Raw genomic sequence first — 72,089 nt, 5'->3', positions numbered from 1 at the left:
AAAGAGCCTGCATGCTGCTTTTCTTCTTCTTCCAAGCAAAGTTGAGTTGCATCTATCAGTTCTATCAACAAAATGTTCATCATTCTTTCTTCCATCGTTGGATTGTGCTTCAAAATTGTGCTTCAAAAGCGAGGAGCCTTGGGGGGAACGCTCAAGTCCCTGTGAGTGCTCAGGTTGGAGTTGCAGGTTTGTGTGCTTCGGTGCATGATCTTCCTTTTACTCAATCACATTGATAGTGCTTTACATGTTAGTTGGCAGGGGTTGCTTTGGTGATTGGTGTGCTCGTGTGGGAAGGGTTGCCACCTGTAAGGTACCGCACCTCTCCCTTAGTCACAAGAGGTCCTGAGGTGACTCCGCACCCCTTCAAATGTAGCCAAGCCTCACACTGTCTTCAGCCTAAATAACTCCCTCTTGGGATCCAAACATGGGCATCCACTGCCCTAGCCTCGAAGAGCACGATGTGCCCATCACAACGGTTCAAAAAGCTTCTCAATCAGAGTCCAAATGCAAAAGTTATGACCAACAATGTACTAAGGGTCTCCACGACCACGTCTCCCCAGTCCGTCGAGGTTTCACACCCATCACGTCCTCCGTGACGCGTCCTGCATCCAAGCACCTAGGCACCTGCCTGGACGTTCACCCCATTCCCCCCTCTTTCACGTGCACTTAACCCACCCCGTGCGTGAGTGTCAACAAGAAAACCAAGGGAATCGAAAACGATACAGAAGAATGCATATATTCACAAAACGTGCCAAAACGTCCACACGCGTTACACTATCTGAGAGCACCACCTCCCATATACTCTCGCCGGTTCAATGGAGCTTGAAGTCCCTTTCAAGCATTATAGAAGTTGAGAACATGTCGTGATAGTTATCAATCATAGATGCCTCTGGAATCCACCTGCATTCCATCATGGGCCTACCCTTAGACTTAACATAAAACTCTACTCTACCCTGTAATATTCTATATTTCAAAATTGCCTCCAGCTCATAAGGCGGGCTTATAGTGTTAGAGAATGATGGGGGGACCTTCCTACCAAACTTATTATCTGTATAGAAACGACACAACAACTGTACATGAAACGCATTGTGGATGGCAACCTCCGGCGGTAACTTCAATTTGTAGGTCACCTCATCAAGCACGTACATTACTTCATACGGTCAAAAGAGAAGTAGAAATGTGTACTACACTTGGCGCAGATTTTTTGAAATGTATCCTTAGACATACTTGTGCATTATCCATGATAAGATGGACCAAAAGAAGATAGCCATCCCTAGATTATGTAATCGTTCAAAGGACACAGACAAATCCTTTTAGCTCCCAGTGGCTTTGACTAGCATGATAACACATGGACATGGTCAAGGATGTTATGGTCACTTTTCTTTATCCTTGTGGCCGTCAGATCCTAACTTCACAATTGGTTCATTGGCTTTGTGTTTGAGAAATCTTGAAAGATTTGATAACCATGCACTTGGAGATTTGGTACATGATGGGATGCCAAGGTCTGACAACGCTCTGCTAAATGCACTAACCTCAAGAGAAGCATTGGATTCTCACTACGTTTCTAATGACAAGCAACAACTTCATCTTGGAGCAGTGGGTGGAACATTCAAAGACCTTGGACTTGGAAGTTCCCATCAAGAAAATCCTTATAAGAAACTACCCGAACACCTATTGTTGCAGTTGGATAATTGTGGTTCTGAAAACAAGAATAGGTACTTGTTTGCATACCTATCATTACTTGTTGCTCGAGGGATTTTCAAGTTAATTCAATTGGGATTCTTGATGGTTGGGCATACACATGAGGATATTGATGCAATGTTTAGCAGGTTTTCAGAGAGGTTAAGAACTAGCCAAACATTGACATTTGCACATCTCATGGATACTTTTAGACAATGTGAGGAGTCTTCTCCAATGCCATTTTTGGTAACGGAAGTACTTGATTTCAAGAGCTATGTTGATGGATGCCTATACGATGGGCAAGATACTTTAGTGGGACACTCAAAGCCTCTCCAATTTTGGTTCTTTATGCGAAATGAAGTTCCTATCATGCAATATAAAGTGCATCCACGATCATTAGATTGGCAACCAAGTGAAGGTGGCATTGAGTTGTGGAAGAGACATCCTGTGGGGGTTAAAGGTCACTTTTCCTTTACCTCGGTTATGTACAATACTCAAACACATGTATAAATGAATGAAAAAGAAGATTAGGGTGTTCTGCACCCACCAAAACTTGTGTGGCTCTCTGTTTCTCTCTCTCCCTCTTCCGTTCTTGCTTCCGTTGAGAGCACTGCCAACTGGTTTCAGAGCCCGAGTGATCTAGCTGAGCGTGCATGAATGCTTGAAGCTCATCTGTGGGAGGAAGGAGAAGCTCTGTGGGAAGCTTTGTGGGTGACTTTACTTGCATTCGAGTGTGTAGAGACCTTGGAGGAACCTTTGGAAAAGTCACTTTGGTTTTGCGAAGTGGTTTTGAGAGCCTGTTAAGTGTTTTCAAAGAAAAAAGTCGTTTTTTAGGCTTTTCCTTGTTCCGTTCAATGACAAAGACTCCGTATTGACTTGTAGAGGCAACTATTGCTTGCTTTTGGTGTCCACTTCACTTCAGGAGCTTGGAAACACCTTCATTCTCGAATCTGGGATCATTTCATTGGATTTTTAACTCACTGTGTCAGTTTCTACGTTTTTCTACCCGGGTGTTAGAACTCAAGTTTGGAGCAACCATTTGCAGATCTGTCAGTTTCGACGGACTCAGGAGGTCCTAAAACTTCTATGTTGCTCATCATTTGCACTCCGGTGGAGTTTACAAACAACTCTATTTCCAAAAGTGTTTTTCAGTCTGTGTGTTGGACCCAGTGATTGAGACCACAATTTCCAAAACCATTTGTCCCATTGCGTTCCGGACGTCCAAAAACCCGTACGTGTCAGTTCTTACGCGATTCGGTGGAGGACTTTCAGAGTTATAGATCTCTGTGTATTCGATTTCGTCTCTCTGTTATGCATTTTTCATTCTAAGGTTTTGAAACCTTAGATTTATGCCACATGGCAGTGGATAAGTGTTGACTCCCATTTCTCACTCATCGGTTGGGATTTTGGAGTTCCAGCAGAAGAGAGATATTTGTTGATTTTCTTGCTGAGTCCGATTATGCAATGCCACCCATGTTTTGAGGCATTTCAGGTTCTATTTTCAATAGCGGTCATTACCATGGGACTATGATTTCTTGAGTATACCTCATGCAGATCACTCTGGTTACAGTTTGAGCAGTGTGCGCTCATTAGTGGTGTGCATTGGGTTGCAGTGGATGATTTATAGGCCATTTGGATGCATTGCGGTCCTTATTGGATGCGCCGATAGGCCCAAATTGCCTTGTGGGATGCTATTTTTATGGACGCTTTGCACATGGATGCTTTTTTATGTTGAGGGATAGCTTTGACACATTGCAAGTGATGCATTGATAGTGCTATGCTCTCTTGGATGAGATATTATTAATGCATATGCTAGTGGACGACGCTGTTTATGCTTGAATCATTTGACACTTATTGGCATTTTGGATTGCCATTGCAATTGGCATTTTCTTTTGGGCCAGATTTGCTCATTTGGATGCATAGTATATGCACATGAGTAGGATGCTTTGAGACATGAGTTTTGGTGATATTTCAGTCTATTGTGGCATACACATTTGGGTGCACCTGGTATTTGGTGTGATTCTTGTAGGCACTAGCATTTGGGATTTTTGCTTCATTTGCGTCATGGCATCCTCTTCCATGTCTAAAAAGGAGTTTTTTAGCATTGAAAAGTTTGATGGGACAAACTTTTCTGTGGAAAGAATAAATAAGGGATGTGCTTATTCAAAAGAAGTAGATTCAACCCTTGGCAGGGATTGAAGCTAAGCCTGCAAATATGTCTAAGGATGATTGGAATGAGTTGGATGCATTAGCAAAATCTACTATTAGACTTCATCTTGCAGAGTCAGTTTATTTCACAGTAGTAAATGAGCAGACTACGGAAGATTTGTGGAAGAAACTGTGTGTGCCACTTATGAAAAGGAAACTGGCTCTAATAAAGTTTACCTCATGAAGAGGTTGTTTGAGCTGCAGATGAAGGGGTCTCCATTGCTTCTCACTTGAATGAATTCAATATTATTTTCAGCCAGCTTCATGCTTAGAAGATGTCATTGCCATCCTCATGGGATACCTTCCGTACAGCTGTCAGTAACTCTGCACCTGGTGGAGTACTGAAATTTGATGATGTTGTGGATTGTTGGCTGAGGAGATTAGACGGAAGTCTATGGACAGCAATAAGCAGGATGCAGCCTTAAATGTGCAAAGGGGTACATCATAGATCAAGAAGTCCCAAAAAAATGAAAAGTCTCGTAGCAAATCTAGGGCACGGAACATTGAGTGGGTCAGCTAGATGATGCTAGTTTTCACACCACTTTTGGCTTTCAGAGATGGAAAATTCAGAAGGGCTCTATGCTTTTGTCCAGGGGTGCCAAGTGTGGGACTTTGTATCCCTTACATGTATCAGGGGTATTTGATCATGTTGTTGCAATAACCGAGCAGCCAAGCACTTCTTTGTGGCATTGCAGGTTGGGGCACATGAGCCAGAATGGAATGAAACTCTTATGCCATTTGGGTTATGTACCGCATTTGAGTTTCTCTTATTTTGAATTTTGTGAGCACTGTCTCTATGGGAAGCAGACTAAATTAGCCCATAATAGAAGGGGAAAGAAAGAGTTTGAAAAGCTTGATTTGGTGCATTCAGACGTATGTGGTCCCATGCCTACACGGTCATTAGGCGGGGCTGAATACTATGTGACATTCATTGATGATGCAACTAGGAAAGTGTGGGCTTATGCTATAGCTTGGAAGAGTGATGTGTTCCAGGTATTTCAAAAATGGCTGGCCTTGGTTGAGAATCAGTCAAGTAGAACGCTTAAATGCCTACGGACTGACAATGGTGGAGAGTATCTCTCTCATGACTTTCAGCATTTCTGTTCTACACAGGGATTCAGAGGGAGCTCACATCCCCTCATACTTCAGAGCAAAATACAGTTGCAGAAAAGATGAACCGTACCATTCAAGAAAGGTTGCAATGCATGCTTTCCAATGCAAGTCTTTCTGGTGGTTTTTGGGCTGAGGCAATGAAGACTACAGTGCATGTGATCAATAGATCACCTAGTAAGAGTTTGGATGGTGGTATTCCTGAAGAGGCATGGAGTGGCAAGAAGCCCTCTTACTCTCATTTGCGTATATTTGGGGGTGAAGCATATGCACATGTGCCAAAAGAGCTTCGAAAGAAGCTAGATCCTAAGTCTAGGAAATGTATCTTTCTAGGTTATGGTGAAAGTGGAGAGATGGGCTATCATCTCTGGGATCCAGAAGCAAAGATCATACACAACCATGATGTAGTCTTCAATGAGAAGAAGATGCATAAGGCACCCATGAGGGATGTGGAAATGAGGAGAATCACTTTCCAGGATGTGAATCCACCTGCATATGTTGATAGACAGCAAGTTGTCCATGCACCAAATGTGCAAGAAATGGTACCACCAAGTACTCCCACAAGTATATACAATCAAGGGTGGATGATGGATCATCTATTGGTGGAAATGATGAGCCAAATGTGGCTGATATGCAGGTGGGACAGCAAGCTGAAATGCCCTTGAGAAGATCATCTAGAGTGTCTAGACCGCCTGATAGGTTTGTTCCAGGGGTAGACTATGTGATGCTTACTGATTGCGGGGAGCCTTCTTGCTATAGAGAGGCTATGATGCGCGAGGATCAACGCAAGTGGGAGTATGCTATGCAGAGATGAGTTCACTTATGAAGAATAAGACTTGGGACTTGGTTTCTTTGCCACATGGAAAGAAAGCCTTGCCATGTAAATGGGTCTACAAAATGAAGGTCACAGGTGATGATGTGCCTAGGTACAAGGCCCGTTTGGTCGCTAAAGGGTTCAAGCAAGAGAAGGGTGTGGACTTTGATGAGATATTCTCTCCGGTTGTGAAGTTGACCACACTTAGATGCATGCTTGGACTAGTGGCATCAAAGGATATGGAGCTTATGTCAAGACAATTTTCTTGCATGGGGATTTGCATGAGGAAATTTACATGGTGCAGCTGGAAGGCTTTGAAGAAAAGGGCAAAGAGCATTTAGTTTGTAAGCTAAAGAAGAGTCTCTATGGTCTTAAGCAAGCGCCTAGAGAATGGTATCAAAAGTTTGATGCTTTCATTCGGTCCCAGGGTTTTAGAAGGAGTGAAATTGATCACTGCCTCTACACTAAAAGGGCTAAGGATAATAGCCTGATAATCATGGCACTATATGTGGATGATATGCTATTGGCTAGCAAGAATACTTATGAGCTAGATGCATTAAAGGTCAAGTTGCATGAGGCCTTTGATATGAAGGATTTGGGACTTGCAGGTCATATTCTTGGTATGCGCATCACGTGTGATCGGAGTATGAAACTCCTTTGGCTTTCACAAAAAGAGTATGTTACAAAAGTATTGCAGCGTTGCAATATGGAGGGGGGGAAGGCAGTGAGTACTCCATTGCCTCCATATGTGAAACTGAGTCATACAGATAGTCCCAAATCAGATGAGGAGAGGGCCATGATGGCCAAGGTTCCTTATGCATCAGTGGTTGGGAGTCTTATGTATGCTATGATAGCTACTAGACCAGACATTGCATTTGCAGTGGGAGTTGTTAGCCGGTATATGGCTCATCCAGGAAAGAGGCATTGGGAGGCAGTTAAGTGCATCATGAGGTACTTGAAGGGTACCAAGGAGAAGTGCATCTGCTTTGGTAGAGGAGACATGCATGTACTTGGGTACACAGATTTAGACTATGCAGGGCATGTGGATAGTAGGAGATCCACTTCTGGTTATGTGTTCACCTTTGCAGGTTGTGTTCACCTTTGCAGGTGGTGCAGTGTCGTGGATGTCTCATGCACAGAAGTGCATTGCTTTGTCTACCATAGAGGCTGAGTATGTTGCAGCCACAGAGGGTTGCAAGGAGGCTATATGGCTTGATCGGCTAGTGGGAGATTTGGGGATTCATACAGGTGTACCGACATTGCATAGTGATTCCATGAGTGCTAGCATGGAATCCGGTCTTTTATGCAAAGACCAAACACATTGAGGTCAGGTACCATTTCACAAGGAGGTACTTGAGGACAAGTGCATAGAGCTTGTCAAGGTTCATACAGATGATAACCCTGCAGATATGCTGATGAAGAGTCTACCTAGTCAACGGTTTGGGTATTTTCATGTATTGATGGGCATTGGATAGTATGCTCACTGGTTGTTCTCCCTTAAAGGCACATTGTCCTTTAAGTGGGAGGTTGTGGGGGTTAAAGGTCACTGTGCCTTTACCCCAATTGTGTACAATACTCAAACACATATATAAATGAATGAAAAAGAAGATTAGGGTGTTTTGCACCCACCAAAACTTGTGTGGCTCTCTGTTTCTCTCTCTCCCTCTTCCGTTCTTGCTTCCATTAAGAGCACTCTCACATCCAAATGGTCATCCAATGCTACCAAGTGGAGAGCCACCTTGTGTAACCATGTTTAAGTATGTGAAGGATCACTTAGATGTGATAGTTGGTATCAAAGAGTATGTATGCTTTTGGGAAAAATGGGTGCACCTGCAAGGTCTAGAAGCATCTTTCACAAAGTTTTACAAGGCGGTAGTGAAGTACTGGAAGAACATGATTGATGAGCTTGATAAACCAAACAATAGTGTAGAGGGCATGTACGAGAGATTTTGGCCAAAGACGCAACATATTGATTGTGTGCAAGTAGTTGATAATGAAAATGATGACTTTCAAGGAACTGAAGAGTTGAATGATCACTACTGTGGACCTCAAAGGAAAAGGCCAAAACAATCATTTGATCCAATGGTTGATGTACAAAAAGGACACTTTCTTTTGGTTTGACCAGCAAAAATAATTTACCCAATTTGGCTAGGCATTGCTCAAACTAATGTACAGAAGGGTAATAAATCTAAAAATTTCAAGAAGGTTTTCATACAATATTGGGCACCTATATGCAAAAGACACAATGCACAAATTGAGGAGGTGTATGCAGATTGTTGGAACAAGATTTGGATGTGCAATAAAGGTGATCCTCCACGTTGGGAATCTGTTGATGCTATTGTATGGTCATGGGTTCCAAAAGGTAACCTCTCAAAGAAGGTTTCCTCGAAGAGCAGCAACCTCCCCATCAAGGTGAAGATACCAACCATTGCACGCAAGCGAGCTTTATCTGGTTTGTCTCATAGAACAGATTCTGACTCTGATGCTGACTCCACAATGGAGTGAAGGTACTTGAAAAGCATGACTTTTTTTTCCTTGCACAACAATAATTTAATTGAATACTGACAAATATTTGGAAGGTATGACATTGATCTTTTTTTTTAAATCTTTTTTTTTGCAGACCATTGCTTTGTGGTTGCAAGTTCTGCACACTCGACAAAATATCAAGGACTAGTGTTGCATTCTTACTTTTTCTCCAACTAAACTAAAATGGTGTTTTTGAACACCACCTTTTTTTGAGAAGAGGTAAAAAATGCTTCGTTAAACTCAAACATATGATGTTTTTTCCCCGGCTAATGCAGAATAGGCACACTCCAAATTGTGAGTTTCATATACATGGTCAAATCCAGGGAGAAAGTCAATGGAGTGCACTCAATGCATTGTAATTGCAACCCCTCAAAAAATACCATGCATTGGTCAAAACCTCAACATTTGACATTTTATTTATGTTGATGCAAACCATGCACATTTGTGAGATTTGGATGGACTGCCAAATCTATGGGAAAAATCAATGAAAAACATTGAATGTTACATAATTACAACCCCTCAAAAGTTCCCAAATTATTAGGATTTTCCCAAATTCTCTAATATGGTGTTCTTTGTATTCCTTTGATACATATGCAAAGAGCTTGAAATCAAGAGTCTCTTTGAGGTGCATTACCATTGGCTTAGGTGTGTAAGCCATCTTCACAAGTGACATCATTACTAGTAGCGATGTAAAAGCATCATGGCATGAAAGCTTCTTTGAAAATGCACTAAACATTTGGTCAATATGATGATGTTGTGTGCCCCACAAGTAGAAAGTTTACCTTGACTTTGTGAAAAACTCCTAGATAGACCAACATACTCAAGTATGCAAGAACAATTTGATTCTTATTCTCTCGAGCGGTATTGTCAAGTCAAAGATAAAGTACCTTTGGCAATGCACCTTTCCATGAGGATATCACCAAATGAGTGATTGAAATTGTCAAATTCAAATCATTCTACACATTTGGATAAGTGAGAAATACTTTAGGATGCAACTGACCATTGTAAACAAGGCACCCAACCAAATGCATTTGCACTAGAGTATCCTCAGTGATATCCTTTGGCAACCTAGAGAAATGAGGTAAGTTTGACTTCTTTGGTCCATCCCATCAGTAACTAGCCCAATGTACTTTTCTGGAGATGCAAAGCACTTGTTCCTATGATCCTATCCTTTTCTTTCCTTCTCTCATCTGCTTGCTCCTCTCTATGCATTTTGAGAGCAACCTTAATCATTGCAAGTTCATATGCTCTTGTGAAGCCCGTAAAGAGGTTGGATGCTCCTTTATCTCAATGCATATATAGCAGATCTCCCCCTGGGTGTGACCTCCATGCTCTCATAGCCATGCTCTTGGCTGTGTAACCCTCTTGTGCTCTTGCATGCAATCCATTGTAGAGCACATTTGGAAGAAACTTTGTTTCTTCTTTGGCCTTCCTCATCTTAGATCTCTACAAACCTATTCTTCGTGATCACTATGCTTGTAAAGGAGATGCTAGCATGGCACACATGTAATATTCCTTTATAATTCATGTATTGAAATAAGTATTGCGATTAAATATTAAGTTCATGCTTGAACTTGATGTCAAACATCACATTTGATGTTTTACATCAAATCTAGGATTTGAATTCATGCATAACATCAACTTGAACATTTAAGTTAATGTTTTGCATCAACTTGAGGGTTTAATTTGATGTTTTGCACACCAATTTAAACCTTAGCTTGAAGCAAAACATAAAATTAAAGCTTCAACTGCAAAACAAAGGATAGAAGCTTCAATTTGATGTTCAACATCAAGTTGAAACTTCAGTTCGATGTTCAACATCAAAGTTCAAGCTTCAAGTTCATGTAAAACGTTAGAAAAAGCTTCGACTTGATGTTTTGCATCAACTACAAAGATTAAATTAAATGTTCTACATCAACTTGAAGCTTAATCTTGATGTTAAATATCAAATTTGAGCTTCATTTCTTTGTCATACAAACAGTTCTCCATGGTTTTTTAGAGAACGTTTTTTGACTTTTTGTTCTAAAAAGTATATTTAAGGCTTGTCTTTCTACAAAACATCAAGTTTAAGCATTAATTCGATGTTGTACGTCATATTAAAGCTTCAACTTGATGCAAAACATCAAATTGAAGCTTTAATCTAATGTAAAACATCAATTTCAACCTTCAATTTGACATTATTCGCTAACTTGAAGCTTCGGTCCAATGTAAAACATCAAATTGAAGCTTTAACTTGATGTTGAACATCATGTTAAAGCCTCTTCTTGTTGTTGGTCATCTCCTTCAACTTCAAATCATGTCAAACACTTAACTGAAGCTTTAAATTGATCTTACACATCCAAGTCAATCGTTTACTTTGTATCATATATGTGCCTACTTTTAATCGTGCTATTTCATTTGATTTCAATGTAGGTTTTTTGTGCTTAATCATAATTACAAAACCAATCACTTTTGCCACACTAATATGTGTTTACATATCTATGTATGCAGAAGCGATGAAGGTTCAAAATCAAAGAAGAGATCTAAGGCTATGGCTACAAAAAAACGTGAGGAAATTCCAATTGATTCTTGTCCTCAATTAAAGGCTACCAAGAGGTCCACAAAAGGTTCTAAGGATGTTTCTGGTAAGAGGACACAAGAAAGATTGAATACTTCATCACAAGCTAAAAGATCTTTGCTTCAAAGTGCTGACTTTGACAAAAGAACCCCAAAATCCCTTTGGGACAATTATCAAGATCTCTAGGCCACCTCGTTTGAAAGCTCCATCTGATCTTTTTGAGTCTAGCAAAGACTCTAGTGAGTCCAAAGAAGAAGAAAAAGAGTATGTTGAGCCCTTCTCAATTCCAGTTAGACCTCCTGCAAGAGTCAAGCAAACAAAATACTTAATGCCTTCTCAACAATATGAAAAGACACCTTCAGCTTTGGGTTTGGCGGCTCATGGATCTACTGATACTATTTTTTGATATCCTACTTATGAGTGGAGTCTTACACCCTTGAACAAAAATTGATTTTTTTCATTTCCAGACAAAGTGGAGAAGGCAAAATATCAAATAATCCAAAGTCTTGTGGAAAGGTTTTAAGCACAAACTATGAAGACTTAGATAGTGATATAGTATTTCTCAATGTGGATGATGGGCAAAGAGTTAGGGAGTTTGCAGGAGGTTTGCAGTTAGTGGGAAACTCCCTAGCCAAGATTTGAGTGGCCCAAATAACCTTCGGTCTTCCTTGGTGAAACATGACAACATTATTGTGGCAATTGCACCCTTCATAAGCAAAGAGAGCATGGAAATTCCTTCATCTAGGACATACAGCTTGATTTGCCTTCTCTACCAACTCTCTCTAGGTCAGATGGCAACAAGGCAGTGAAAGCAATAGGGGTTGTTAAACAAAAGAGGCCAAAAAAATGAGACATGCTGCAAAGCCTTAGCTTCAAATGAATTGGGAGAGGGGCAAATAGAAGTTATTACTCTAGGTGGTGAAGTTACCTCTAGGGTTATCACATCTAATCAAAATAAAGTGAGGGAGGAATCAAGCAAAATAAGCTTGTTAGTGGAAAGGTCTTTAATCTCCCTATTGAGAAGGTGCATTGTCCACCTATAGATCCAAGATCTTTGGAAGAAGATTTTTGGAAGTCGGGGGCTCCCCATGTGTTGCATGTAAAGAGTTTAAAAAAGCTCATGAAACTCAATCCACATACAATTGCTGTTCCTTTCTTAGTTACGGTGGATCCTAAGCAATGTCCCAACAAAGCTAGCTTTCGAGATGAGGAAGCAAAGATCTATGATTATTTTGTCATTGGTGGGTCACATTCAGCAGAAGCAAGAAGACAACTAGTACGGGAACATCCAATGCAATCTTCTTTAAGTATTTGGAATGTAAGGTGTATGAAAGTTTATCTTTGAAAGAAGCAAAGCTTCTTGCTTGGGATCATAATAACGACAATGCCACTACCATGCAAAAATGTCATTTATTGAAAGAATTCGATTTTTTCATCATGAGTTAGAAGAATACTTGGCTATATATGGGAAAATTGATGCAACATTGAGGTAGGAGTACCTTATGGAGGTGGGACTTATAGTTGATGAATTTGAAAGATTGGATGGCCTCTGTAAATATGATCCCTTCTTTCAACTTGCCTTTAGAAGGGGAGAAATTTGGGAATTACAAGATAAGATTTTCTCAATGTGGGAGAATAAATACCTTAAAGGGCAAAAACTCCCTAAAGGAAAAGATGGGCAGTAGTGAAGAAAGGACAAATAGAAGGGGAGGAAGGGGGAGAGAGGGGGGGTTGAGCAAGGAGAGAGGAGAGCGCAAAGGGGAGGGTCGAAAGGTGAGGTGGAGGTGATGGCAACGACGAAAGTGATGAAGTTAATGCCTGCAATTAACATGTTATATGTTGGTCTTTTACTAGAGGTTAATTGTGGCTGTGTAAAGAGGGGAGAAATTAATTAATAGAAAAGGTGGCAAAGCTAAATAGGTGAAAAAATTCAAGATGATCCTATAGTCATGGAAAGAAACGAGGTAAACCCTAAAATGCCATCACGCATAATGATTGTCAAAACATGTATCACGATGCGCACTCCAAGGACCTAAAGTGTGTCATCGAGCTCATGTAATATGCACTCGAGAAACGGTATTGACTCCCACAAATCATCATAGCTACAAAGAAAATCCATGTAGCTAATGATATGCCAGTATCGTATTCTGAAGGTTTAATGCTAAGAAATACATCCATGAGGGGATGTGTCACCATGCTTGAATTGCACAATCTAGTATGAGTGACAAATGCAACTGTGCACGAGTACAAAAAAAGTATGTTGCCCGAGTCAAATGCTGATACCATAAAGGGGGAAGTGTGGTAGGGAAATAAAGTGGGAAGTGTGGAGGGGAAATAAAAAGAAAAAGAAGGGAGTAAAGTGGCAAAAGGAGAAGGGGAAAATTATAAAATGGAAACGTTGGGAAAAGATAGATGAGCGCACACTCAGCTTGGCACCACACCACCAACACAACCGGCTCACAGGACACTTACAACTACCACAATCACCAAAGGTTGCAACACCATAGCTTCTCTACACAAATTCTTCTCGAGAGACAAAACCCGGGAATGCAAGAAATCAACCACTGCTCAAAGAAATCTTGTGACGAATAGACAATAGAGAAAGAGATGCAAAGGACGAGGAAGAACCAATAGACAAAACCCGGGAATGCAAGAAATCTTGCGACGAATAGACAATAGAGAAAGAGATGCAAAGGAGGAGGAAGAACCAATATATTAGAGGTATAGCCACAAATAGAAGATGCTTTGCTCACCACTACTCCTCAGGCGACACCACCTTATTAAAGTTTATAAAAAGAGCAGTACAAGAAAGTCAACATGCTCTTGCACACTTGTCTACTACGAATTTGTCCATAACTTTTTGCCACCAGAACCTCGGATTGAGACGAAGTAAAAACAAAAAGTGTAGCTCTCAATTTGATCTTCAATTATTTAGATTGACTCAGAGCCTAATTTTGAGTGCAGATGCCCAAGACGACTATCTCAATTCCTGCAGCTTCTCTCGCTTTCTCCAGGAAGAGAGCCACCACCTTTGGCAATCGAAAAGACAAGCGAGTTGATTTGCTTGAAACTGAGAGCTCCATCCTTTTCTTTTATAGCTAAAATAGAACTTGCTTTTTGGCATTCAAAGAAGGCGAACTCCACAAAGATAAACATTATGCTATTGTTGGTTGGGTTCTAGCACCATCTTCATGCTTGAAATAGCTTCATGGCTCCATAATTAGCTCCCTTCCTCCTCAAACCAAGTGCCTCCAACTTTTTTTAGCAAAAAATCATGCCTTTTTATTGAAGCAAGGGTGAGGCACCCGATTCCCTTGTTTTTAGGCCTTGCTCCATGCCTTTTTCATGCTTTTGCATTAAAAATAAAAAAGCTAGTGCTCCCTACCTAGTCCCTAGCCCCTAAGTGCTACACATGGATGTCATACATAGCCAATTAGCATCCACAAATCATCTTGCAAGCACTTGTCCTATATTTACCTTGTGTAGATATCCTATATGGACTTTATGGACTATTCACCTTGTGTAGATATCCTATATGGACTATATCTATAGTAAAGAGAAACTCAACGAATGTATATACATTCTTGATGATATAGTACAATGACTTTTTTTTCACAATAAAAAAAAGTAAAAAAGAAGAATGAAGGTTTTTGAGCAATTTAGGTTACTAGAGAATTCAAATAGGGTATGCAATGATTAAATGATGTTTTATGAAGACTATGTATGAACTTGGTTTTGTAAGGAGTTCTTATCATATTGAGCACGTGGCTTGATGAAGAATACATGTTGGGTGGACTAGGTGTTTGACAAGATACTACATAGATCTTATCAAGTAAAAAAAAAGCATTATGCATAAAATATTCTTTTGAGCTTTCTACTTTTGTGGATCATGAGCAATAGATTGAGTATGAATAAACAAAGAGAGGGATGTGAAAATTTCCATTTGCATGCCTTGATATTACCATTGTGAGAGCACAAATTAAATACATGGTTGAAAATTTGAGAACCTATATTTATTGAATCTATTTCTAGAGGATATACCTTCTACCTTTGCTCCCATTAAGTGTCCAACCTCTTTGGAGCAATAGAGCTAGAATGGATATTTGCAATGCACCAATTACCTTTGCTAGCTATAGGTAGCCCATCACAAATGTCAAAGTCAACCGTGCTTAGATATTGATGCCCATAAGCTCTTTTACATAAAGCCTTGATACCAATTTCAGCAAACAAGACTCACAAGCCTCCTTAACACCAATGATAGTATAAGGAAGAGTGGTACGCACTCACTATTTTGTTAAGCTTATAAATTCAAAAATTCATGAAATCTTATCCAATCTAGCTATTAACTCATAGCTGAAGAAGCCTTCCAATAGATACAACCCAATTACCAAAACACTACTTCAAACTCATTCTTTAAACTCCAATTATGGTGTCACAAGCTAGAAATAGAAACATGAGCACAATTCTTATAAGAGAGCTCAAATAGTGATCAAAATCAGCTTGAGTGTTGCCCTACATATGAAGGAAAGCTCCCTCAAAGCTTACCTTAAACAAAGCTCCTTGTAGATAGTTACAGTAACATAAAATACAAAAGCTTCCAACTGTTTATGTGATCAATGTTCAAGCTTCAAACTTTGCACAAAGTTTAGCAATTAGCTAAGAACACCTAGATAACACGAGTTCAAGTGATCAATCTTATACTCAAAGGTCAAACACTTCCTCTCTCATAAGCAAGTTAAATTCAGGGCAGTTTCAATCTCATTGTTCATAACTCCAATGAAGCTCAGACTTAATATAAGATATCCTCTCATAGGGAAACCTCACGTGTAATAGAAACTAGCGAATCGCAGCCCCTCTCAAGGATTCCATTGAACTACTACTCCCATGTGTCTTTGAAATGGAAGCTCATAGCTCAGAAAACTAATGGAGACTCTATGAAATTAACCTGTAATAGCAATACAATATTATGAGCTGCAATGCACACTTGTCATAGCAATACAATAAATGATCTTTGATATACGAGTTATCTCCACCAATGTATAGAGTCTTTAATCTATTAAAAAGTTGCTAGAATGAGCACGTAAAAAGAAAGGTGGCAATTGTTACTTTCCAACATGTTTCCTAGTCTGAGTTTTTCCATCAAGGGTAATATATGTTAAGTTATTAAAGACCATGTTTTCCTATCTTCAAGATATTCCACATTTACAAGCACCCTAACCTTAATTTACTATACACCTAATGGGCTTATGCTTTGTTATGGGCTATTATTGGAGTTCACATCCCTACTACTCGAGGAGATGTTCTCTCTTTTTTCTACAAAAGCTTTAGAATACCTGATAGAAGTGATGGCCATGTGGAAATTCCCCAAAACCATCTTTATGACTATGACATTCGAATGCATCCACTTTCTTGATTTATGATTTTATTAAATTTAGTCCTCTATTTGATGTTTAATTTTTATATATATAAGTTTGATGCAGGGTTATATGATAGTTTTACATGACATTTTTCACCAAGGCTTGGGTTTCTCAATTGTAAATTTTAATTATCGCCTCAAGTAATGCAACTTGTACCTTTTGCATAGTTTTATGTCTACGTAATCCCTCGAGTAAAGAACTACAGCTTGAGTCCAAACTTCCATTTTTTCCTTTTTAATTTTTTGCACTCACCAACCCATGCTCCACTACAAGCTGCTAGCCCTCAGGATTTGAACGTGAGCAGCTAGCTCTAGTAGGGGCACCGAAACTGGCAAACGTGGGTAGTTAAGCATCCTTGCCCATGGACGTGGACTCCAGCATGGTAAAGATGGAAATACCAATCTGGCGATGTGTGAAGCATGATTTTTTTCTTTGATCCACTCTGGCCTTGGTTGCAACATTGGTTTGTAAAGGACCTAAAGCTCCGTTAGCGGTTGCCCAATATAAATGAGATGGGTGCATTGTCATGGCAGACCCTTTACACACACACACACAGCCTGCCCAAACTTGCATACAATATTTGAAGTGCTCGTTAGGCATTTGGTGTGTGTAACGGACTAGCCACCTGCCAGGAAGCTTGGTGTTACTGGAGGGACCCTGGAGCAACTTGTGATTGGCTGGTTTACCTCTGGGCAGCAAGCTTGGCTGCTCATGGAAGGGGCCTCCCCAGGCATGAAGTCATCCACGTAGGAAGAAAGGTTTTTTGCAGCTTGGGCATCTGGTGGGTAAGAGGATGTCCCCATAGTGTGGAGAACGATGGTGAGACACTCTCGTTGCAGGGTGGTGTAAGAAGGTGGGGGAGTAAATGCCATCCCCCATACCCCTCCTTCTTAAGTGGCTCATAGCAAGTAGCAAAGCGGGATTGGACTCGGACTGCAGGATGGAGAGTGTGCCACATCATCACCAGACAATTTGTAGAAGGTTTGGGGGGTACCCTTGGGCACAACCTAGACCCCCAATTACGCCGCACGACGTGTGCGCCGGGCGACGGTGTGTAAGCGGCCTAATTGATAATGCGAGATGTGCAAAAATTTAAAGGAAAAACGTAAAAATGTTGAAACCCCAAGGTGTGGAGGAAAAAGTTTTCTGGTGTTGATTACAGAAAATATAAGCTCAAGAATTTTGGCAAAGCTCCTTGATTCGACAAGCTCATCTACAGGCACAACAAAATGAGCTTGATACAAGCACAGAGATGGAGTATCGAAGCGGGAGAGAAGTTGTAAGGGATGCCGATTGATTTCTCTGTTGGTGAGGAAGCAGCAGCAGCAGGAGCTGACGAAACCTTGGGCTTATCATCTTTGTAAGAAGAAGAAGAACAGAAACAAGAACCCATTTGCCATTGCGCCACAGCGACAACTGAAGAGATGCCGATTGATTGAAGCACAGACACAAGAACCCATTTGCCTTTGCGCCTCAGCCTTAGGAGAACAGAAGAGATTTGGATTTGTTTGCGAAGAACATCAGCTGGGACAGCGTGTCCAGCATGCTCTCCGTACCTGCCTCCTCTTTCTTGTCGCCCGCCCGATTTTCTTCTGCACAATCCGAGTTGCATGGTGTCGCATGTTCCTCTCCTCTGCTTCTCTTTGGATGCAGAGTAGCGAAATGCTCCGAATTTTGTTTTAAGGATCGTTTCTCCACAGGTGGAGCACACTTTGCCCTGACTCAATGTTTGGATTAATTTGTCCGAATATATATTACTGTTGTCGTTACAAAAACATCCTTATTTATAGGCCACTGTGATTGCTGCATTCCGCATGCAAACCTCGCCTTTGCCAGACAAAGGTATCGGTCACTGTGCGTTAAAAAGATAATGATTCTTCTCCCCGACAATTAGAGTCCCTCACTGTTATTGCGGATTTAAGGCGTTGGTTGCCTATCAATTGATACAAAAGCGCATATACTTGGGTGATTTTCCGTTCAACTTCTCGACCCTCTCTCTTCCTTCCTCCCTTTGGCTTGCTCTTTTCCAAACCTGGTCACTGGCAATGACACACCGTCAGGCCAATTTTCCTTTGAAAAGGCAATGTTCAAGTGCATTGATGCATTCAAAATATAACGGTGCATTTAGATTGACCTGGGTTTTATGGTTTACATAAGTCGATTGGTGAACGAGTCTTATATGAGGAGCCGGTCCGAATGGAGGATTTGACTACCTATACACCACAAGAACAAGGAATTAACCAAAGGACATGCATCATTGGCGAGATTTAGAGTCAATGCTGCTACTCACCTTCAGCATGCCAACACAAAATCCCTCCTCTTTGACTTTCTAGTCAAACCAGAAGCACTATATGCAGGTGCATTTTTGGGGTAGATTTGAGGCTAGATTTGAGTGGTCGTAGGTCATAATATTATCACACATGATCCGAGGAAAGAGATGTGGCTAAGCTTGCAACAGGGCGCCTACACATGGATATTTCATTTGGGTTAGGAAATATGGCCGGACAGTTGAAGGTATCAAAGTTTTCCACGGAGTGCTCTCTCATTGTCCATGCAATGAGTTTGCTACCGGGACGAGATATGCTGGTATGCACGGACCACTAGTTGACCTCATATGTCCATTGATCACTTTGTGAGACGTTGCAATATTTCCATCCAATAATCAGAGGCGACCTATGATAAGTGTACATTTAGTGGACTTGTGTATCTTCAGTGCAGGTACATTATTGAGTGCATGAATAGAACACCACGGGATGGACCAGCTACAACATGTTCGAATCTAAATGTAACTCAAGCTTCCTACAAGGATGGCATACCGAGGTTGGACACCTTAGTGCTGTTGGAAGTGTCACTTGCGAGCCAATAAATGAGGAGGATAAGGGGCCAGGGCACTAGGTGTATAGCATGCCTGGATTGGTGAGGTCTGCACAAGTCTGAAGGTGAATCAGAGATCAGCAACATGTGGAGTCCTGCCTGGATCTGCCGCGATGATATGTGGCAGGACAGCAGCACCTGTATGGACTCGTTCATGGCCTGGAACAGGACCGCAATGCATGGGACAGTCTGCGTGGACCTTCTGAAGCATGATGGAGTTTATGGTTTTCAACCTTGTGAGTGACTATCATGAGATTGAAACTGCACTATGTTGTGTTTTTAGAGGATGAGTTTGGAATGTTCCTAGATTCATCTAGGTATATGCTTCTGCCGTATTAGCGGACATGCAAATTTCACCTTGTCAAGTTTTCGTCCAAGTTGCGGCCTGCTGGTATTGTGATAATTCTTTCTATCTTAAATGGTGCGTTGCCCTATTAGCTAGATTTAGATTTAGATGCTCGTTGGGGAGAGACTAAAATGAAAATGTTTAGACTTCACAAGCAGTTGTAGCTTGAATGAAGAGATTTTGGACTACCTTTTGATTAGCCTTCTCCTTTAGTGCTAGCCTTCATCATGGCTGAGTCTGCCCTTCACCTCCGGAGTGCCGACAGAAACTCAGTACGAAGACTTTGTATAAATGGATGCTCAAGTATGTGTGGGTGTGTGGATTTGTATGTGTGAGAGCATATTTTTATACTATGGTCTACACCCACTGTTGGGTGCTGATGACGTCAGTGGGGATGTCATAGTAGCTAGTCCCTGCTATGCATGATGGAGTTTATGGTTTTCAACCTTATGAGTGACTATCATGAGATTGAAACTGCGCTATGTTGTTTTTAGAGGATGAATTTGGAAATGTTCCTGGATTCATCTAGGTATATGCTTCTGCCGTATTAGCGGACATGCAAATTTCACCTTGTGAAGTTTTCGTCCAAGTTGCGGCCTGCTGGTATTGTGATAATTCTTTCTATCTTAAATGGTGCGTTGCCCTATCAGCTAGATTTAGATTTAGATGCTCGTTGGGGAGAGACTAAAATGAAAATGTTTAGACTTCACAAGCAGTTGTAGCTTGAATGAAGAGATTTTGGACCTTTTGATTAACCTTCTCCTTTAGTGCTAGCCTTCATCATGGCTAAGTCTGCCCTTCACCTCCGGAGTGTCGACAGAACTCAGTACGAAGACTTTGTATAAATGGATGCTCAAGTATGTTAGGGTGTGTGGATCTGTATGTGTGAGAGGATATTTTTATACTATGGTCTACACCCACTGTTGGGCGTTGATGACGTCAGTGGGGATGTCATAGTAGCTAGTCCCTGCTATGCAGGATGGAGTTTATGGTTTTCAACCTTGTGAGTGACTATCATGAGATTGAAACTGCACTATGTTGTGTTTTTAGAGGATGAGTTTGGGAATGTTCCTGGATTCATCTAGGTATATGCTTCTGCCGTATTAGCGGACATGCAAATTTCACCTTGTGAAGTTTTCGTCCAAGTTGCGGCCTGCTGGTATTGTGATAATTCTTTCTATCTTAAATGGTGCGTTGCCCTATCAACTACACTTAGATTTAGATGCTCGTTGGGGAGAGACTAAAATGAAAATGTTTAGACTTCACAAGCAGTTGTAGCTTGAATGAAGAGATTTTGGACTACCTTTTGATTAGCCTTCTCCTTTAGTGCTAGCCTTCATCATGGCTGAGTCTGCCCTTCACCTCCGGAGTGCCGACAGAACCTCAGTACAAAGACTTTGTATAAATGGATGCTCAAGTATGTGTGGGTGTGTGGATCTGTATGTGTGAGAGCATTATTTTATACTATGGTCTACACCCACTGTTGGGCGCTGATGACGTCAGTGGGGATGTCATAGTAGCTAGTCCTTGCTATGCATGATGGAGTTTATGGTTTTCAACCTTGTGAGTGACTATCGTGAGATTGAAACTGCACCATGTTCTGTTTTTAGAGGATGAATGTGGGAATGTTCCTGGATTTATCTAGGTATATGCTTCTGCCGTATTAGCGGACATGCAAATTTTACCTTGTGAAGTTTTTGTCCAAGTTGCGGCCTGCTGGTATTGTGATAATTCTTTCTATCTTAAATAGTGCGTTGCCCTATCAGCTAGATTTAGATTTAGATGCTCGTTGGGGAGAGACTAAAATGAAAATGTTTAGACTTCACAAGCAGTTGTAGCTTGAATGAAGAGATTTTGGACTACCTTTTGATTACCCTTCTCCTTTAGTGCTAGCCTTCATCATGGCTGAGTCTGCCCTTCACCTCCGGAGTGCCGATAGAAACTCAGTACGAAGACTTTGTATAAATGGATGCTCAAGTATGTGTGGGTGTGTGGATCTGTATGTGTGAGAGCATATTTTTATACTATGGTCTACACCCACTGTTGGGCGTTGATGACGTCAGTGGGGATGTCATAGTAGCTAGTCCCTGCTATGCATGATGGAGTTTATGGTTTTCAACCTTGTGAGTGACTATCATGAGATTGAAACTGCACTATGTTGTGTTTTTAGAGGATGAGTTTGGGAATGTTCCTGGATTCATCTAGGTATATGAAGCAGACGGAGCTTGATTTGACAGAGCGGAGTGACCAGGATCAGGCCAGGACAGAGACACCTAAGTCTGGAGCAGGGTTGGGCACAAAGATGACACACCAAGGCTGGACACTTTAGTGCTGTTGGAAGTGTGACTGACCCACTTGTGAGCCCCTGAATGAGGACAAGGGGTCAGGGCACTAGGTGTGGGCATACCTGGATAGGTTAGGTCTGTACAAGTCTGAAGGCAAATTTGAGATCAGCTACATGTGGACTCCTGCCTGGAGCTGCCGCGATGGCAGGACAGCAGCACCTGCATGGACTGGCTCGTGCCCTGGAACAGGCCCGCGAGATATGCCATTTCATCCAGAACTCATGCAAACTGAAGCCTTCCACAAGGCCCCGTGATAGCAAGAGTTTGGCAGGCATAAACTCATTGGCCTCATTTTTGCTCTTGGGTGGACTCATTTCCAAAGTAGAACTCTGTATCAAGATGTTCTTGTTGGAAAGACAAAGGTCATTCTATTCGTGGGTTATCATAATCAAGATGTGTATAAGTCTCACCTAATCTACCCTCTCAAGGAGGAGGTGATGGTGTCTTTCTCTCTTTCCTTTTGGTAATGGAGGAAAAGGGACAAGTTCATTATTATATCTCCCCTCCCCTTCCATTCTTTCCTTTTACCAATAAAAGAGAGAAAAGGACTTGCTGTAATTTCTTTTCTTCATAGTTTTAGGGTTTTAGGGTACCTTCAAGGACACCTTGTTCCCTGTCCAAAGAGCTTTTTTTTTAAAGAAAGCCCTTGCCTCGTGACCTCCGAATTTCAAGGTTGTCTGTGCAGATAAGTATAAATCTAATGGCACTTGGATAAATACAAGGCTAGATTGGTAGTAAAGAAAAATGCACAGGCGGAGGGGGTGGATTATGGTATATTCGCTCCCATAGCAACAATAACTTCAATCCACACAGTGATAGCATTGGCAGCCCATCATCGGTGACGAAAAAGTGCTTAACAGGTTGCACATGCAGGAATGCAAGGCTGCCCCAACTCCAATGGAGGTTGAGCTGAAGCTGAGTAACGAAAACAAAACTCAGCTTGTTGATGCAGCAATTTACTGGAGGATGGTTGGTAGTCTGTTGTACTTTTAAACCAGGGTCTTGAGTTTTAAGGTACCTCAAGGGAACATCCGGTTATGGAATTACCTACTGCTTTCGGAGTCAAGCTCAAAGGGTTGTGTGACTCGGATTGGGCTGGAGATTGGGACATACGACGTTCTACTTCAGAATACTGCTTGGAGGGGCCATTTCATGGCTAAGCAAGAAGCAACCTACCATTGCATTGTCTTCTACAGAGGTGGAATATAGGGCGGCATGTCAAGCAGCATGCGAGTCTCTCTGGCTCCGATGGATACTGGAAGACATGGGAGTACTTTAGGAGCAGGTAACAGTTGTTATGTGCGACAACATTAGTTGTATAGCAATTGCGAAGAACCTCGTGTTTCATGCTAAGACGAAGCATATTGAGGTCAAGTATCATTTTATCCATGAGCTGATCCAGAACGAGATTGTGGAGCTGCTGTACTGCCCAAGGGAGGATAACCTTTAAGACATTTTTTACCAAGGATCTACCCAGAGATCAGTTATTGGCACATATTCATGTCATTGAGAGTGCTAGGTGTCGGCATAATTGGATAGGTTAGGTCTGCAATAGTTTGAAGGTGAATCGGACATCAGCAACATGTGGAGTCCTGCCTGGAACTGCCGCAATGACGTGTTACGACAACAACACCTGCACGGCCTGATTCGTGGCCTGGAACAGACCCATGATGCATGGGACAGTCTGTGTGGACCTTCTGCAGCAGGCAGAGCTTGATTTGGCAGTGCGGGGTGACCAGGATCAGGCCGGGACAGAGTCGCCTAAGTCTGGAGAAGGGTTGTGCACATAGTGCAGGAGATTAGGGCAGATCGGGGTCGGACAGATAAGCTGTTTGAGGTCGGGACGGAAGCAGTTTGCTGGTCAGTTTTTACCAGGCCCAAGTCGGCTAACTTGGGGCTTGGCCACTGCCTCTAAAAACCTCTTGGATGACATTGAGAAAGTGCAAAAAATGTTCTCATATGACCCGTTGAAATGGAAGCCATCATGAGGGTGTACAAATATGTGACGAAGGCTAAGAGAAGGGAAATGCCTCATCTACCACAATACGTTTGAATTGCAACTTGCAAGGTACAAAAGACAAACAAAAGCAAGATTCTCGCTACTAATTGGGTACAAGACATTTGAAAATGGTTCAAGAGCTGGAATGTGGAGGAACTACTAGATTTTCCATTAGACGATATGCTAGTTGTGGATATTGAGTTGTATGTTGTGGATGCGCTTGAGCTAAAATGGGAAGAGGATGCAAAGAATAGCAGAGTAAAGCGTTATTGCACTCCATCAATCCCATGTGTTGGGAGAGATATAAAGCAACATTAGGGCGCACTCAACCACATATTGTCGTTCCCATGCCACCCAATGCAAGGCAAGCTATCACACTTCTTCGCACTTGCTCCCATGATTTGGGCCATTGAAACCGGATCATGGAGTGGTCTGGAAAAAAAAGATGGAGTATGCACATTATGTGAAGGGCATGACATTGAAGATGAGGAACATTTACACTCACATGCTGAGCCTATGTCGACATTCGAGTGCATTTTCCAGCATTGATTACCCCAATGTACCAAAATATTCCCACTTCTTGAGATCAGCCGTAGAAATCCATGTCTCCTAGGTACCATTTTATGTCTCTTATTTGAGCATAGACAAGAAATCATGGCAAAATGCGTAAGAATTGAACCCTCTGATCATTATGTAGTCTTCTTGGTAGGTCCTATAGGTCATGTCTCACTGTCCTCCCAAGGAAGCTTATATATATCCAACATCATCATTCCACCAAAATGGCATTCTATGGAGACTATTTTCTTCACTTGAGTAAAGATGGTTTCTCCATCATTATGATACCCGTAGATCACCTATTACACTCTCTTTGAATGACTATGGGCCAGCTCAAGACATCATTGCACCGATTCCACTTTGAATAGGCGAGAGATTGAGGCCACGTGATGCCATCATGAGGCTCTGCCCTTGTGCGACATGCAGGAGGTGGAGATAGAGGAGGATGTATTGCTGAGATGCCCAGATAGAATGAGATCCATGGTAGATACCATTGTCTTTTTGAACAAGGGCACAAGACTTGAGTTGAGTCTTTGATTACCAGAACTTTTTGTGTCTGAAGTAATAAGGCAGAGGGAATCCTCATGTGATTGGAGTAGATCGGGGCTCCGCCCTCTCTCACATATTGTTCTTTCGTTGGTCTTACAAAAATCCAAATTTGTAAGATTGGATATGTTCTAGTCTTAAGAAGATATATATAGATCAAGCAGGCAAAAGGGAACACAAATACAAAGCTCCTAACACTTTCAAAATGATGTTGTGAGAATAAGATGGAATAAGAGAAGGACCTTTGATATAGCTATAGGAATATGATAGAAAATTACTATGACTAATTTCAAATTGTTTAGTTGAATTTTATAACAACATTATCCTCCATAGACTTCACTATTATGTTCATTCTTCTTTAACCCAATTCCTTCTCTTATAAGGTATTAGATGACTGCCTTGATATGTGAACTTTGTGGCTTGTTTAGGTTCTTATTGTCTATGTCTTGAGCGTCACCTCTTTTTGCTGCTTCTTGTTGCATATCCCCATCATCATCTAAATAAACACATATTTAATATGATCTCATTACCACATGTCACTTAGGGCTCTTCTAAACACTTAACATTTTTACCTTTGAAAGGGTGAGGAAATACATGTCACTTAATTGTTTGCATAATTTTGGGAAGACAAATGTGCTCGTAGGATTTTGGGAGCATTGAATTTACATCCTTGATTAGGCATGCCCTCTCGTTTTGGAATGCTTCTTCCAATATGTATGAGACAAAGAATGTAAGGTCCAATTATTGGGTAATTTTTGTAATGCTTTTTTGGCTATTCTTTTTTAAATTGGTACCCATATTCCCTATAACCTGCAATTCTTTATGATCATGCATAAGGATGGAGCTATCCGATTTTGTTATGCAAGGTATTTGTTATGTAGAACAATGGCTCATGCACCAACCTTTTGCTATGCTCCTTTCTGGGTTCTCTTTCTGTTTAAAGATCCTTTGGTAAAGTGCTCTAGATAAACATCTGCTCATAGGTGACAAGACTTGTAACTTCCTTTTTGTCAAGCGAAATGTTGAGTGGGTGTTATCTTAATGCAAATTGCTTTTGGCACTATGCTTATGCTTAAATCAATACCCTTTGGATGAAGGTAGGTAAAAGGCCAGCAATTATTCATTGTGCCATTACCCAACTTGCACAGTCAGACACGGGAACACCTCCCAATCTTGCAAGAGAGCCTCACAAATATTTCGACCAGGTTGGTATAACTGTGCGCTCTGGAGATGGAGGTCATGGAGCCGTGCTTAGCGTGCCTCGCCCTCCAGCTGCAGGAAAAGCTCAAGTGAAAAAGAAGGATAAAGATGAACAATTTAAAAAGAAGAAATTGAGAAAAAACACAGATGGGTCTCTGATATTACCTATGGGTGGCCATGGTGGTGATGTCGTCATCTATGCCGATGAAAGCGCAGATACACTACTTGACTATCACAAAAAAAGAAGGTATTATGCAAAACGAGGAGGCAATGTGGATGCCATGGGCTATCTCACAGGCTCCATTGAGGATGGTACTTCTGCTTCAACATTGCGCATTGCTGTGCCTGTTGGTAAGGACCGTCTGTTCTGCTTAAAGCTACTTTTAAAGATCACGGAATCCTCAAATAAACAAATTTGTGGTGGCTAAGGAGAGGCTTAAGTTGCTTGGGCGACAAAAATCAAATAACTCTACATTGAGATATTTTCTGCAAATGGATCTGTTTTTCCTTTAATTAAAGATAGTTTTAAGTTTTTCTAGTTTCATGGTGGGACTTGGGTTTGCAGGGACTGTGGTAAAGCGCAAGAGAGGAGGGAAACTGTTAGCTGATCTTGTGCATCCCGGTGACAAAGTACTTGTTGCTCGAGGAGGGCGAGGTGGGGTAAGGCAGATCGCTATATCACTTTAGAAGCACTTGACACCCTTTTCTATTTCTGGGTCAAGAAGGGAAGAAAAATGGAATATAATAGGAGGCCAAAAAGGGGCTGAAATGGCAAGTGGGAGAGTTTTGTACAAAGCCTGTTGTTACAAAGAAGCATTTTGACAAGAGTACAGTGAGCTTTATGATTTGGAATGCATCTCGTTTTGTGTCTTTCGCTTGAACAACTAGTTTTAAATGAAGTTCAGAGCCTCTTTGTTTGGAGAGGATTCATGCTGTCTCAAGCGTCATAGAATATTTAAAACTGATGTTTGGAAACTATTTTGCATCTATTTTCTGTAAGTTATTAAGTCAAGTTTTGTGAGAAGTAGTTGTCTGCCCAGTAGCCTTGCCCTCAATTTGATATAGAGGTCAGTTTGTAATTTCTTCTCATTTGTTTTGAGAAAGATCTATGATTTAAAGTTGGGATCTTATGACTGCATTGGGTTATGTGTTGGGACAATTGCAGTTATAAAATCCGGTATCACAAATGCAAAGCAACAGTTGTTTCTTATACCTTTTACAGATAAGCATGATGGAGATTCCAAAAAGCAACAAAGGTCATCTGCGCCCGAAAGTAGATGCTCCAACAATGAAGGACCCAGATGATAAGGTATTTGCAAGCCTTTTATAAAGCTGGTGTAGGTGTGCTTTCACTTCCCCCCTGACACTAGGGAATTCTTGGATACTCAAGATACTCTCCTTAGGATCCTCTACTTGGTCAGTGAACTTTTGTAATTGAATCTCTACTACTAGATTGCTATATATTGTATACTTTACAGAAGTTACGGTTTTAGAAATTTGTCCACGAGTTATAAATCCTATATCTCTTATTTTAGAACTGAAGCTAGAAATATTCTGGGATTGGGCAAGGGAGAGGATATGGGCCTCATTTGGACCCCATCGGTCATGTGTGTATTGTATGGTGTGGTTTGTTTACATTTTCATGGTGTTTGAAATCATGTACCAGTACCCTTGGCTCCACCTTCTCTTGTGCTTGGAAGCACATTTGAGGGCTGGTCCAATATATGGATTCTCTGCACCTTGCTGCTACCTAGATCTGCTTGCTCCAGTGCCTTTAGAGTGGCTGAACTGGAGCCTGCAAGTGTTGGACTGAATGACCCATGTGGCCCTGAATGGGGCCTTTTATAGGGGCTGAAATGCTCCCGCAGACTGGACAATCCAGTCTGTAACAGACTGACTGGTCTGTAAATCTGCCGACCCAGTCTTTGAACTGGCCGATCAGGGCAGGCTTTGGGGGCCTATAACCCCCTCAGGCCTGCTCCATTTCTGTCAATGTCTGGGCTGTATGCCTGCCTAAATGTAGGCCTCCATGGACTGCCTCATCTGCCCCCTGAAATGCCCTTTTGTGGCCCAAGGGATAGCCAGCACCATGGCTGTCCTCTGTGGGACAGGTCACAGGTCTGCCCTGCCCAATCAACCCTGAAGCATCCAGGCCCCAGGGCAAGCCTCCCTATAGCCTGTTTTTCAAAATTCACATCTGCCCTTCTCTTCTAGCCTGCAAATCGCAGCCCTGGAACTGTTCCAGGCTGCACCAAGCCTCCAAAATCAGGCAACAGCCTGCCCTTGAATCGCCAACAAGTGGGTAGACGCAGACTTTTTCTCCAAGTCATAATGTAGGTACCCTAAATAAATGGAGCTGCTTTATGCAGCTACCCTCCCTAAGCTGATGTACTAATTGGTTTTCATGTTGTCCCATAGACTTCTTGGTCTTCCGTGGACGTTAATAGACTTTCTTTCTTTCTTTCTTTTCTTTCTCCGAGTACTGCCCCAATTCTAAAGTTGTACCAAGAAGCTTTTCAACTAAAGGCTTCTGCGGGTGAGGCGAGGCGAGGGCGGGTGAGGCGGCCGAAGCGAGGGCGCAGGCGGGGTGAGGGGAGGGCGCAAGGCGAGGCGAGGGGAGGGCGGGCGAGGCGAGGTCGCAGGTGAGGCGGGTGAGGGGAGTAGGGAGGTAGGCTATGGTGGGTGGAGGAGGGCTCGCAGGAGCAGCAACAGCATGTATATCTATTGCTCACGTATCCATGACTTTTCTTTGCGACTTTCTGTGTCATTTTGAATAACTAACACCTGTAGTGCTATTTGTGGGTGAGTTCTGGTGTGTTGGGGAACGAGAGAAAAGTGTCTATAGACTCAGTCACATGCCTTACTCTTTGCTAGGTCAAATTCCATTTTGTTTGTAGTGGTACATGCCTGCCATTGAGATCTACCCTTGTGAATGTAAAAGCAGACAGATCTTGCTGTGTCAGTGCTTCTATTGTCATTTTTCCTTTTACAGCCTGCTCCAAAGACCTCTCCTTGGAATTGCGATTTTTTATGTGATGAGTTTGAGCATTTTCCCAGATTAATATAGATTATGTTTGTTCTCCCTCCCTGTCCTTGGCATTACTTCTTCAATTGCAATTGGACTTGGAGGCTACATGCTAGTTTGCTTGCAGCTTTTGCCCCCTAGAGCTTTTCTTATTTGTTTCCTCATCCATCATTGGATTTTGCAAGTTGTTGATGCTGTTTAATTTTAAATTTTGATATGCACGAATGTAGAGAAGCTTCATTTTCTGATAATTGATTCTTTGCGGTTCTTACCAGTTTTAATCTTGCATGGGTTTTGTTTTCCTCTAGATCTGGGTGATTGTGTGCCATCACTATTCTCTACCGATTTTTGAAAATTAGATTTATTTATGTTGTTGAACTCTATGTCGAAATCCATTGTCAGTTTTTGAACTCTAAAGTGGGGGGGGAGCTCCAAGATTGTTCCAGAATATCTTGGTACCAATGAATTAGTAAAAAACAAGGGGTGTGGTGCTTTATTCCCATGTTTTGGGCGGTGAATTCATGGTACCCAAGGGAGACAAAGACCAGCTGTGCTCCAACAAGGTCTGAATGGCTTTGCTGAAGTAGTGTCTAGGTGGTCTCCATAGAGGTGAGGTGTAGTAGAAAGATGCCTGGTCACCTCTTGTGTGTGTTAGACGTCATCTCCTGATGTCACCATGTAGAGAGAGAGGGCCTTGCTTGTGGGTGTGCTTGCCGAGTGAGAGGCTAGCGTAGATGAGCGAGGGCTTGAGCTGTGGGTGTGCACGGCCCCCGTGAGGATAGGTGTTCACCCCGTGCTGGCCCGTATTCATGCCATTTTGGCTGGCCATGTGGAGGCATGTTGTGCTCCCAGCACCTTCAGAGGCGCCTAGGGAGTTGGCTTCCTGATGAGCTGGTCGGCCATGGAGGGGCTGGGGGGCGGGGCTATATATAGGCCCCCCTTCAGCCCTCTTTAGAGCATCCAGTGGAGCAGCATAGCCAGCTCAGTTGAGGAGTTTCTGGAGTAGCTGTGCCTGCCCTGTAGAGAAGTCCTAGGGCAGAGGTTTGGTGCATTTCATCCACTCTCTGTGCCTTCGTTTGTTCATGGTTGTTGAGCTGTTTGTCTGAGCTCTCGAGCAGCCCGTTGGTTCCAAGGTTTTCCCCCAGTTGAAGCTTGGTTTTCTCTAGAGATCAATTGCAGTTCTCCTGTGCCTCTCTCTCCTTTCTCTCCTTCCCAGTGTGTGTGTGTGAGGTGTGCTATTGCTCTCTCTCTTTCTCTCTCTCTCATCCGTTCATTTCCGCTGCACTTCTCACAGTATGTTACTGTGCTCAAGGAAAAACATACCTATTGATTCGAGCATGGTTAGGGAGAGAAAAGGAAGAAAATGAATTATGAATGTGGTGATGCAGCTAGGGTTTAGTTGGCCAAGGCATGGAGAAAAGGGGAGGCATAAAATAGTCACAACTAGATTGCATGTATAAATTTCAACTCTGCATGGAAAGGAAAGGAAACAATCAAACTAGAAAATAGGGTGGAATAAAAAGGTCAAAAGGATGGTATTCGTGGATATTTAGACTGCATATAGAGTACATGTCAAAGATGAAGAATAATTAGGGAACTTTGAACAAAGGGGTTCTTTTCCCTCGGGGGAGGGGGGGGGGTGTTTCGTTTGGTTGGGTAGAGAAGGAAATGTTTCTGTACTGCAAAAATATGGAAAGTCATAGGGATGTAGAAGACATTTGAAAGTAGGCTGTCCTTGTTAATAGATAAGGGCATAAACAGTAGGAATAAAGTCATGCAGGGTGCAATGCTTTCAAGGACAAAAGGGGTAAAAAAGGATGGAGCTGAAGATGCTGTTGTAGTTTGATATTGAAAAGGAGAGCAAAGAGAAGAATTGTCTCTTCTAGAAATGGCCAAGAAATAATCAAAGTGGATAGAAGGCAATAGGGGGAATGAGAAGAGAAGGGAAGTAAGGCTGGCAGCTCTAGGGGAAAATGGGGCGATTAGCAGTGGCAGGGCAGACATATCAACAAACTATTTTTACTTCTTACTGTGGTTTTGTTTTGTTAAATAATTTAAACACATGATTACGCTTTCAGAGACATAATGATTGTTGCTTTTGTTTTTACAGGCATTGGTTTTAGGTGCTCCAGGAGAGGAAGTAGCTCTAGAGCTAACACTTCGAGTTGTGGCAGACGTGGGCCTTGTGGTATGGTCCATACTTCTTAGAATTCTTGCCTTAGACTTCTGTACATTGCAGAAAAGGTGTATTGTTTGAATTAAAGATTGGTTGAAATAATTTACTCTGGGAAAAAATTCTGCTTCTTAGCTTTCAATGAATCCCTAGAGAGGTTATTTTGACTGGAATATGACCTTTATACGGAGTTGTGGGCTCTATTGGCTCAGTTATGCAATTGTCTGTCATCTCATTCTTTCCTTGCTACATGGGGAAATTTTCACTTGATGGCTCTGCATGCGTTGTTTCTTCTCTCCGAATGGAAAGACTTCAGCGGCGGTTTGCAGCTTCCAAACTAACTTATATGGCCCAGGCATAATCAATCAATTGGAGAAGTGGTTTAACAGCTACTGAGTGATTCCCTGTAGTGTCTCCGCTGCATCTATAAGAAGCATAGCCAAGAGGCTTCCAAGCAAATCACAGAAGGGACAGGCTGTGCTCCTAATTGCCCTTTGGTCCCTCCCTTTGCCGGGGGAGGATCATCCCCTATTACTAATGAAGGGGTAAGACTATGGAATCTCCAAGTAGTTCCAAGGACATGAATGTCAAACAAAAGATGCATGCTTCTCTTGGATTTCAAGGTTATGACAGAGTGGATTGGGGCGTCTTTACGGGTACCTGCGACAACGGTTGGATTTCCCAGATGATGGATTAGTGATTCCTTTATGCTGCATGTGGATAGCCTAGCCAACTGTTCAATGCAGGTCACAACGGGGATACCTTGTCTCCTATAGGCTCAGTACAATAGGGCTGTCCGTTGGTCCTTATTGTTTCCGTTTGTCGTGGAGGCCTTTTTAATCACAAGAGGCACGATTGCTTGGGATTTTCTTTCTTGAGTAGGAGAAGGGGATTAATGACTTGGAGTTTGCCCTCTTTGTGGAGGGTTCAACTGATAGCCTTGGAAGGGTGAGACAAGATTAGATGTCTATTGCCTAGATTATGGATCGAGGATTAACTACAACAAGTCAGTTGGCTTTCTCACAGATACAAAGGGCTTTATCAAGTGGGGGAACGCCCTTGGTTTTCTACGGATCCCAAAAGATGAGACCAAACTATATCTCGGTTGGCTAGGTCGGGATTCATCAACACTTTTGATGTCTATGTGTTAGCTTCACTACTACAGTAGCAGGTATTAGAACGGTTTGAGAGATTGGGGAAGGGCTAGCCGCTAGACCATTGAAAAAAGACTTTTGGTTGTAAAAAATGTATTTTATATAAATTATATATGAAACCTAAATAATTATCTCCAGGTTCTCTCTCTCTCTCTCTCTCTCTCTCTCTCTCAAAAGAGCTCTTAGATACACACATACACACTGAGGGCTTTTTTGCTATCTCTTCAAAGAGAGCTCTGGGGTTTTGTCCTGATTCCTCTCCTATCCAGACCAAAGATGCTTGGTGGCTTTCATTCATGAGGTAGTTAGGCACCGCAAGAGGCTACTTCAATCATGGAGACAGGAGCAGACTTCTTCCTTGGTAGATTCCTCTCAGAGCTCTATCACGGAGTTCTTCCAGCCAGATCACACGGACCCACACGATACGAGGCCTCCATGTGATCGTGACCCAAAGCCAGTGACTCGACAGCTCAGGCAAAGGTTGACGTGCAGATTACACTTGGGGATAACCCCTCTTTGTTCAGAGTTGGAGCCCGGTCGACAGGGGTTACTGTAGCCCTTGTTAGGTGCAGAGCTATGACCAGGAGACGTCACAGGGTCACACCTATGAGCAGCCCACAACACTCTATCACCGATTTCAAACCTCCATTGCATCTCATCCACCCTTCCTGATGATGATGATGATGATGATGATATTGATATGTAGTCGACCACTGACATGACTATGTTGTACTTAGTACTATGATTTTGCATTTTTTGCATTCAGCATTGGTGTGGATGCTCGTTTAGTAGCTCCACCCTCTCAGCTTGTTTGTACCAGGATTTTCAGAGTTTTATAGACCCATTGGTCTTCCAAAAACTTTAATAAACTTTCTTTCTTTCTCAAAACAGTCAAGATACAGGTGACAACACTTGTACCAGGACATTTCTATGAGAGTGTGAAATGTGCGGAAGCATGTAGCAGAGAGAGAGAGAGAGAGAGAGAGAGAGAGAGGCAAAGAAAACTGTGTGTATAGCAAAGGGGAACACCCCAAAAGAGGGAAAGGGAACTGCTCCAAGTGATGCCAAAAAGGGGGGGAGAAAGCCCTATAAATAGGGCAGCCTGTAGGTTGACTGGGGGGCCTGAAATGGCCGACCCTAGTAGCCGACCTAGGGCCGATCAGCTGGTAGGCTGTCCCAGGCCAGACCAGCCCCTATAAAGGGCCTGCCAGGGCACCTAGGGTGCCCCTAGCAGCCCACTCAAATGTGCCTACCCTCTACTCTCTCCCTAACAGAGCCTGAAAGGGGGCGTGCACACCCACAATAGAGGCCCTCTCTCACTAGATCTACACCTGAGATGCCCTCAACTCTAACAATTTTTCTCAATGTACTAGTGTTTCGCCTGTTTTGGCGACCTAGAAACGTTTCCACGCGTTTTGCCCATGCTTTTTTTGGTGACACTTCTTGAAAACTAAATCATGGTTACACATGTTCATCCATGATGGATATAGCAACCTATAATAGTTCAGGGAAAGAAGAATCACGTGACAAATGGTACCAAGTGTAAAGTGTAGCAGGGAGAAGACTAACTCACTCTCTCTTCTACTAACGGCTGACTCAAACTGATACACTCATAAACACAAGTGGAAGTGGTGGGTTAAGTGCAAGAACTGGGGAATATAGGGGGCCTGCGAAGAGGAGAAATAATTTTTATTATGTCTGCCCAAAGGGGTGAGTACAGTTGCAATAAATGGAGATGAAAGACTGTATGAAAGGAGCTTATCAATGTAAGACTGAGGCGGTGTTTGTTCTGTACTTCCTTAGTTGTCAATTCGATAAAGAGGAGAATGAGATCCTGATCGATGTGACTTTCTTGATTGTTTCTATATAAAGTTTTCATAGGTTTGAGTGCAATTCTGTTTGATGAAAAGGCGACACGGTTTTGTAACTAATTGTCTTATCGCAGGGGTTACCAAATGCAGGAAAGTCGTCTCTCTTAGCTGCTGTCACTAGGGCGAAGCCAGAAATTGCAGAATATCCCTTCACAACATTGATTCCGAATCTTGGGCACCTTGATGGTGATCCTGAGACGGAGGATGGAGGGTTTGCAAAAGGCCCAACGATGGCAGATCTGCCAGGGCTAATTAAGGATGCACACCTTGGTAAGGTCAGTGCTACATTCAAAAAACATAAAAAGGTTTGAGGAAAGGTATCAATTTACTTTGTGTAATGATTCTTTCAAGAGGCACAATTTTAAGATTGCAATGTTGGAAATGCTAACACTACATTATACAACTGTACACAAAGGCAGTGATAGAAAAGTGAATGCTATATCACAGGGGTTTAAATTATAAGAAAGAAAACAACTTCATGTTGGATCTAAAGAAAACTGAAGCTTATTTCAGGGGGCCCTGCTTCAACATTTTTTTCAAACTAACAAGGCCCCTTCGAGTTTGTCGTAATGTGTTCAGTTTGACTACTAAGAGATTGATCATGTGCATTATTAGAGGGGTTTGTAAATGTCGCATGGTAAACATTAAAAAGGACCTTATCTTTCTCTTTTCTCACATGGGAATGATAATGTCACCTTTCAACATTTCATAACACCCACCATTGGGTGCTGTTAGAGTTGGTGGGTGTCACAGGCATCCAGCTGCCCATGGCTATCTACTTGAGACCACAGGGCAGCCTCAGCTGCCGCCAATTCCTAGCCAGGACAAGATCCAGCCTCAAGAGACATGGCAGCAGATCAGTAGCCAGCACTATGCAGTAGAAAATAGCCCTCCAAGAAGGGCATGCAGGCAGGCAAAAGCTCCACCGCTCGGCGCCATGTCTTCTTGCTGATTTATGCTGCCCTCATGTCGGCCATCTCCTCCTCCTCTAACTCAATGTGTTTTGGAGCTGACTCGAAGGCATAGAGGTTGGGGACATGTTGCTGTGCTGGATTGTCTCTTGCTGTTTGATCTGCTGCAACAAGGTCTCTCTGTGTCGCCGCATCTCATCAAAAAGAGGTCAACGCAGACCTGGTCATGGACGAGGATGATCGAGTCAGGAGCAAGGGAGGCTGAAGTAGATTAGGGAGAGTGGAAAGGTCACATTAAGGCGTGGTATGATGCCACGAAGGTTGATTGGTATAATCTCCAGCTTGCATGTCCTTTTTTCCTTTCTTTTACCAAATTCAATCCCGAATTATCCTGCTACCTCGGCAGCCTGATTCCCCGCTTTGTCACACTTATTAGTAAGGCTTGACATCACTATTTAGCTGCTGTGTGGACAGCCACAAATTTGTATATCCTGAAGATCACATTGAAGGTGTAAGATTTGCAGGTTAGTGGTGTAAAAACATTTCACTGCCGTGGAGTTTTAATTTTCTTTGACTGGCTCTATGGAATGAAATCAGGAAAATAGCAAATTGCGTAAAGTATAAAATAGGGCTTTGTTTAGCATCAGTCATCTCAAAAGAATTAGGAAGGATACATATAGTTTAGAATCACAATACATGAAAAGTTCAAGTGCCAAATCATACGATTGCTCTAGATGGATGATTAAACAATGAAAAAAAGCTTGTGATGAGCTCTGGTTTTTAAATCAACAAGGTCAGAATTAACACCTTTCTGAAAGCGTTTTCACATATTGCTATGTGCATATTGCAGGGCCTTGGAAGGATGTTTCTTAGGCACTTGAGAAGAACAAAGATGGTGATTCATGTTGTGGATGCTTCTGTAGAGGACCCACTAAAGGATTATAAAATACTCCGTGAAGTAGGTTGCTCTTGTTTTCTTATTGCCACTTGCTTTCATTAATCTAAATCCTAATATTGAAGCTTCTCTTTTGTACGTTGTCTAAAATGCTATCTTTCCCCACATTGATTAACAAATCTATCAAAACCTGTAGGAGCTGCTTATGTACAATCCTGATTACCTTCGTCGGCCTCATATTGTTGTATTGAACAAGCTGGATATTCCTGAGGTATGTCCTATTAGCACTTACCTTATATGTAGAAGCTTTTTAAAATCCAAGTGGTAGATATGGGGTGACATTTGGCAGGGATGATTCTACTGTTTGCTGATTTACACAATGCCATTTTTAAAGCTTAAGCTCTTTTATGCTGGGAGGAACTTTGTTTTAGAGTGACCATTGATCGAACCATGATATTGTGAGATAGACTCGTGCTCATAGTTTAGATTTAACAATCTGGCTTCTCAATGTGCAAATGCAGGCAAAAGAAAGGTTTGAATCAATTAGAGAGCAGATTGTTCAAATCGGTGCCCAAGCAAATAGCCTTTTAACTCCATTGGATAGTGAACCATTTTCAAGTAACAAACAAGTAGATAAAGATGTCGATCAGACAGAGGAGTCAATATGCACATCTGAAACACGTTCAAGTCATGGAATCGAGTTGTTTCCTGATCAAGAGAGGAGCCTTGACAACTTTCCTGGTGCCGCAGCAGTTCTTGGGATCAGTGCTTTGTAAGTGTGAACATCACTTTTTGTTGTTGTTGCCCTAGCAGGTCACACCGTACTACACATGATTGCCTAGGCAGGTTTTGTTCTAAATGTTTATTTTGGTATGCTAATCTTCTTAGAGCATCTTTAACTTATCCATCTTTTAAGGATATGTACATGAATGGTTTTCATCAATTGTTTAATATTGGGTCTATCTTCTCTTATTCTAGCAATAAATTTGTAGACTTCAAGTGTTGTAGTTTAGGTTGGTTTATAATGGTTAGGTTAGTTCTAAATGTTTAGGTTAGTTCATAACGTTAAGGTTAGTAACACTAGGTCATTTTAAACGTTAATTAATAACTAGTCTAAAATATTGTCAAATAAAATATATTTTAATATATAGTTTACTGAAACTCAAGAGCAACTCACAAATTTGAAGACGATGAAGATGAACAAACAAGATCTCAAATATGGACAGACTAATGCCAACTCTGCAAGGCCCCTCTCAGCATAGTCTTGAGGCTCCTCCATTTTGCTCACTTACCAAGACGTGAATCAGGTCATCAGAGAGAATCTCTTGCAGCTCCACAAATATTGGACTCGGTTAGTATGTACTGAGCGTTCGGTTAAACTCAGCTTCTACAAAGATCATTGCTTACAGATCTCAGAGGAGTGGTTTACCAAACCGCTGGGCTATACCTAGATTCATCTACCATATGCACTGAGAATCTTGTTTGGTCAGTTCTGGGTGTCTTCACACAAGTTACGAGGCGAGGCAAGACGGTTGAAGGCATCCTATGGGAGAGACGGTTCTGTACTCTATGTGAAATGCAGAAGATTGAGAGAGAGGATCACGTTGCATCCAGATGCCTGGTGTACTATGAGATCCGTGGATGACATTATCGTCTATTCAGTAGCTGTTTTGACTTACTTAGAGAGTTCCTAGCACATCTTGATCGATGGCGTGTGGCCACTTTCCTTCTTGAGGCCCAGAGACAGAGAGATCACATCATACAAGCATAGAGGAGAGCATAGGAGGGATAGGCATAGCTCAATCATAACGGTATGATCCTCCTGACGGTCCCACTAGAGTCAAATCAACAACGTAAAAAATCAATACAACTCTTTCACCTTTCAAAAAGAGAAACGTTAGCATCTAATGTGCCCTCAAGGCCTTGTAGGGTCTACGTACCTTGTCTTCTAGAACTCGAAACTATAGAGGGTGTCCCAGATGTATTTCCTCTTCTCTTCTAGTTGTCCATTCACTCAAGATGTATTCACATCTATCAGACTATATTGGCCATTTGTGAGGCACTCATAAGTGCAAGAACCGTGATGATGGTTGTCATTCTTATAGCCGAATAAAGGTGGGCAACAAAGATGAAGTATAAGAGAAGAAATCCAAGGAGATAAAGCCACAATGACTGTAGAAGTAGCCACAATGACCGTAGGAGTAGCTACAACATTTGCAAGAGCAACATGGGAACTTTGATATTGTCACTGTGTATGTTAGGCCCTTTGCAATAGAACTTCCAGTATGCACATGGAAAAGATGCAAGGACTAGTTACTTTCTCTTGGACCACTTCTGCATTCAAAAACTGGGCCTTCTGAATCTTATCTTGAAAGTCTTTGCTCAATCTAGATCTCCAATTCACTATTCTATTGACTCATAACCACAATATTCCTCTACATGTTTGGTCTCTGGACATGTAAACTTTCATCCTCCTCAAGTACAAAACCAGCTTCTTACCAACCTCTTTTTCATGTTTTCTTATGGATGTTCCAATAGAAACAATGGTACATGAGAACTCTAAAGGAGTTTGATGCATCCGTTGATGACCTTGGAACTACTTAGGTGCTCCCAAGAGATATTGAAGCCATTAGACTCAAAAAGGCAAAGCCATCTTGGTAGTCCATGACATGAATGATGTTCAAGAATCAAATGCATTTTAGGATTCAATAGCGCACTCACATTGAAGGAGCCCATAGGATTGAGATGCACTCCATACTCCCTAGCAAGAATCTTGAATTATCATAGTAGAAAGTCATAGGTACCACATGTGCGTGGACCGTATCTGATGTTTGCTTTAGGTGCACATGACTAGCTCAGGAAGCCTAGGGTGGCTTGGGGCTAGGCAAATCAAATTACGGTTTCTGCTATTTTTAGATGCACTGGGCTCAGGCCTATATAAGGAGACCAAGGGATCATTTTTCATTGCGCAAGGTAGAGCAAGCTCAGCTCTTCCTTGCTGGTCTAGATCCTGCATTGTGTTGTGGACTCCTAGCATAGCCCAAGACCTAGAAGATGATCTGAGGCCCTTGGGCACTTCATGGTGGTAATGGGACGCCAGGCGGGTTGGGCTCTGGTTGGGAGATGTGCGAGCAGCTCAGCTCGTGGCTCGGAGGGTACGCCCCAATTCTCGAGTGTTTTCCTCACGGACGTCATGGTTGGGTGGTGAGGTAGCCTGCAATCATCTATGTTGTTTACGTGTAATATGATTTTGGCATTGTTATGACACAGTCAAAGCACATATATAAACTGTTAGAGCGGTTCAAGTTTTAGGACTACAAGCCCTTTCTACTGCGATGGAGCCAAGGCTGAAGTTATCCATTAATAATGATAGTGAACCGTTTGATTCCACTATCTGTAGTCAAGTTGTTGGTGCCTCATCTACTTATGCAATACTAGGCCAGATATTCAGATTCAATGTCCTAGTTGAGCAAGTTTAATGCACAGCCTAAGGAAACTTCATTGGCGGGCTGTCAAACATGTTTTCCTCTACTCGCAAGGCACACGATCATTTGGATTGTTATTTCCCAGGAATTGTGACTCCCAGTTCTCGACAGTCACTCAATGGAAACTGTTTCTTTTTGGAACATTCATGCATGTCATGGTTGAGTAAGAAACAATCAACGGTTGCTATCTCCTCTTGTGAAGCCAAGCGCAGGGCAACCTCACAACAACAATTAAATGTGTTTGGTTGCGACGATTGCTCGTAGATCTCCTACTGCAATTCTCATTGACGATTAGACATCTGTTGTAGTAGCACGAATTCTTATATTTCATGGCCGTACGAAACACATTGAAATTCACTATCACTATGTCAAAGAGTGGTAACATGTAGGGGAGGTCATCCTAATCATCTGCCCCAAACATCAAAATGTGGCTGATCTGTTCACCAAGGCACTAACTCAAGAAAAGTTCGACAACACTTTAAACTTGTTTCTATTTGATGATTGGGATCACACCTTGTACACTAGGACATTGTCACTGCAGGGGGGTGTTGGAAATATTAAGGCAGTGGTCAATGTTAGGTTAGTAATAAGATTAGGAGTACTTTTGTCCTCATTGAGTTTTTTTCCCCTTAACCATAGATTGGAACCAAGTGGATCTAAAAGCTAAGTACAAGTCTGATGGTACTCTCAACAAGTACAAGGCAACATTGTTGGCCAAAGGATATTCACAGGCAGAAGAGCTTGATTATGATGAGACCTTTGCATCGACGGCTTGCATGGAGACTATTTGGACAATGATTGCAATGGCTGCTAAATACAAGGGCACATCTATTATATGAATGAAATTTGCATATCTCAATAGAGACTTGGAGAAATACCATGTGGAAGAGCCACAGGGCATTCAGACCAAGAGTACCATGGTGTGCAGACTCAAGAAGGCTCTCCACAGGCTGAAAAATGCCCGCCAAGCTTGGTAGCAATGCATTGATGACTACCTCTCACGAATTGGTCTTTGTCGAAGTTTGTCAGATGCAAACCTGTCGCTCCATTCAAAGGGGGACAATAGAATTATGGTAAGATGATCTCATCTTGACTTGGGATCTCAACAAAAAGATAAGGAAGGTAAAAGTTGGCTACTATTTTCTACTTGGGTTAGTGGTCATTTCTTGGCTCAGTAAGAAGCAACTAAGAGTCACTCATTCATCCATGGAGGTGGAGTACAAAGCGTCCTGCATGGCATCAAGCGAGCCCTTATGGCTCAATGGATCCTTGAAGGCGTGGAGGTTCTACAAGAAGTGGTGGAGATCTTCTGTTCTTTGCAAGAATCAAAGATGCATTGCGATTGCAAAGAACCCGGTGTTTCATGCACGAACGAAACACATCAATGTTCACCACCACTTTGTTAGAGAGCTGATAATGGACGAACTGAAAAAGCTCACCTATTGCCCAATAAAAGAAAATGCTGCAGACATATTCACCAAGGCTCTTTCTCGGATTCCGGCGGGATAAAGGGAGGCTGTAACATGGGGGAATGCAGGTGGAGCAAAGGAGGGAAGCCTAATGGCTGAGGAGATATAGCCTGAAACCGATATAAGCCTGATTGTATTAATTAGAGTAGGAGTCACACACACTTTTAAATGTTTTCTAGTAGACATTGTCCTATGTCTTCTTTCCTGTTTGCTTCCATGCCTACCTACAATGCTTGTTATAGAACACATTCAACAACAGGTGAATCAAGAGTATGATAAAGGGCACCAGGTAATACTGTTGACGTCATATGCAAATGTGGAGTTTGACATAGGCCTTTTGGTGGCAGAGGCAGCACCTGAGTAATCTAGGAAAGTAAGAAGGAACTATGTATTAACAGGCCTCAATAATAAGAGGGAGAAGGAAGGAGGCCTAGTATAGAACATACACCATTTTGCTCAGCTGCAAGTTTTCTCTGACTGGATGGGCTAAACAAAGGGGTCTAAGAAGTGCAGAAACCCACATCAAAGCTTTGTTATATAGACACCTTATTAATACAATTAAGTGATGCAGAAATGGTGCGCTTCGATGTATATAACTGAGAACTTTGCATGGATATGGAACCATATTTGTATATATAATGATTTCTTGATTCTGATAATTGCAGGCAAGGACTTGGCATAGAAAATTTGTTGAAGACCATAAGATCGATGCTACAAGGTACAGATTCTAGGTCTGAGAAATCTATAGAAAAGAAGTTGCATTTGAGGCGCGAGATGTACAATCAACCACGATGGGAGATGTAAATGAAGTTAACCATTTTGTTCAAAATTGTATGCAATGCAGAGAAGTGCTTTACCAATTAAAACACTGCAATCTTTGCTATGCAAATGTGTCCTTTGTTAAGATATTGTCTATGTATAATGAGTAATATGTGTTAAATTATAAAATCTAAGAGTAGTCAATTATTATAACTGCTGAAAATTCATCAAATGGTTGGCCATGTTCTTACAAGAAGAGCTGACGATTCTGCCTTTTGAGGCTTTCTAATTAGTTCAATACTGCTCTTCAAATTTACTGTATAGTAACGTTGACATTACTGAGAATTTGTTTGACACTATGGCTGCTAGTCATTCCTTTTTCTTCCCCACGCACCCAAAATTAAAGGAAGCAAAAGGAAGAGAAAAAATAACTCAGTTTGACTTAAGTTACTTCTAATTCTTATTTGCTTTCCAGGAGTTAAGAGCCTCCGTTTTGTAGAGCGAAAAAAGTCCTATTTATTCATTGGTGGGTGAAATTTGGAGAGGTGGAAGGGGAGGCGATGGAGAATTCAATTCACCATGCATGGCATGTCCAAAGTGGAAGCAATCTTTATCCAAGGAAAGTTCACATATGAGAGAGAGAGAGAATGCAGATCTGTATAAACACAACCCAAAACAGGCTGGAAATGAAACTCCACCACGAGTAGAATCACTCTCCTCTATTGGATGTCAGTAGCCTTGGTCGAACAATATAGAAGTCTGATCTATTTGGTACTGATATTTTCCTGAACAACGTGGTATTGTACTTCCATATGCTTGCTGGAGTATCAAACGATCGGTTCTTTGCAATGGTTATGTAGTCACAAATGTAGGATGGTCAAGTCATCCTGTCCGCAACCCATGTTATTTCGGATCCACTTGAGACATACTACTTTGCATGTCACAATGCAAAGAGCTCAATACAATGCCTCTGTCAAAGAGAGTGCAACAGTATGTTACTTTTTGCTCAACCATGAGACAAAGCTACTTGCCAATAGAAAACAAAAATCTAGAAATAGACCTCTAGGTGTCCAAATCTCCTATTTGAGTCACAACAATCGCTAAGCAAATTTTTTGAGCTGTAATTGATGCCCTACTCCCAATTCCCTTAATGCACCTGAAAACTCATGCTGCCATTATTCTTCCTTGGTTCTAATGAAAATTTACTCAAGACCCCAACTGTATAGGTGATGTCAGGTCTGGTATTGGAGAGAGAAATGAGCCTACCAATCAACCTCCAATATTCTGTGATGTTCGTTAGTGAAGATAAGTCTTCCTTGGATAGCTTTGCCTTTACCTACATTGGCATTGCTGCCGGTCTGCACTCCATCTGGTAAGGCTCCAGAATCTCTAGGTGCCTGTTGTGATTTCCATTCTTGCCTTGGAGCACTTTAATCCCGAGAAAGTAATGCAATAATCCAAGGTTTGCCATGTTGAACTCTGTCTTCAAGAGTCTGTGGATCTTTTTTATCTTCTCTTCTTGATTACCTATAAGGATTAGATCGTCAACATAAAGATTAAGCATGACTCTCTTGCTTGCTTCCCAAAAGAGATGTAGAGTTGGTGTCTAAAGAACTTTGGACCGCTTGAATCTATTTGAAATATCGTGGTGCCCCGAGCCCTTGGGACTTGGTTCTTCCCATAGAGTGCCTTCTATGGTTTGCGTACCTTGTCACCTAAAGTTAGAGCCTTGAACCTCATTCCACATGCACTTCTTCCTTAAGCTTCCCATTCAGAAAGGCTAACTTCTCATCCATCTGGAGTACTAGCCCTTTGTCATGTGCAGATAGCAACAATTATCTTGATGGCTGTCAGTCTTGTTGTTGAAGCAAAAGTTTCTTGATAGTTAAATCCTTCCACTAGAGTGTATCCTTTAGCTATTGGTCTAGCCTTCTTCTTGTCGAGTGAGCTATCAAACTTGTACGTAACTTTGAAGACCCATTCGGTTCTTATGACCTTATCTTTTTGTAGGCTTGGTCAATATGTCCCAAGTATGATTCTTGAAGTATGGATTCCATCTTCATCTTCATGGCCTCATCCAAGTTTGGGTCTCACTTTGCTACTTCAAATGTATCTGGCTCTCCTATGTCCAATAAGGCAAAGTCTATAAAGTTGGGTAGCCTTCTTAATTGGGGTCAATTATCGCTTTTGTGTCTCTTAGTACTATAGGTCATTCTTTTCACTAACCTCACCGAATCCATGTCAAGTAACTCATTAGAATCATGAATCAATCATATTACTTTGTTTGTAGCTAAGCCAATGATATAATTGGCCTAATGACTACTTGGTCAATAGTATCATTAACTAAGTACTTGTTTGGATGATGATATCATCGACCTAGTGCTCACTAGGTCGATGATGTTAATTGACCACACACTTGGTCAATCAATGACTCATCAACCTAGTGAGCACTGGGTCGATAATTTCATTACAAAGCACTCAATTCTTAGTATTTAGATGACTAAGCAAAGGCTTGGTTGATGATACCATCGACTAAGCTTTTTCTTGGCCATGTTAGTATTCTGAATATTTATAGTTCATTTTACATGTTAGGATAGATGTATTAGTATAGCATGTTAGTAGTTACTTTTGCATGTTCATATACCCACATTGGTATAGCATGTTAGTATAGTTGTGTTTATACAAAATGTTAGTCTAGCCCCGTTAGTATAGCATGTTAACATATTAGCTCTGTTAAATAGAAAATTTATTTCTTAATGAATGCCTTTAAAATGTCCAAATTTCTCTCCTTATGCCTAGAAATATATTGTTCTTTTTAGTTAACGTTTTGTGAAAAAAAAAAGTTAAGGTTTTGTTTTTATTCTTCATAGTGACTTTTGATATTGAAATTTTATATATTTGGCATAAGTTTTGTTCTTTATGCATAAAAGAACTTAAGGTTTTATTCTTGTTCTTTACAGTGACTTTTGATTGAAATTTTATATATTTGGCTCACTTTTAATCATTTGATGTAGATGCTTGATGCTAATTAGATAAATCATTTTATCTAGATATTTGATTGTAATGAGTTAAATCATCGTGAAAACTCAACTTCATTCATATCGATCTTTATTTATTTGTTAATATGAGGATTACATTGAAGCATGTATATTACAAATTTTGATATTATGTTGCATGTCAAAGGCTATTTTTTTCTCATATTACCATTAATTATAGTTTTCTTTATTATAGATTGAAGCATATATGTAAAATTATTGTTCTTTGCATTGTATTTTAAAACTTTGCATTTGTTCTATTGTTTTCCAACAATGGCAAGAAAATTACCATTTTGCAAGATTCGTGTATTCGAAAAGGCTTCTAATGAATATTTTCTTCCCAAAGCATGAATATAATCTTGAATAAAAATGGTGGCATGAAAACTAACTCCAACATTCAAAAATTACAAGAGATGTATGATGTTCTAGATCCATTGAAACTTCTTTGCACTATGAGACAAAGCAGAAGTACAAAACATCCAAGACACACATTGGACCATGAAGGTTGATGTAGATTAAAATATATGTATTTGATGCTAGCAAAGGGTCTTCCAAGTGGAAGATCAGTCTTCAAACCAATTACTAAACTGAAAGACATAGCAAAGAGGGAAACCAAGGTGGGGACATTGAAATGTTTGGATTTGATGACATTAAGAAAGCTCTTATATTTGTCATTATAAAAAAGGTGTTTTCTTATAAAGGTGTGCTCTTGCTTTGGTGAACTATTCATCAAACTTGAAGAAGACAAAAAGCTAGCAATTATCTATATTCCATTTTGTATAAAACTTTAATGTGTTTTATACATACATTTTGCTTATATTTACCTTACCTTATTTATCATTTGATAAATCAATTGTGGAAGTTGACGAGTTTATAAAGAAGATGGAGATATCAACTTCAACGAGTTCTTTAAGAGAGTCTTCAAGTGAGGACGGTGAGGAAGATACCTATCATCTCCTATTAAAAGCAATCCTTCCAAATGGATCATGAGCAACATCTAGCATTCAAGGTGAGAAAGCATGCTCTAGTAGCCATGGATTTAGAGCACCTTCAAGTGCTCATGGATTGAGGGCACCTTCAGTTTCTAGATCTCATGGATTAAGTGTCAGTTTGAGTGCACCATTAAAAAGAAGATCAGGAGCTAGAATAAATTATATTGATTCCAATAGAGGAGTTGAATGAGGACATTGTGGTAGTAGAGACTCTTATAGTTGCACAAGCAAGAAAAGGTCATCAAACTATAAAGGGATCAAAGCACTTAAAGAAAGAAGAAGGTAAGTGGAAGAGAGGCAAATTCCAATATCTAGGATCTACAATTACCAAGAGAAGACATTGGAGATGGTGCAATGGATAGGTGCCAAAATAGGGTTCTTGCAAAGATAGAACAAGAAAATATTTTGGGTTCTCAAATGTTCTTTTGGCACTTAATCAAATATTAATTGCTCCTCTTCATCTGGATGCTAGTCTATATCCATTGGAGGTGCATTCTCCTCATCAAATTAATGTTGAAATTTTGCTGGATGAGGATGGACATGCACAAGTTGTGAACTACATTATACTCATCAATCCTTTGCATTCCCCTAACAATAAGCAATCTTTTAATTTTTGCAAAGCAAAAGGTTATGAGTACTATATCATTGAAGGCTCCCATTTTACAGGAGAGAAAAGGCGACTAAAAGTTGCATTTCCACACAATCATTATTACAAGACTTGTAATTGTACTATGTATTCCGATTGAGTGTTAAGGAGGCAAAGTTGCTAGCCTTTGACCACAACAATGACAACTACTATTGTACGTTGCACTTTGCTAAATGAGAGAGGGATTTTTAAAACTATAAAGGATCCTATGAGGCCGAGCATTACCTTTATAGTGTGGGATTGATGCTCCAAGTTGCTTTTGTAGTGGAGAAGTGTGGGATCTCATTGATGCTATTTTTACAAAGCAGGAGAACTTAGAAGTGGGAGGGAAAAGGAAGGTCACAATTAAAGAAAGCAAATATGACACCCAACCTTTGAAGGATTTACCTAAGGCGGTTCAAACCTTAACATGGAAGTGTGATTAAGTCGATGCCTGGTAGAGTTGTAGTGAGAAATCTCTCTTTAAAATTGGGGAAAGCGTTTGATGAGAAAGTAAACATCTCTTTTTGTTAACAATCATGAGACAAAGCTATCACAAATATATCTCTAGAAGAAATGGTGAAGAGTTTGATGAGTAAGTAAACATCTTCTTTTTATGATCATGAGGCTTTCTTCATAATAATACGTAGTACATGTACCCATTTCTTCAATATGCTTTGTTTTGAGAAATGAATGTATTTAAAATGTGCTTGAATGTAGCCATAAAAAGTATACATAAGAATGTATGATCGGACAATTGAATATGCCAGATTGGAATGAAGTTCAAGAGTAGTACCTAGAGAGTTGCCAACTATAGAGCCTTGCTCAGTACTTGAACATTTATAAAAGCATGGGAAGCCCACTGAAGTGTGCAAATGTTCATGTACATTGCAAGAATTTTAGTGGAACAAAATAAAGAACTAATGTTGGGACATTACACTTCAAAGTTGCATCAAGGCTGGTGAGATCACCATTATGCTTGTAAGCTAAGTAGCTTATTGATCAAGCTATCAAAGAAAAAGAGCATAGGACATGACAACAATCAATCTTTCTTACTAATGAAAAACTCGTCTACCAACTTTCTATCATGTGATACAATGGTGATTGTAATGACATGGTCAAGTTAGTGCTATACAATGAGCACACAATTGTTATTGTCGATATATCATATGGTTTCAATGTGCCTATCTCTATGTTTAGTGAAGCCTCCTATAAAGAAAGGAGCTCAAGGGATTGCTTCAGAATGGCAACACTCTGGTAGGTTGTAATTTTTCATTTAGACTTATAGTGTAGAAAGAAAGAAACTCTATTAAGGTCCACTAGAGACCAAAAAGGTCTATGGGATAGCAAGAAACCCTCTAGTACATTTGCTTTAGGGAGGGCACATGGCAGCACCCAAGGAGTGCAAATTCAACACCCATTATTTAGAGTACCTACATAATAGTTTGAAAAAGTAAATAGCCACACATCAGTTTAAGACTGAGAGTCTTTTGTTTTTTATTTAAACTCTCTAATTAGGGCTACGGCTTCACGGTAAAGTGCCCATTTTCCATCCTTTCTGGAAGCCCTAACTTTAGCTAATTCAGTTGCCTTATTCTTGAGTTTAGCTTGTGTAAGCTCCTCTGCTATCCATACTTTGGTACCCTTCAACTTGTAAGATTGACGAAGAAGCTTGATCCAAAAATCTTTTGACTTCAATGTAAGGATTGCATGACCTTTATAGTGCATAATAGAAGCTGGCCTGGAGTCATCATCATCTACCCATTCAATGTTGGGCAAGCTGCTGGAGTCGTCATGGCTGCGACTGTAGAGTACCAAGTCCTAATGGAGGTTGAAGGAGTTGAGAGGAACTTGAAGGAGAGGGTAGGCCAATCCATAATTGGCTATCTATTGAACTCCCTAGCTTAACATTACCCCCGGGTTGGGTTGGGCGTTTAGCCCAAGTCGAGGTTAGCGTTAATGTGTTTGGACTGCTAGCCGAGGTAGCTGTTGGCTGAGGCAAAGAGCTGACGGGTGGAGGGTAGCTAATGGGTTGCTGACGGGCTGTACGAAGAGGTACGGATGGAGATATGGACTAGTTACAGGTATCTACTGAGACTAGATGTGCGAAAAGGTACGGGCTATACGGACGAGAGGGAGAGGTACGACGAGTTACGTATGGACGAGAGGGAGAGGTACGGCGAGTTACATATGGAGAGGTATGGGACAGACTGTACGGATGAGAGAGAGAGAGAGAGAGAGAGAGAGAGAGAGAGAGAGAGAGAGAGAGAGAGAGAGAGAGAGAGATATTAACGTCCACGGGAGGCCTCGTGGGCCTATGGGACAAAGTGCGGAATCAAGTAACTCATACAAACCACTTTGGGCTGGGGCAAAGGGCTCACTAAGGCCCTTGCTGAGTACTAAAATGCTATACTAGTACAAAATAGCAAAAGAAGTAGCAAAATAGCATGAGAGTGGCATGAAGATATCAAGTGCTCAGAGCTAGAGTCCCAAGTGCAGGCTCCATGATGGCTCTCTGATGAGATGCAAAGAGCTCACGTATCTGAATCTATCGGGATGTCTTTGATGGTGGTGGAGGACATTGTCTCCTCGATCTCTGGATCCGATGGGCTATGTCAAGGGTAATGCCTCGCCTCGGTCGATCTCCCCTAAGGGGAGCTGAAATAGGTCCAACCTCAATCGTGTGTGCTCTGGTCGCTTGTCGAGCCATGAACGATCTTTGTGCCCCTCGTCTGGCAATGTTATGTCAGCTCCCTCCACTGATCCATATATCTCTCATGTCGGCTAGCTCCTCCTCCTCTATCCCAGAGTGCCCTAGGGCTGAGTCAAATGCATAGAAATCTGTGACCTGTCTCTGCACTCAGTCTACCTCCTGTACCCTGTAGTGCGGTGGTCCCATCCTCCTGCTCTCTAATATGTTCATAGAAAATATTCATCTGTCTTGAGTGCCCCCATCGTGCACAACCTGCAAGTCCATTGCTGTCTGGGTATGCATGAAACTCTCCCTGCCTCAATCCTCAGCTGATGGGAGAGACCCGCATCTGTTCGATGGCAATCCTCAGTGCATGTGAGACTCCTCTGTCCTCAAGATACTGAGGTCTGATGATGAGCCCATCTTCCGATACTCTCAGAAAGTGGTCATAGTAGAGCTGGGTCTTGGTGGGGAACTCCTAGCCCTCCCCCCAAGTGTGAGATGTGTGGAGCTGGAGGAGATTTAAATGTATGATGCAGTTAATCTCATCTCGTGGGATCGACTTGGGTGGTGCATCCATGCTATACTGAAATGGGGGAAGCCGATCCATTTGAATGCCGTGACTGGCAAACCATGCGGTGATGCATGCAAACCATGCTGTACCTGCCCCACTCTCAGATAGTCATATGGAGGACTCTAGTGCCAGCCTCGGAAGTCTCTTGCGAGGTAGGTCCCAAACTCTGTGGAGGAAAGTCATTGTCTGAAAAATGGCATCAACCTAGAGAGGGGTCATGGCAAACTCTACCTGTACTATCTGATGGGGGACTGAGGGCTTACTTTGAATCATCCTGGAGCCCATAATCACCTGTAGCCTCTCAAAATCTCTTCCATTTTGCTACTGAAATATCACACCACTAAAAAGGTGCCGCATACATGGTGATCGGCCTCACCAGAGTGTCAAAAAGCCAACACTTTGTCGGTGGATCCTGGAAGTGCTCTTGGAAGCACTATCACTCTAGTCGAGGCACCATGCCCTCGTGTGAGTCGTGCTTTGGTGGGTCATTGTGAAGACTGGCTCTATGAAAATTGCACCCAAGTATGTGCAGGACTGCACAATCTCCACTAGCTGACTCTGGTATGTAAAGCTATGTCGGTGAAGCACTGTGTAAGAGGTGTTAAAGATCATGACCTTGGTCTTCCCAAGGTTAACGAGATCAGGTCTCTCTCTCTGTAGAACACCTTTAGGGCATCTAGATGTCTCTGTAGTCCCTTTTTCGAAGATGACAGGAGGATTATGTCATCTGCATATAGTAGAATCTGTATCATCAAGTCTGCTAATGGTGCTCCCTTGCCTCCTAGGCAGTCTATGAAAGATGTAATCTCATCAATGTAGAGCCCGAAGAGAGTCGATGAGAGAGGGCATCCCTGCTTTACTCCGATCGTGCTCTCAACCCAGTATGATAGGCCTCTTGGGACATGAACTCTCCCTCTAATGGACTCGTATAGACTCACCACTCCTTAGTTTAGAACCTCTAGAATCTGCATATCCTGTAGTCTCTTAATCATGCAGGATCATGGGATAGTGTCGAAGGCCTTCTGAAAGTTTACAAAACAAGCATAGACTTTATGGCGCCTTGACCTTGCCTCCTCAATGATAGCCCTTAAGGTGAAGATGTGGTCTAGAGTGGAGTGCTATCTCCAAAAACCTGCCTGTCCTAGAGCACGCTGCCCATGTGCCTCTGTGTGGCTACTGTTGCTAATCTCCCTCTCTAGTATTGATCCATAGATCTTGGACAATCTGTGGCCAATCATAAGAGTGTGATAGTGCCCAGTATCCATGGGGTCACTTGCCTTGTGTATCAATACCATGGTGGTGGTAGCCGTGACATATGGTGGTTGCACATCTGTGCTAGTACCGGAGCCAAAACCTCCTATCCATGATCAAAATGCTCAGTCCATAGTCCCTCATGGTCTTGTGCTCTTCGATTATGAAGCTGGCTGAGTGCAGTTTCTGTGCAGTGGTGTGCCAAACATTTGGGTTTGTGATGGGTATAGGTGGCTTCCCCTCCAATAGAAACCCCAATCCAATGGTGGGATCCCCCCCTCGATATGAACTGATCACCTCGTCCATTCTATGGATGAGGAAGGCCCGTCGCTTACGACGTGTTAGTCGCCACTGTGAAATATGCTATGCCTCGGATGATGTCAAGTGGCCAAGGGATGGCTTGTGTGTGAGGTGAGCTCTCATCTCTCTGCACTCATCATCATACCAAGGATTCTATGGCATCTTCCCTAGTGAGGCACGTGCAGATCGAGTCATGGGGAAAGACCTGATGGCTGCGTCCATGACTACTATGGAAAGGGTGTCTGAGGTGTGGGCGAGGTCTACAACATCTCCAAGTAGTAGGGATGGAAGTCCCTTTTCCAACAAGTTGCTCACATAGATGGGGTCCAGGGAACAATCAAAGTGAACCTGTACATACACAAGTGGGCGTGGGGGGGACCCTCTCTGTGGCTAGCATAGTGGTAGAGATACAAAAGGCTAGGTATGAGTGATCAGCACCGAGTGGGGGAGGGGGCACAATAAAGTTGTATATCCGTGAGGTAAAGGCCAAGGGACCCAATAGGTAGTCCATTGTGCTTGTCCCTCCGCCATGTGGGAAACAAGTGAGACCACCGGATGATGGCCATCTCTGTAGACCATTGTAAATGATCAAATCATGAACAACCCCTAGTTCAAGTAGATGTCGTCCATACTCTTTCACCTGTGGTGCATCTGCAGAGTGTCTCACTATCCCGAGCTCAGCTACATCTAGTTCTGGTACTATGAGGAAATCCGATGCAAAATCTAGTAGGCCCACCTGCCTATTCCCTACGCGTTTATTGAAGTCACCAAGAAGAAGGATGTCCGCCTTTCTGGAGAATTCAGTGATATCATCCTAAATCAACTCATATGGACTGTGCCCTTCTATGGTGACCTCATGTGCATAGGATGAAGTATCTAGAGGGAAATAGCACACTGCTATGAGAATCGGTCGTGCGTCTGATAGCTAGACTCCTATCCACATGTAGGGTTAGGGTTGCTGCAAAAATTAGGGTTTGCAAAAAATTGGGGCTTTTCAAAATTTCCTAGAGCATAGTGTTCTAGCAATACTAGAGAAGCTTCAGATCATAAAAGCCCCAACAAATTCACCCAAAATGAGGCAAAATTCTTGAAAATCGCAATTTAAGATTTTGGGCTCAGAAATGGGTTGGAACAAGCCGCTCTTCAAGTCATCATGGAGCAGAAGTGCTAGGCTTCAAGGTCGGTCTGAATCCCTTCCAAATGTGGCGGCGATTTTGGAGCTGATGACAGCTTAAACAGTAAGAAAAACGAGCTGGAATCAGTTCGTTTTTGTTTCCTGAAGCACCCTCCTCCAAAATAGGTCAATTAATCAGCAAAAACGGGCAGCTTCATATGGCGACAGTAGCAGCAAAAATCACCATTTGGAGGCCAAAAACGTGCTGGAATTCTTCCACGATGGTGGCTCATTTCAGATGCAAGTCATTGGGGCAAAATACTGCTGCTGGAGATTGCGCAGATCAGGGGCGGAAGGAGGAGAGCAGAACTAAAGTGGCCATCTGACAGCAACGTGGAGATGACGGAAGAGTGGCCCAACAGAGGAGAGAGGTAGCGGGTAGAGGAGTTAGCAGGAAAGAGGTAGCATCAGCGTGGGTAGGATTACGAGGGATGCATGAGTAGATTGCGAGGGAGGCGTGAGCAGACTGCGAGGGAGGATGGGCAGAATGGCGCAGCATCAGGGAAGATAGCAGGCAGCGGCCTACTGGTCAGCAACGTAGACATGGTGATGTGCGGTAATGTTATCGCAGAGACATGGTAGGAAAATCATGCTTGATGAGGCAAGGCTCAGTCAGGGAAGACCTGCTCTGATACCAACTGTTAAAAATGGGGAGAGGGTGAGAGACAAGATCTAAGGCACGAACTGATGTTGATAGATTGTATTATCACAGCAAGTACATAGCCTCTTTTATAGGTTGGGCAAGCCTTATCTTCCCACACAGACACCTCATAGATGAGGTCACACACAAGAGAATCTAGATCCTATAATCTAGGGGAGGAATCACACCTACCACATGAGGTGGCACAAGTTGCCTCAAGACTCTTCACACTGACACAACTGTAGGACACTCCTAGGACTCTAGGACCACACACACTAGGACTCCGATTCCAACACCTCTGGCTTGACACCATCATAATTCTCCCTATTCTTTCTCTTCCTTTTCTTCCTTCTCCCCCTGGTTCTAATCTCCCCTCTCTTGGATGATCACCCTACCATCTCTATATGCAGCCCATTTCCCTGCTTCTCTCGCTGCCATGATGTGTACCATACCTTCACTCTGGTGTTCCTGCTGTAGGATGGTGAGGTCATTGTGTAGGTATATCTGGGTTCCTTTCAAGGTCACCCTTGTGCTCATGAGGGTCTTCCTATCCATGGCTGTTTGGAGCTTCATCACAAGTGGCCTTGTGGGTGCATCGGGCTTACCAACTCTCCAAGCTATCTCACATGTCAGGTTCACACCCATTTTGGTGAACAAAGCATTTGCATCTGCCATAAGAGTGTCTCGTACTGTGAGGCCTCGGACTAAGACATTTAGGGCTTTACTGTTTCTCCTTTTATCCTCCTCTAGAGCATTTGAAATGAACTCTTTCTTGGGGATAGCAGTACCTTTCTTGATCACATCGCTCCATTCCAAGATTGCAACCTCTCCTTTCTTGATTTTCTAGGTGAATTCAACATGTTTACCCTTCATAGTGTCTTGCAAGAATGCCACTCTTTTTTGAGTTTTTCATTCTCAGATTTTGGTTCATTTATGATCTTGCATCCTTCTTCTGACATCCTCTTTGCCCCTTTGAGCTGCTTCATTTGTTCCTTAATGATGTTTAGCTCCTCGTGTAGGGATGGCTGGAGCTCCCCTTCATCTCTATGTGTGTTTGCTTTCAGTTTTGCATTCTCCTCTTGAAGACTAATCACACCAATTTGTTTTGCCCATTTTGCATGCATTTCTTCTTGCCATCCCTTCATGTCATCATTCATTTGAGCACGTATGTTTGAAAGCTCATCCTTCTTGTACTCTTCCAGTTTCTTTTGTAGGCATTGAATTTCAACATCTTATAGCTTAAATACCTCTTTTATAGTAGATAGGCATGTTTTGACATTCCCATCCTCTACTTTCTGCCCTTTGGTCCAAATTACACTATGTCCTTGTCCCCTCTAGTTTTCTGATTGGGTGAGCTTTCCATAGCCTCTTCTTTTTCTTTGATTTTTTTCGCTCTTTGGACTACCCACCACTTAAGGCTACCCATAGCAAGTTTTCTTGACTTGATTCTTGATTTTTGCAGGTCAAGAGCTGGTTGGAGCAGAGGTATAGGGCTGGAGTTGAGGCATGAGGGCTAGGCTGTGAACCCTGTCTTAGTAAGAGACCTCATCCTGGCTAGGTGGCTAGGCAGGGACTGGTGGCAACCCCTTGGAATTGTCGGGCCTGGAGCAGCCTTGAGCTTAACGCCACTAGGTACGGGGGGGGCCTAGTAGCCCATGCGGCTTGCGTAGGCCCTTGTGGCCTGCATTACTATATCTACAGAAGGTGGAGGTGGTGCCACAGAGGGGCATAGCAGATGGTGAGGGTGGCACAACAGGTGGCAGGGGTGCCACAGTAGCTCCAGGTGGCACGATGGCCTGTTACCCATCGCACAATAGCAGGGAGCCCATGCGGGGGCTAAGAGGCATCCCACGGGGCTGAGATTGATCACGTAATCCCGATGGCCTATTACCAATCGCGCGACAATAGGGAGCCCATGTGGGGGGGCTAGGAGGCAACCAACGAGGGCCGAGGTTGATCACATAGGGTAGCCGCGGTGGCCTAGAGGAGCTAAGTGGAGGGGAGGGAGGGAGGAGGCTAAGGTGAGGTGAGGTGAGGAGAGAGAGAGAGAGAGAGAGAGAGAGAGAGATAGAGACAGAGAGAGTATTACATTCACATGATGTAGTGAGATCTGATTTTTAAAAAAATGAGATATGTTGTGCACATGACTACCTTTCTTGGTAAGTGGATCCAAGAATTCCCAAGATATGTTATTATGATAATCTATATAATATGTTATAGTTTTTTCGTGCTAGATTGAATAAGTTTCTTGCCCATGTTATAGGATAAAGCATAATGCCATAGGTGTCGTTGAATGACTAAAGGCGAAAGCAAAAACCTCCCTGCATCATTTCTTTTGGGAAGTTGTACTTAGGAAAATTGTACAACACATTGGGGTCCTATTGTTGGAGAGCTCGAAATGCGGCCCAAGTCCAACGTTGTTCCATGGGCATGTAGAGTGGGTGGACTCGACGATCGATGGGTGCACTGCGGTAGTAGTGCCAAAATTTCTCCAACTTCAAAAATGGGAGCAGCCAATTAGGTTGTAGACCGGCATCTTCATCAGTCACAGGGACAAGGGTGTCGGGGGCGAGGTGGTATCCTCTTGTGTGCTTGGGATGATGCACTTGTCTCTAGTCATCGAATGACTGCGTTATGAATTGTGTGAGAGGGATCACTTTGAGAATCTTGTAGAGATGGAGGTTGGAGCCCTCGAGCTAGCGCTTCCAATGGTGCATGAGTGCACTATCTCGTAGCTCTTGGAAGGACTACAAGTTTGGATGCCAAAGAACATATTCAGGAGGAGACCTTAGCGGGGATGGCAGAGCTTCATCAGCAAGCGGCATTGGCTATGTCTTTGACGAGCCTATAGGAGCTATGGCATCAGTGCTTTATGCTATGTAGTGGTGGTGTTGGAGGCATTGGACGAGTACTCGGGCAGTGTTCTGAGGGAGAGGAGGTTGGGTAGCTTGTTGGGAGGGTTGGGCGAGATCTAGTGGAGGTGGTAGTGGAATATCTGCAGGGGGCGGTGGTATGAAAGAGGGTGATTGCATTTTGTTCTTCGTCCTCGGTTATTTCTTAAGGGTATTCTGACGCCAAAAATTGATATTTTTAACTTGGCATTGATATTGTTTTTCTCTATGTTTGATAAGGGTTTGAGTATCAAGTGATAGCCTAGCAGCTCTCACTTATTTCTATTTTCTATGATATTGTATGGGATTGAGAGGATGAGTGGAATGGCTCATTGTAAATACCATAGGTATGCATTATAAATACCTTGGTATGGGGTGAGAGTTATTTGTGTATGGGATATTATGAGTTTTTAGAAGATAGAAAGAGTGAGTCATATAAAGAGGTGGGCTCATGTCCATGTGTTCCAATAATATAAGAGAGGCCACATGCCAAGCGTGTGGAAGGCATGTGGAGGAGTGTGAAGTCAAGAGGAATCCTTCTAGAACTCCTATGTGGAATAAGGAGGATGTGGACATGTGAAAAAGAGAGGGTCCCTATGGGCTCCATGTGGGGAGAGTCTTGACTTTCTCAATATTTTAAGAGTCTTGAGCATCTTTTGATGGGACACATGGCAAGAGTAGCCAAAAAGGACATGGATGGTGACATACGTGCTTATGTGGTTGATGGGGAAAGGAATCTACAGGCAGCAATTGTAAATGGGTGAAGGAGGGTAACAAAATCTCTATAAAAGGAGCCCTCCTCTCCCTTGTTCATCAGAATCTCTTCCACCATTGGGCCTTATGTTGCTGTAGTTCTAGTCTCCCCAAGCCTCTTCCATGAGCCTTCTCTTCCTCTTGTAGATATTCTCTTATGTAGACTCTTGAGTCCTTCTCTCTCTAGTTTATTCTCTCTCTATGAGTAGTCTTGGAGCTTCCGCTCCCTCTTGTATGTATAAAACCTCTTCTTCTCCCTTGTGTTTATAGTGTTGAGGTGGATTCTCACTCTATTTGTAATGAAGGTCACTTCAGGTTCTCTCTCTCTCTTTAGTGTCTCTTCCCTTTTCTTTCTTTCAAAGCCTTAAAAGTTCTTTCTATTCGGCTGCTCACTGTGCACACATGGTCCATTTGTTTCCCGAGCCACTATGCAAACTTCTTACCCTCTTCTAGGCGAAATCTATGAGGGATGGATCGTTGATGAAGGTGGAGTCTTGAGGGAGCATCCTGCTCAGGCGAAATTAGCCTGGGTGGAGGGTAGTTTTCATGACAGTTTGACCCCCTGTTAGTGTTTTGCTCATAACTTTCTGCTCGATAGTCTGCTTGTACTGAAATTTATATCAGCGCGAAGCTCTCTTCAAGGCGCATGTTTTTATGTAATCAGATCTTGAATCAAATATTGTTGCAAAAAGTTATGAGTCTCTGTGTTTGACAGTCTATTTTCATGACAGTTTTTACCCCCTTTCAGTAAACTATCCATATCTCTTCAACCGTCTGTCTGTTTTCAATGAAATTTATATAAGTGCGAAGCTCTCTTCAAGGGCATGTTTCTATGTTATCAGATCTTGAATCAGATACTGCTGCAAAAAGTTATGAGTCTCTGTGTTTGACAGTCTGTTTTCATGATAGTTTTTACCCCCTTCCAGTAAACTGTCCATATCTCTTCAACTGTCTGTCTGTTTTCAATGAAATTTATATCAGCGCAAAGCTCTCTTCAAGGTGCATGTTTCTATGTGATCAGATCTTGAATCAAATACTGCTGCAAAAAGTTATGAGTCTCTGTGTTTAACAGTCTGTTTTCATGACAGTTTTTACCCCCTTCCAGTAAACTATCCATATCTCTTCAACCGTCTGTCTGTTTTCAATGAAACTTATATCAGCGCGAAGCCCATCTCAAGGCGCATCTCTCTGTGTACTTGAATCTTTGATATCATGTCTCTACTAAAAGTTAGAGGCCTCTGTGTCTAATGATAGTTTGTAGAGTGTTTTGAGCTAAGTATAAAGGTGTCTATGAAGGAGGTGCAATGTTTCCTCGAAATCTACCCATCCGACCTAATCAGCCCCTTCAAACTCCTCGATACATATCAGTTCATCTCATGTTGAGCCGCAAGATCTTCTTTCAACAACGTATCACTCTTCTCTTTGGTGCAGACCGGCTCACTGAGATTATGGCCTCTGCTGATCCTTTCCTTCTCCCTATGCTTGACTACAACATCACTTGAGATGTTACCATCTTCATTCTCATCTAAGGGAGGAAAGTATGGTGTGGTATCTTGGCATAAAAGCTTCTTTCTAATGTCTCATTCTCAATGATAAGTATCTTTGGCAGTCAGTTCGAATGCTGCAGGAAGTGAAGAGGTGCGTGAAGTTTATTACCCCCAACTTCATGTCACATCTTTTGGTGGAGACGCCGGGTAATAAAAGATGTGACATGAAGTTGGGGGTAATAAACTTCACGCACCTCTTCACTTCCTGTAGCATTCGAACTGACTGCCAAAGATACTTATCATTGAGAATAAGACATTAGAAAGAAGCTTTTATGCTAAGATACCACACCATACTTTCCTCCCTCAGATGAGAATGAAGATGGTAACATCCCAAGTGATGTTGTAATCAAGCATAGGGAGAAGGAAAGGATCAGCAGAGGCCATAATCTCAGCGAGCCGATCTACGCCAAAGAGATACGTTGTTGAAAGAAGATCTTGTGGCTCAACATGACATGAACTAATATATATCGAGGAGTTTGAAGGGGCTGATTAGGTCGGATGGGTAGATTCCGAGGAAACATTGCACCTCCTTCATAGACACCTTTACACTTAGCTCAAAACACTCTACGAACTATCATCATACACAGAGGCCTATAACTTTCAGTAGAGACATGATATCAGGGAATCAAGCACAAGAGATGCGCCTTGAGATGGGCTTCGCGCTGATATAAGTTTCATTGAAAACAGACAGACGGTTGAAGAGATATGGACAGTTTACTGGAAGGGGGTAAAAACTGTCATGAAAACAGACTGTCAAACACAGAGACTCATAACATTCTGCAGCAGTATCTGATTCAAGATCTAAGTACATAAAGACATGCGCCTTAAAGAGAGCTTCGCGCTGATATATGTTTCGTAAGAAACAGAGAAGCGGTCAAAAAGTTATGGACAGTTTACTAGACGGGGGTAAAAACTATCATGAAAACAGACTGTCAGACTCGCCTGAGTAGGATGCTTCCTCAAGACTCCACCTTCATCAACGATCCACCCCTCATAGATTTCGCCTAGAAGAGGGGAAGAAGTTTGCATAGTGGCTCGGGAAACAAATGGACCATGTGTGCACAGTGAGCAGCCGAATAGAAAGAACTTTTAAGGCTTTGAAAGAAAGAAAAGGGAAGAGACACTAAAGAGAGAAAGAGAACCTGAAGTGACCTTCATTACAAATAGAGTGAGAATCCACCTCAACACTACAAACACGAGGGAGAAGAAGAGGTTTCATACATACAAGAGGGAGCGGAAGCTCCAAGAGTACTCATAGAGAGAGAATAAACTAGAGAGAGAAGGACTCAAGAGTCTACATAAGAGAATATCTACAAGAAGAAGAGAAGGCTCATAAAAGAGGCTTGGGGAGACTAGAACTACAGCAACATAAGGCCCAATGGTGGAAGAGATTCTGATGAACAAGGGAGAGGAGGGCTCCTTTTATAGAGATTTTGTTACCCTCCTTCACCCATTTACAATTGCTGCCTGTAGATTCCTTTCCCCATCAACCACATAAGCACGTATGTCACCATCCATGTCCTTTTTGGCTACTCTTGCCATGTGTCCCATCAAAAGATGCTCAAGACTCTTAAAATATTGAGAAAGTCAAGAGTCTCCCCACATGGTGCCCATAGGGACCCTCTCTTTTCCACATGTCCACATCCTCCTTATTCCACATAGGAGTTCTAGAAGGATTCCTCTTGACTTCACACTCCTCCACATGCATTCCACACGCTTGGCATGTGGCCTCTCTTATATTATTGGAACACATGGACATGAGCCCACCTCTTTATATGACTCACTCTTTCTATCTTCTAAAAACTCATAATATCCCATACACAAATAACTCTCACCCCATACCAAGGTATTTATAATGCATACCTATGGTATTTACAATGAGCCATTCCACTCATCCTCTCAATCCCATACAATATCATAGAAAATAAAAATAAGTGAGAGCTGCTAGGCTATCACTTGATACTCAAACCCTTATCAAACATAGAGAAAAACAATATCAATGCCAAGTTAAAAATATCAATTTTTGGCGTCACATCTTTCCTCCCCCAGCAGATCCTCTCTAGTACAAAGAGGGTCTGCTGGCCCTCAAGGTGGTCGAGCATAGAAGAATTTAAGGCGATACTCATTGGTGCATCCGGGTATCACCATGCCATCAACATCCTCAAGCTGATAGGTTCCATTCGTGACATTCATATACATCCTTATGGAGGCGTGGCCAAAAGTAACCAATCTCTGCATCTGTTGTGGAGTTAACCCTCGAGGAAATATGCCTTCTTCCACATATTTCTGAACATCTTGTAGTTTTGGCCATCCAGTGTCTACCCAAGAAACCACCCCCCGGTCTGGCACTACAATGGCTTTAGCTAACTCATTTGCCCTTTGATTTTCTTTTCTGTTTATATGAACAAACCTGCAAAAGTCAAACCGACTACATTGTGCCATAGCCTTTTGATTAAGCTCCTTCAAATGAGGAATTCTTGTCTTGTGATGCCCTTGCATTTGCTTTATAATAAGCTGAGAATCTCCTCTTACTTCCAATTCTTTAACTTGACTTTGAAAACAACCCTCCAAACCAAGAATCAAAGCATTATACTCAGGTGCATTGTCAGTTGTGATACCTAGAAGCTCTTGTCCTCTTGCCCATACCTCTTGACCTTCAGGAATCATCAAGAGTATCCTCCCGGCTCCTTGTTGGCATGAAGGACTAAAAGCCCCATCAAAATACAAAACAAAAGCTATTGGTGGTGTATCCCTTTCATCTTTAATGTTCTCCTTACATTTCTTTTCTTCTCCTAGATCCTCCCGCCCTGTGAGCAAATCTGCCATAGTGGACCTAGTGGTATTTTCAGTGACAAAAGAGAAAGAGAACTCTTGAAGCTCTGACAACCATTTTGCAAATCTCCCCCCAGGATTAGGCTTGCGAACTAGATATGCTAATATAGAGTGAGAGGTAAGGAAGAAAAATGGTCGAGGTAATAAATAGGAGCGAAACTTTCTGACGGAAAACACCAAAGAGAGAGCTTGCTGCTCCATTGTAAGTTGTCGGCTGGCATAACAGATGGGTTGCATTCTACCTGCCTCTCCTTTTTGTAGCAATACAGCACCAACTGAATGCAAAGATACACTTGGATTTACATAAAAGTCTTGAGACCAATCAGGGGGCTTCAATATTGGGCCCTTACTCATGGCCTCCTTAAGTTGCTGGAAAGACTCTTGTTGCTCCACACCCCATTGGAAAGAAACTCCTTTTCTTGTCAACAAGTTCATGGGATGCACTATCTCTGCGAAATCATCACAAAAGCGTTGATAATACTTGCTCTTTCCTAGAATTCTGCGAACACCAGTGACTTTCTCAGGACTTGACAATCCCATGATTGCTTGAACCTTGTCAGGATCCATTTGCAAGCCTTCTTCAAACACAATATGCCCCAACAAGACTACTTTTGTTTGAGCCAAATGACACTTGCTAGGATTTAGACACCCTTTTGCTTCATCAATCCTAGCTAAGGCCATCTTTAACTTCTCCATGTGATCTAGGCACCGAGAATAAATGCAAAAATCATCCAAAAACACCCGTATGACCTTTCCCAAGTAAGGCTCCAGGATTTGACTGATGAACCTTTGAAATGTAGCTGGTGCATTGGTCAACCCAAAAGGCATCACGCTATAAGCAAAAACTCCCCAAGGTGTGACAAATGATGTTTTCTTTTGATCTTCCTCCCAAATACGAATTTGAAAGTACCCAGAATACCCATCACATACAGAATACATCTCATGCGCTGCTACTTGGTCTAGTATTTCATCTTGGAATGGCAAAGGAAAATGATCCCTTTTAGTGCATGCATTCAAAGGATGAAAGTCCACACAAACTCGCCACTTATTTCCTTTCTTTGGTGTGACAATTACAGGAGATATCCATTCTGAATCATCAACAGGAAAGATGAATCCCACCTCAAGTAGTTGTGTTACCTCTTTCTTTAGTGCCTCAGCTTGGATCACCCCCAATCGCCTTAAGCATTGCACAACTGGCTTGCTTTCTGGCTTCAACTCAATTTTGTGTTCCACAAGAGAGACTGGTCGAACCTGTGAATAGCTTGTTGTAAAGAGACATGGAAAATCATCTAGCATATCCAAGTATTGGAGCTTCTCACTACCTGATAGAGAATCACCAAGAAGCTCTTCATTGCATTGGCATCGTTTAGTGTGCTCCACATCCTCCACATGAAGTGTCTCTATAGGATCTTCTTGCACCACCACCTTGTTCCTTCCTGACTCATCCCGATCAGCACCAAGACAAAGACCAAAGGCCACTCCTTCCACCTCACCCTCTGAGTTGGACTCCTCGGAGCTACACCCTGTCTCTTCTTCTTCATCGGTTAAGTCAGAGCTTGAACTCTCTGATGTTGAAGACTCCTCTGACAACTTCCTTTTTGCGGCTTCTGATGTTGTAGCGCACCTTCTTATCATTTCCCTGCAAAATCAATTCTCCAATATCCCACTTTTGAATAGCCTTCACCTTGCGTAGCCAAGGCCTTCCCAAAATCAATGGATAGGCACGTGCATCTGGCTTGGTAGGGATCACCTGAAAAGTAGTCGGCACAGAAATTCCACATACATCCACTTCTAGATTCTTCACAACTCCCAAGGTCTTAACCCTAGTGTTGTTAGCCAATTTGATGCGATAAGGAGAGGTAGTACTAGAGTATTTTAAATCAGCATCAATCATGGTCTTCTCACTCATGACATTAATCGATGCACCTCCATCAATGTACACATTAGAAATCACTTGACCATCAATGATCACATCAACCACAGGTACATCATCACCAACATCTATATCTACCTTTTGAACAACAGGATTGGCACTTTTCTTCTTTTTCTTCTTTGACACCCTTGTGCTTGCTAGTTTTCCCCATTCCTTCCGTAGTTTTGGAGATAAAGCAAGTAATTGACCAAAGGTGATATGAGCTTCCTTTTCTTTAAGGTCGGACAACAAGTCATAGCTTCCAATTCCTTGTCCTAAAGGAAAGTCTGACTGGCTAATTCTCCTTCTAGATGCCTTCTTTTTCTTACTACGGTGTTCCTCTTCCTGATGTTCCTCATCTACTTCTTCCTTGCTTTCTTCTTCTTCTTTTGGTTTACCATGCCCCCGTTTAGCCATCATTACCTCTCTTTCCTCATCCCCTGAAGAAGCTTCTAATAAGGATACTTGTTTTTCTTATTTCTTTCTCAATCTAGGACACTCGGGGCGATAGTGACCTTTTTCATTACATTCATAGCAAGTGACCCCACTCCTATCTCGAGGCCTATCTTCACTCTTTGGTGCTTTAGGTTGTCGTGCATTAACCAAATGCAATTTCAAATCAGCAAACTCTGCCATCAATTGGGAGATATTATGATCTAACTCAGAGGATTTTGGTACCTGAGGAGTGCCCATTACCTCCACCTTAGAAGTTGAAGCTGTTGAAGACACAAAAGAGGATTCAATCTTTAGAAAAGCTTCTTTCTTGGTCGCAATGCGAAGCGCCTCCATGTATGTTGTTGGATCTTTACTCATTACCTTTGAGCGAAGACGAGGCTCCAAAGCCATAACAAATTTGCTCATCTTTAAGTGCTCCATCCCTGAGAGACTTTGAGGGGCCGATGATGCCGATGCCACAGCTCGCAAAGCTACCCTTTCATACTTTGTCCATAAAGTTTCATATCGGATTGCCAATGCAGAGACCAACTCACCCTCTCCTTGATAGAACCGGTCCAACTGCAACATCAAAGCATTTGGCGACTCCACTGCCCCAAATCTCTGCTTCATTGCTGCCACCACTTGGTCCCAGTCGTCCTTGGTAGAGTCCGACAAGGTCTCATGCCAACTCAAGGCTACACCTTCAAGGAAATCAGGCAAAATCTTTGCCCGATCCTTCATGGACCATCCAGAAAGCCGGCATCCTCGAACAAAATCCCGAAGATAAGACTCCGGGTCTTCCCCTTGGGTCCCTCGAAACACTGGAATCTTCACCATGATGAAACACAAAAAGGAAACACCAAGATCCAAATAATATCCCAAGCAAGATCCGAACAAGATCCCACAGAGCCTTAGTATACCAAGACCAACGTATTATGCATAACCACTTGTTCAAAACCCTCCACAATGTGATCCTCAACAAAATCTTCAAAAATAAGTGACCAACCAGCACCATGAAAACATTGTGTATACATGCATTCTAGAATCACCCTTCTCACAATAGGAAGTGCACATAAAAGCGTCAAGATATTGTAATCTTCATCATTTGCATAGCAAAAGAAGTCGAAAGCATTAAGAATCACCACTCCACTGTTATAGTCGAAAACTACCCAAAGACTCAACTCTTCTTCACACCAAGCTGCCAGTGCATGGATCAATCCCCAATTTATCATTGTGCCTGCTGCCGGCGTTGTCGATTCACCAACATATTCAACAATGCAAACATAAAGGATATGATCATGGTGACTGTGCGAATAGCTTGAGCATCACCTTCACAATCTTCAAGTTCTCTTAAACGGGCTGCAATCTCTTCTATCGAAGTTCTTCCAGGCATCTTCTTTATCTCATACAAACACATGACTCTTCTAGGCATAACATGCAATCAAGTACACCCGAGACCGTTTAGTAAGGTGGGATGAATCCAATACCAAACGTACCCGGCGTCTCCACCAAAAGATGTGACATGAAGTTGGGGGTAATAAACTTCACGCACCTCTTCACTTCCTGCAGCATTCGAACTGACTGCCAAAGATACTTATCATTGAGAATGAGACCTTAGAAAGAAGCTTTTATGCCAAGATACCACACCATACTTTCCTCCCTCAGATGAGAATGAAGATGGTAACATCCCAAGTGATGTTGTAATCAAGCATAGGGAGAAGGAGCCGATCTGCGCCAAAGAGAAGAGCGATACGTTGTTGAAAGAAGATCTTGCAGCTCAACATGACATGAACTGATATATATCGAGGAGTTTGAAGGGGCTGATTAGGTCGGATGGGTAGATTCCGAGGAAACATTGCACCTCCTTCATAGACACCTTTACATTTAGCTCAAAACACTCTACGAACTATCATTATACACAGAGGCCTATAACTTTTAGTAGAGACATGATATCAGGGAATCAAGCACACAAAGAGATGCGCCTTGATATGGGCTTCGCGCTGATATAAGTTTCATTGAAAATAGACAGACGGTTGAAGAGATATGGATAGTTTACTGGAAGGGGGTAAAAACTATCATGAAAACAGATTGTCAAACACAGAGACTCATAACATTCTGCAGCAGTATCTGATTCAAGATCTAAGTACATAAAGACATGCGCCTTAAAGAGAGCTTCGCGCTGATATATGTTTCGTAAGAAACAGAGAAGCGGTCAAAAAGTTATGGATAGTTTACTAGACGGGGGTAAAAACTGTCATGAAAACAGACTGTCAGACACAGAGACTCATAACTTTTTGCAACAGTATTTGATTCAAGATCTGATCACAGAAAAACATGCACCTTGAAGAGAGCTTTGCGCTGATATAAATTTCATTACAATCGGACTACCGAGCAGAAAGTTATGAGCAAAACACTAACAGGGGGTCAAACTGTCATGAAAACTACCCTCCACCCAGGCTAATTTCGCCTGAGCAGGATGCTCCCTCAAGACTCCACCTTCATCAACGATCCACCCCTCATAGATTTCGCCTAGAAGAGGGGAAGAAGTTTGCATAGTGGCTCGAGAAACAAATGGACCATGTGTGCACAGTGAGCAGCCGAATAGAAAGAACTTTTAAGGCTTTGAAAGAAAGAAAAGGGAAGAGACACTCAAGAGAGAGAGAACCTGAAGTGACCTTCATTACAAATAGAGTGAGAATCCACCTCAACACTACAAACACAAGGGAGAAGAAGAGGTTTCATACATAGAAGAGGGAGCGAAAGCTCCAGGACTACTCATAGAGAGAGAATAAACTAGAGAGAGAAGGACTCAAGAGTCTACATAAGAGAATATCTACAAGAGGAAGAGAAGGCTCATGGAAGAGGCTTGGGGAGACTAGAACTACAGCAACATAAGGCCCAATGGTGGAAGAGATTCTGATGAACAAGGGAGAGGAGGGCTCCTTTTATAGAGATTTTGTTACCCTCCTTCACCCATTTACAATTGCTGCCTATAGATTCCTTTCCCCATCAACCACATAAGCACGTATGTCACCATCCATGTCCTTTTTGGCGATTGGAGGGCTAGTAATTGACACGTTTTGGTGGGCTAGGGTGACATTGGTATGCCAATGGTCATCGGGTTAGCATTAAAGCAATGAGCAACAAGATGTTCAAGTCAGTGGGATGTGAGTATGGCAACGGTCATAGGGTTGGCAAATAAAGCAAAGGTTGGCGGGATGGCTTTCCTCGTAGGAATACCAAGATGGCAACGGTCGTAGGTTTAACAATATGGCAACGAATCATGGGAATAGGGTTTAGGTGATGGGTTAATGCCTATCAGCATACCGGCAAGATAGCAAACCCTAACACATCATAAATAAGGTGAGCGATTAGGTGATTAACATGTGTCAGATTATAGAGATAGAGCTAAGGCGACGAGTCATGGGGATAGCGAACTAAAGTGACGAGTCATGGGGATAGAAAGTTGCAGTGTTGCCGACTAGTTTCTGATGATTTTGAAGTTTCTGTTCAGGGCTTTTTGTAATAGGGGGATGCCAAACTACCTAGTCTACCTACTCAATGCAAAAAACAACAAAAAATAACAACATTTGAATGAAAAATGGGGTGTTTTGCAAAATGTGACAGTTTCTCCTTCCAAACCCACTTTGAAAATCAAAGTATCACTTTTGGGTATTTTTGTCGGATTTTTGTATCACACACACCTTATCAAACCTCTAGACTATCTTCCTATATCAATTCAAAACACAACATACTTAGCATCTTGAAGAGCCTATACGCACTCTCCTCATCCTCTGCATTAGTGAGAAAATATCATTGACACATAGCTAAAGGCATAGCTTGTTTCCCAATGCGACTTGCCATGTGTCCCATCAAAAGATGCTCAAGACTCTTAAAATATTGAGAAAGTCAAGAGTCTCCCCACATGGAGCCCATAAGGACCCTCTCTTTTCCACATGTCCACATCCTCCTTATTCCACATAGGAGTTCTAGAAGGATTCCTCTTGACTTCACACTCCTCCACATGCCTTCCACACGCTTGGCATGTGGCCTCTCTTATATTATTGGAACACATGGACATGAGCCCACCTCTTTATATGACTCACTCTTTCTATCTTCTAAAAACTCATAATATCCCATACACAAATAACTCTCACCCCATACCAAGGTATTTATAATGCATACCTATGGTATTTACAATGAGCCATTCCACTCATCCTCTCAATCCCATACAATATCATAGAAAATAGAAATAAGTGAGAGCTGCTAGGCTATCACTTGATACTCAAACCCTTATCAAACATAGAGAAAAACAATATCAATGCCAAGTTAAAAATATCAATTTTTGGCGTCACAGTATGCTACATGAATTATTTCAAAATTGCTCACCAAGGACTCAAGTGAGCCTTGGAGAGCTTGTAGCACCCGATTAAAGAGTATTATTATTCCCAGGGGTTAGTAGGTGGTGGTCTGGTAGGCCGCAAGGTGTCCTTGAGCTTGGAATACTGAGACTCAGCCATAGGTTTGCATCCAAGTTATGTCTGCATGTAGATTTTTGGGAGTGCAGATCCATGGCATGAGTTCTTTAGGCTTTGCGAGTTGCATCACCTCATCGTCCGTAGGATAATTAAGGGACTCAGTGAGATGACGCGGCACTAGCCTTGAACGTTGAGAAGAATGGGATGGGTGGATAGGGTTCAGAGATCGGAGGGGTAAAGAAGAGATAGGGAGGTGGGCTCAAGGTCAAGAGAAAAATAAGACATGGCTAAGATGGGGCGGCAGTGGTCGGGATTACGACGGAGAATAGTTTGAAGGGCGTTGGGCAGTAGTAGAGTAGTGAGGTCTAGGTGGAAGGTGAGCTTTTGTGCGCGGAGTGCATGGAAGTGCATTTGGAGGGTTTGGGTGATGGTGCATGGTGCAAGTGTATACGTGGCTAACTATGCAGAGACCTCTCGGTACATCGTGAACTCCTACTACTCGTGGTCTTCCAACCTTGACTCCTCCGTGTGGCCTATGGCGTGTTGTCTTTTGATCTCTTCTTGACCTCTCTTGTGCCAGGAGATCCTGTAGGGAGTGAATCTGTTGGTCATGGGTCTCTTGGGTGTAGGCGTACCGTTGCTCTGCCTATGATTTTGTTGCTCCAACATCATGCACAAGGTTGATTATGCCTTTTTTGCTTGTTCCATAAGTGTCTGGACTAGGGATTTTCTGGTGGCGAGGTCATCTTTGACTTTCGTGGGAGTGAGCTCGAGCTCTTCCACCTTAGCTCGGTATTCTTCGGCTCGATGTAGTGCGGCATGGCCCATTGCTTGCACTGCAAGACCATTGTTGACTGGCTTTCCTGTGCCGAGATCTGGCTTGGACGAGGTTGGAGGAGAGTTGTGAGGCTTTCTCCTGCCTCCTTTGTAAGATCATGCGGGCGACTTGCAGCAGTTGTGCCATGGCTTCAAAGAGGTTCATCTCCATGAGGTCGACACATGACAACTATTCTACCATCATATGGCTATAGCCTCCCGTTGCCCTATACTGGGGTGCACTTCAAAATTGTATGGCCTCTGCTAGGCCTACCCATGGCGTGGAAGAGGTGCCTATGGTGAAGGATGTTGTCTCTTGAGGGGTGGTGGAGACTGAGACGCAGGGTGCAGCGGGGGTTGTTGATGTAGTTTTGGCTCTTGTATGGAGGCTAATTTCAATGGTGTCATCGCCCTGGAGGTCTTCAATGAGAATAGGCCCTCCTTGCACCTATTTGCCCTTATCTTGAGGACCTAGCCACTTCATGCGTAGTTGTCGTTGCATGAATTTGTGCAATTGGCTTTCCTCACATTGGTTGAGCGACTGACTTGGTTCTGATTGCACTTGGGTGACCGAAGTGGCACTTGGTGTTGTCCTTGCTCTCTTGGGCCTGGTTTCTATCTCATCCTACTTGGTCTGTACTAGACCGATGGTGGATTTCTCAGCGAGTCTAAAGCCGATGGGCAAATGCTGACTTTTGAGGTAATAGGGCCGGCATGTACAACATTGGATTTTCGATGACATCCCTGTGGGTACTGAGGTCATCTCTCATCTGGCTACAATAGTAGTCAACTCAGTTCACTGCATGTTCACCATTCACAGCAAGATATTGGGCACCATGGATTGATGATGATCTGTGTGCTTCACTTGAGTAAGCCATGCAGGGCTCTTGCTAGGTGCTCTACCTCGAGCTTATGGATGGTGTTGAACTGGATGCGGCCTTTGCACTTGTGGCAGTCGTAGGGACAGACCGTCTCTAGGGAGTCGAGGCTCTTCTTTTGCTTGGAATATTTTTTTGCCACCACTGGTAGGTTGAATACTACCCATACCATGTTTTGATTGGTCTGGTATTGGTGGGGGTTTCCTGCTGCATCTCTCAAGACACTGATGGTGTTGTTGTCATATATCTTGAGGAATTCTACCAGCAACTTCATGTCCAGGTGGCATGGGAAGCGAGTTGCTACTCTTTGTAAGCCTGAAAAGTTAAGGGCTTCCACGACTGCCGGGTCCTAGAGAGCGGTGTATGCTACTGCAGTGTGGTAGTGGAGGGTGTAGTCCCGACCATCGAAGGTGAAGCATGAGTGGATCGCACAAGCATTTAGCTCTTGGAGCCATGCTTCTCCCAATGGCGAGTGCGCTTGTGAACACACAATCTTGTATTTGCCAACGGTGGGCACTATTGGGATATCTCAAGGTGTATGCCCCAGGCACACCTTGGTTTCTATGTGTGTGTGTTAGAGGCACACTTATGTGCCCATAAGCACTGTTAGGTGGTAGATGCCACATAGGATGATTGAGAGATTCTAGGAGCTGATTAAGGAGATGATTGTGGAGCTCAAAGGTCATCAGTGATGTCAGTGATCATGTAAGAGGTGCCTACATAAGGACCTCACCTTTCTTCATTCCATAATCAAGCATTCTCATTTTGTGTTCACTTCATGCTTTCCCTTTAGTTCCTCAACATGGTATCAGAGCCCTATGATCCTCCTTGAGCCCATTTGTGCCACATCATCTTCTTCTTCTCCATCTTCTTTTGCTTCTTCATCTTCACCATTTCTTCCCCTTCTTCCCAAAACTTGCTAGAGCTTGTTCTCCCTCGTTGCTTCACCATTCTCTAAGTTCTTCTGGCTGGAGATACCTCTCGTATGGGTGAACTTTCACCTGCAAGGAATTGAAGAAAGGTCATCGCTGCTGGTCACCATTTCTTGAAAATTGTCGAAACTCTCTTCTGTGTATTCTCTGTATCTGCTCCACCTTAATTCCTTTTAGGGGAAGCTTCTCCATCCTTGGGCTATCTTGTGTTTAAATTTGAGCAGCAATGGCTGCATATTCAAGTAGAAAACATGGAAAATCTAGTCGATCTTCAAGCTGCTAGCTAGGGTGACATGATGTGGAATTGCACCTCTCCTCCTTAGTGGCTCTTCTATGGTATATGAGCTTTGTTTCTACCTAGAAAGCCCTGTTTTCTTTGCTTTGAAGAAGGAGATACAAGCCCTCCAAGTTCAAGCCTCTATTTTGGACAGTTTTGACAAGGTTGTGAGTTTAATGCTACATTAGATGCTACTTTAGCATTTCTGATGTTTTAAAGTGATAAATAGCTTCAGTACAAGTATGGCTACAGCTTTGCTTTAAGTTGGTACACTTGGATTTGCTTGGAATGCTTTCATTTAGCCACCTTTATGAAGCATGCAAGTGAAAACATCATTTCCATTATGTTTTGTAGTATGGAATTTGGTTGCAAGCCTTTGCTATTCTAAATTCTTGTATTTTGAAGCTCTTCAACTCTTTCTAGCCTTGTAAGAGAGTAGACACTGCCCATTCTGGGTTAGACCCTCTCATGGCTACCATCTTGAATATGGATAAGTTCAATGGTAAAGGCTTTCACACATGGCAGATGAAGGTTAAGTTTGCATTGATGAAGGAAAACCTCTGGGGGCTTGTCAAACCGGCTTCAACTTCTTCTTCAATAGCCTCTAATGCTGGAGAATCCTCAGCTGCGACACGCCCGACAAGAGATCCTGCTAGAGAGGAGAAAGCCTACGGCATCATTGCTCTTGCCTTAGGAGATGACTATACTCATCACATCTCTGACTTAGAGTCTCCTTCAGAAGCTTGGCAAAAGCTTGACATTATTTTTGGTGCTAGCTCTCACATCTCAAAATTCTCACTTAAGATTTCTTTCTTTGAATTGAAGATGGTTAGTGGCACTCCTCTGGCTACCCATGTCAATCTTATGCAGAGTCTCATGACTCAACTTGCTTTTTTCAACTCTCCAATCACTACAGATGATGCAATGGCAGTATTGCTCAAAAGTATGCCTGAAGATTATGATCATGTTGTTACCACTTTGAAAAATCTTCCTAATCCTAATCTTGAAGGTCTTATTTCTGCTCTTCAAGAAGAAGAAAGGCACATGGAACTCTGGAGAGGCAATGACATAGCATACCACAGAGGCAATGACACAGCCTATGCCATAAAATTTCAAAAGGGCAAGTTTTCACCTTG

At 42.4% G+C, this 72,089-nt stretch overlaps 1 protein-coding gene across 1 annotated transcript; it reads left to right on the top strand.

Annotated features, from left to right (window-relative positions):
* The first annotated feature begins 17,420 nt into the window (after nucleotides 1–17,420).
* LOC147883260 (putative GTP-binding protein OBGC2) lies at nucleotides 17,421–42,129 on the top strand. The gene is made up of 10 exons (XM_087400106.1): nucleotides 17,421–18,012; nucleotides 26,079–26,528; nucleotides 26,743–26,837; nucleotides 27,400–27,486; nucleotides 31,313–31,390; nucleotides 34,475–34,675; nucleotides 36,162–36,269; nucleotides 36,403–36,477; nucleotides 36,728–36,978; nucleotides 41,826–42,129. Exons 1-10 carry the CDS (start codon nucleotides 17,856–17,858, stop codon nucleotides 41,962–41,964), a joined length of 1,641 nt encoding a protein of 546 aa, XP_087256232.1. The 5' UTR covers nucleotides 17,421–17,855; the 3' UTR covers nucleotides 41,965–42,129.
* The last annotated feature ends 29,960 nt before the right edge of the window (nucleotides 42,130–72,089 follow it).

This window comes from Dipteris shenzhenensis, chromosome 28 (genome assembly GCF_047967505.1).
Source record: "Dipteris shenzhenensis isolate YYH24624 ecotype China chromosome 28, Dip_SZ_1.0, whole genome shotgun sequence".
Classification (NCBI taxonomy): Eukaryota; Viridiplantae; Streptophyta; class Polypodiopsida; order Gleicheniales; family Dipteridaceae; genus Dipteris; species Dipteris shenzhenensis.
This window is presented reverse-complemented; position numbering and strand designations above follow the sequence as displayed.

Excerpts from the sequence above, each read along its gene's own strand:
- LOC147883260 (XM_087400106.1), top strand. The coding sequence starts at position 17,856 with ATGCTCTCCGTACCTGCCTCCTCTTTCTTGTCGCCCGCCCGATTTTCT. Across the intron at positions 36,270-36,402 it reads ATTATAAAATACTCCGTGAA|GAGCTGCTTATGTACAATCC; the intron begins GTAGGTTGCTCT and ends CAAAACCTGTAG. Across the intron at positions 36,478-36,727 it reads ACAAGCTGGATATTCCTGAG|GCAAAAGAAAGGTTTGAATC; the intron begins GTATGTCCTATT and ends GTGCAAATGCAG.